Below are 68811 nucleotides of genomic sequence, written 5' to 3' on the forward strand. Positions count from 1 at the left end.
GTGTGTATTTCAACTGACTTACAGAATTTGAACATATGAAGTACACAAGATTATTTTCACTCCCAGTTTCATCTAGAAATTCTTACCTGTTCTTTAAAGTACATAGATGTTAAAAATAAAAGCAAATAAACAAAATTGTTTTGTACAGCTGATAAAGCTATGCTAATTAGGTATGAAACTGACCTGCAGGATCACAGGAATATTGGCCACATCCAGTTTCCATAATGGGAGGAAGGGCCTTGAAAGAGATTTTGGCAATTCAGCCATTTAGAATTATCCAGCTTCTGAAACCAAGTGGTAGATTTTGGCCAAATACTGAGGTCAATGCCAATCTTCAGTGTATTTAACTACTAATCTTTTTCACTTTCTCTTTTCTGGCCTTTCATTTTCCTCTTTGTGTTTCTCTCCTTTCTTCTCTGTTACCATTCTTTCTTCTTTTTGCCTTTCTTCAACTTCTTTGTCTTCCTTCTTCCCCTTCTGTCTTTCTTTTTCCTTCCCCTTCTGACTTTCTTTTTCCTTTTCCTTCAGCAGAAATGGAGGCAGGAGCACTCACTCCAGAGGACTCTTAGATCTTCCTACATGCTTACTCTAAACAGTCTTCCAAGAAGTGAGCATGCTCCCCTAGGCACAACCATGCTAGATGCTGTGATGAAAATGCTGAGTTAAATATCACCCTTTCAGTCTATGTTTAAATATCTTCAGTCAGGTACACACTCTGGTATGCAACAGAGAACTGAAAAAAAAAATCTAACTTTGTTTTGAGCAAGCAGAAACACTTTTTATAGAAATCAAGTCTTCGTGTTCTCAGTTGTCCAAGATTTTCAGAATTTCTAGAATCTGCTATAATGTTAGAGTAATAATTAACCTTAATTAGTCCTCAGAATAACCCTTTGATACAGGTGTTATCACCAGAGATTCTCAGAAGTCAAGAGAAGTCTATTTTTTCTATATGAACATTTTTTAATGAAGAAATGTCAAAAAATATTATAAAAACTGTAATTAATCTTAAAAGGTTATATAGAAAAAAGTAAAACTTTAGCACAAAAGAATATAATGCAATATTGCATGTACAGTCAAAAGATAATTCAGGTTTTATTACTAAAATAGGGATTTATAATATCCTACCTGTACCCTGGACATGACTGGGCAACTGAACTGAACTGAGGGATGTGTAAGAACAGACTGGTTCCAAATAGAAAAGGAGTACATCAAGGCTGTATATTGTCACCCTGCTTATTTAACTTCTATGCAGAGTACATCATGAGAAACGTGGGCGGAAGAAGCACAAGCTGGAATCAAGATTGCCGGGAGAAATATCAATAACCTCAGATATGCAGATAACACCACCCTTATGGCAGAAAGTGAAGAGGAACTAAAAAGCCTCTTGATGAAGTGAAAGAGGAGAGTGAAAAAGTTGGCTTAAAGCTCAACATTCAGAAAACGAAGATCATGGCATCCAGTCCTATCATTTCATGGGAAATAGATGGGGAAATAGTGGAAACAGTGTCAGACTTTATTTTTTGGGGCTCCAAAATCACTGCAGTTGGTGACTGAAGCCATGAAATTAAAAGATGCTTACTCCTTGGAAGGAAAGTTATGACCAACCTACATAGCATATTCAAAAGCAGAGACATTACTTTGCCAACAAAGGTCTGTTTAGTCAAGGCTATGGTTTTTCCAGTGGTCATGTATGGATGTGAGAGTTGGACGGGGAAGAAAGCTGAGTGCTGAAGAATTGATGCTTTTGAACTGTGGAGAAGACTCTTGAGAGTCCCTTGGACTGCAAGGAGATCCAACCAGTCCATTCTGAAGGAGATCAGCCCTGGGATTTCTTTGGAAGGACTGATGCTGAAGCTGAAACTCCAATACTTTCGCCACCTCATGCGAAGAGTTGACTCATTGGAAAAGTCTCTGATGCTGGGAGGGATTGGGGTCAGGAGGAGAAGGGGACGAAAGAGGATGAGATGACTGGATGGCATCACCAACTCGATGGATGTGAGTTTGGGTGAACTCCGGGAATCAGGGATGAACAAGGCGGCCTGGCATGCTGCAATTCATGGAGCATAGCCATAGCTATGACTAGAAGAACCATAGCCTTGACTAGACAGACCTTTGTTGGCAAAGTAATGTCTCTGCTTTTTAATATGCTATCTAGGTTGCTCATAACTTTCCTTCCAAGGAGTAAGCGTCTTTTAATTTCATGGCTGCAGTCACCATCTGCAGTGATTTTGGATTCAAAGCATTGGACACGGCTGAGCAACTGAACTGAACTGACCTGTACCCTAAGATTCAGCTGCAAGTTCAATCTTTAAAGATAGAAAATTTCTTTCAGTTCTATCATAGTGAATTTCATTTGGAGACAACACTAAAATGATAAGTGTGAGGCCCTTTATGAATAGAAGTCTTGGACCAAGTGGTCTCTCTGATGGCCCTTCTAATCAGGATCTTAAAAGTCAGTGGTCCTCAACACAATCCAATACAATATCACCAGTTTAATAGTGCAATGCTCTACCTACAGTCCTGAAATGACACTTAATAGACAATAAAACCTATCTACACACATTAAAAAATATGTCAATCACTGTAGCCTCAGTTGTAGTGTATAGGATCTCTTTGGATTTTTCACCTACAAATACACATACACTGGGTTTCAAAAGTTGTTTGAAATATTGGAAAAATCATTGAGCAGGATTTTAAATGGTTTCCAATATCTGAAAAGAAGTAAGAAAAAGGGCATCCCTGGTGGGCCAGATGGTAGAGAATCTGCTTGCAGTGCAGGAGACCTGGGTTCAGTCTCTGGGTTGGGAGATCCCCCAGAGAAGGGAATGGCTACCCACTCAAATATTCTTGTCTCATCCTAAATGAAACAAAATCACCCCTAATGAGAATCATTATATAGTGATTGAAAAAAATCTGAGTCAAAGATTATAATCCAGGATTATACACTCATTCAGAAAGAGCACAGTTCAAATCCAAAGCCACATCATATGACATTTAATCCAGTATATTGCGTCAGCATGTCACAACTGCCTCTTTATTTGGAATGGTTTTTCAGGGTGACATCTGACCTTTTTGTGTCTTGTCCAAGATCTGTTTATCTTTGCAGACATGGAAATCATGCAGCACATATTTTTCCTCAATACAAATAATATACAAGTCATAGTCCAACTTGCTGACATTGATAAGTGATATTCAGTTCAGTTCAGTTCAGTCGCTCAGTCATGTCCGACTCTTTGTGACCCCATGAATCGCAGCATGCCAGGCCTCCCTGTACATCAACTCCCAGAGTTCACTCAAACTCATGTCCATCAAGTTGGTGATGGCATCCAGCCATCTCATCCTCTGTCGTCCCCTTCTCCTCCTGCCCCCAACCCCTCCCAGCATCAGAGTCTTTTCCAATGAGACAACTCTTCGCATGAGGTGGCCAAAGTATTGGAGTGTCAGCTTCAGCATCAGTCCTTCCAGTGAACACCCAGGACTGATCTTTAGGATGGACTGGTTGGATCTCCTTGCAGTCCAGGGGACTCTCAAGAGTCTTCTCCAACTCCACAGTTCAAAAGCATCCATTCTTTGGTGCTCAGCTTTCTTCATAGTCCAACTCACACATCCATACATGACTACTGGAAAAACCACAGCCTTGACTAGACAGACCTTTGTTGGCAAAGTAATGTCTCTGCTTTAATATGCCATCTAGGTTGGTCACAACTTTCCTTCCAATTAGCTATATATAACCAGTTCTTTGTATTGACATCCAGAGGCTACGAGGACTGGCTGGACTCTCTTTTATTTGAAGTACTTATATAACCATTTATAAATTTTCTGTTTATACATAACATTGCCTACTTGATGTATTATCTGGCACATAGATAGGCATCTCAAACATAAAACAGCTAAATCCCACTCTTCATTTTCCTCACCACTAACACACCTATATACCCCAAACTTGTTCCTCCCTCAGCCTTATTCACCCTGGTAATAACATGTCTAAATATTCAGTTTCTCAGGCCAAAAACTAAAGCATGATCCTTCATTGTTTTCTTTGCCTCCTGTATTAGTTTGCTAGAACTGCCCTAACAAAATACATGAGATTGACTGGCTTAAACAACAGGAAGGTATTTTCTCACCTTTCTGGAAGCTAGAAGTCTGAGACCAAATTGTCAGCAGGATTGGTTTCTTCTAAAGTCTTTCCTATGTTTGTAGACAGCCTCTCTCCTCCCTCTGTTATCACATGGTCTCCCCACTTTGTGTGCCTGTAACCAAATCTTTTCTCCTTATAAACACACAGATATCCTGGACTTGGCCCATACCAAAACCTCATTTTAAATCAGTTACCTCTTTAAAGACCCTCTCTCCAAATACAATCTGAGGTACTGGGGCTTAGAACTTCAATACAGAAATTTGAGAGGGGACACAATTCAGCCCTTATCACCTCACTACCTTCCTACCTATATCATCAGCAGATGTTTGTACTTCTCTCTACCTCCACAGCCTCTGCCTTGGTCCAAAACACTATTAGCTCTTAATTATCACTCTAAGAGCCTCCCGAGTAGTCTCTTTGCTTCCAGTCTTGCATCCTAACATTCCAGTTTCTATGCAGCAACACAAGTGATCTTTCTCAAACACATATAGGATCCCCCAAGATTAAATCTCCACAATAGTGAGCCATTATAATTAGAACACAACACAAGATCCACTAAAGCCTTTGACTCTGTGGATCACAACAAACTGTGGAAAATTCTTAAGGGGATGGGAATACCAGATCACCTTACCTACCCCCTACAAAACCTGCATGCAGGTCAAGAAGCAACAGTTAGAACCATACATGGAACAATGGAAAATTGGGGAAGGAGTACGTTAAGGCTGTATATTATCATCCTGCTTATTTAACTTATATGCAGACTACATCATAAGAAATGCTGGGCTAGATGAATCACAAACTGAATTCAAGATTGCCAGGAGAAATATCAACAGTCTCAGATATGCAGATGATACCACTTTAATGGTGGAAAGTGAAGAGGAACTAAAGAGTCTCTTGATGAAAGTGAAAGAGGAGAATGAAAAAGATGGCTTAAAACTCAGCATTCAGAAAACTAAGATCATGGCATCTGGTCCCATCACTTCATGGTAAATAGATCGGGGGAAAAAAGGAAACGTGACAGACTTTATTTTCTTGGTCTCCAAAATCACAGTAGATGGTGACTGCAGCCACAAAACTAAAAGATGGTTGCTCCTTGAAAGAAAAGCTATGACAAACCTAGGCAGCATATTAAAAAGCACAGACATTAGTTGGCTAACAAAAGTCCCTATAGTCAAAGCTATGGTTTTTCCAGTAGTCATATACAGATGTGAGAGCTGGGCCATAAAGAAAACTGAGCACTGAAGAATTGTTGCTTTTAAACTGTGGTATTGTAGAAGACTCTTGGGAGCCCTTTGGACAGCAAGAAGATCAAATCAGTCAATCCTAAGGAAAACCAACCCTGAATACTCATTGGAAGGACTGATGCTGAAGCTGAAGCTCCAATACTTTGGCCACCTGATGCAAAGAGCTGAGTTTTGGAAAAGATCCTGATGCTGGAAAAGAATGAAGGCAGGAGAAGAAGTGGATGACAGAGGATGAGATGGTTCGATGGCATCAACGACTCAATCGACATGAGTTTGAGCAAACTTCAGGAGATGGTGATGGACAGGGAAACCTATAGTCCATGAAGTTGTGAAGAGTCAGACATGACAGTGGCTGAACAATGAACAACAAATGGAAAGAAACCTATGTTACTCATTTATGAGGCTAATCAACTTGTTATATAAAGTATAGAAGTACATGGTTGCCCTTGTTCCTTATTATTACCATCCTCATCCAGATAGCATTCCCTGTATTTTTAGGACATCACACTGTTCTCCAAGGGCTTTCACATTTATCATCCTCTTTTCATGAACACACAAGCAGTATGTAAGCTTATCAGGATAGTCTCCATGTCTATATTGCAGATGAGGAAATAAATATACAAAGAGCTAGTGGCAGAGCCAAGAATCTTTCAATCCCCTGGCAAGGTAAAGGTTAATTCTTTGACAAAAAATAGAGGAAAGCAACTATAGGCCACACACCCAGTTCACTGTTGACCATTTTTCTAGGGTTAAGATAACACTATTTAACAAAGGAAATTCTGACTACCCTTTCCAATCTTAAGATGGTTCCTACAGCACTCAAACCTTTTCTTATAGACTTTGTACCTACTGTATTCATGACTGCTGTTCACAAACTCAGTTATTAGACTTAACTATGGAGGAAGCCCTGAAAATAAACAGCTTACTGAATTGGAAACATAAGTTGGTCAGAATAACTGCCCATTTCTTCTTGCCAAAAGGATTAAGTTGTAATAGTATACCCCATGAGGAAATGTAAAGCATCTTGCTTGTTGTGTAACTATGTGGGAGTCTGGTAAACAGAGGTTTCAACTTTGTGTTGAGTCCATGCCACAGATATGTAGAAAGTCCAAGGCACTCCCTGACGCTGGGAGAAACTATAGAGGCAATGGGGTTTGCTTTGGAGTTACAAGATTTCCCTTTATGCTTTTGTGCTCCTTGGTATATTTGCCATGTTATTCCTATAACATGCTTTCATACTTCCCCTACTTTCACACTAACCTCAACAAAGGATCTGTAATTCACTCTCATTAAGGTTTATTGAAAACTGCTGACAATGTCATCTCTGCTGAGATGTATATTTCAACATCTCATTTACATGATTAGTACTTTAATTCTGTTCTGTACATTTTTATTGGAGTACAGTTGATTTCCATATAGTCAAGGATATGTATGGTCTTCCCAGTGGTCATGTACAGTTGTAAAAGCTGGACCGGAAAGAAGGCAGAATGCAAAACAATTGATGCCTTTGAACTGTGGTGCTGGAAAAGACTTCTGAAAGTCCCTTGGACAGCAAGGAGATCAAACCAGTCAATCTTAGTGGAAATCAACCCTGAATACTCGTTGGAAGGACTGATGCTGAAGCTGAAACTCCAGTATTTTGGTCATCTGATGCAAAGAGTTGACTCAGTAGAAAAGTCCCTGATGCTGGGAAAGATTGAGGGCAGAAGGAGAAGATGGCTGGAAGACATCACTGATGCAATGGAAGTGAATTTGGACAAACCCCAGGAGATGGTGAGAGACAGGGAGACCTGACATGCTGCAGTCCGTGGGGTCACAAAGAGTCAGACATGACTGGGCAACTGAACAACAACTGATTTACATTATTGTGCTAGTTTCAGGTGTACAACAAAGTGAACCAGTTGATATTCAAGAGGATGGAAAGGTGGTAATCTCTTTCTTGTAGCAATAATGAAGACAAGACAGTGAGTTTCCAAGTGGTAGCAATAGTCAAAGTCTTACAAATGGTTCCAAAAAACACTGTGGTTCAATATGGTCTACCCATTTGAGTAAGAATCCAGCCAGAAGTAGATGGTATGAAAAATTCCAGCTACTGAATGGAAAGAAGGGATTATAGATAAGAACCAGACAGGCTCTCAGAGTACCACTCAAGTGGCCTAGAGACCAGATTAGAGTCTTTTTAAACTTTTCTGATTTTAAAAACAAAGAGGGTAAAAGTCCAGCCATAAGAGAAAGGATTAGTCCAGGGTACTCCAAGAAGCATATACCAAGACAGGACTAAAAGAAAAACTTCATTCCAAACTAACTAGATGATTTACATTTCACTCTCTGAATAAACCTATCTTCATGCCTATGTGTGTTCTAAGTCACTTCAGTCATGTCTGACTCTTTGCAACCCTATGGACTATAGCTCACCAGATTCCTCTGTCGATGGGATTCTCCAGGCAAGAATACTGGTGTGCGTTGCCACACTTTCCTCCAGGGGATCTTCCCAACTCAGGGATCAAACTCGCATCTCTTATGTCTCCTGCATTGGAAGGCAGGTTCTTTTTTTTTTTTTTTTTCCTGTGTAGCATTGCTTATTTATGTATTTATTTTTATTGGTTTTGCCATACATTGACATGAATCTGCCACAGGTGTACATGAGTTCCCATCCCTGAACCCCCCTCCCACCACCCTCCCCATATCATCTCTCTGGGTCATCCCAGTGCACCAGCCCCAAGCATCCTGTATCCTGTATCGAACCTAGACTAGCAATTCATTTCTTACCTGATAGTATACATGTTTCAATGCCATTCACCCAAATCATCCCACCCTCTCCCTCTCCCAGAGTCCAAAAGTCTGTTCTTTACATCTGCGTCTCTTTTGCTATCTTGCATACAGGGTTATCATTACCATCTTTCTAAATTCCATATATATGTGTTAGTATACTGTATTGATGTTTTTCTTTCTGGCTTACTTCACTCTGTACAATAGGCTTCAGTTTCATTCACCTCATTAGAACTGATTCAAATGTATTCTTTTCAATGGCTGAGTAATACTCCATTGTGTACATGTACCACAGCTTTCTTATCCATTCGTCTGCTGATGGACATCTAGGTTGCTTTCATGTCCTGGCTATTATAAACAGTGATCCTCTACACAGAAAACCCTAAAGACTCCACCAGAAAATTACTAGAGCTAATCAATGAATATAGTAAAGTTGCAGGACATAAAATCAACACACAGAAATCCCTTGCATTCCTATACACTAATAATGAGAAAGTAGGAAAAGAAATCAATTCCATTCACCATTGCAACGAAAACAATAAAATACTTGGGAATATATCTACCTAAAGAAACTAAAGACCTATATATAGAAAACTATAAAACACTGATGAAAGAAATCAAAGAAGACACTAATAGATGGAGAAATATACCATGTTCATGGATCGGAAGAATCAATATAGTGAAAATGTATATACTACACAAAGCAATCTACAGATTCAATGCAATCCCTATCAAGCTACCGGCGGTGTTTTTCACAGAGCTAGAACAAATAATTTCACAATTTGTATGGAAATACAAAAAAACTCGAATAGTCAAAGCAATCTTGAGAAAGAAGAATGGAACTGGAGGAATCAACCTGCCTGACTTCAGGCTCTACTACAAAGCCACAGTCATCAAGACAGTATGGTACTGGCACAAAGACAGAAATATAGATCAATGGAACAAAATAGAAAGTCCAGAGATAAATCCACACACCTATGGACACCTTATCTTCAACAAAGGAGGCAAGAATATACAATGGATTAAAGACAATCTCTTTAACAAGTGGTGCTGGGAAAACTGGTCAACCACTTGTAAAAGAATGAAACTAGAACACTTTCTAATACCATACACAAAAATAAACTCAAAATGGATTAAAGATCTAAACATAAGACCAGAAACTATAAAACTCCTAGAGGAGAACATAGGCAAAACACTCTCTGACATAAATCAGAGAAGGATCCTCTATGACCCACCTCCCAGAATACCGGAAATAAAAGCAAAAATAAACAAACGGGATTAAATTAAAATTGAAAGGCAGGTTCTTTAACACTAGCACCACCTGGGAAGCCCCCTTCATGCCTACAGATACAGTTATCTTTCTGCTTGGAGTCTAAGCATCTTTCAAACCCATCTTAAATCTAAACTCTTTCCTGCTGAGTCAGACTTTTTACCTGTTCCCCTGGAACATGCCAAGGTCTAACTCTGATTATGAATCTAAAGGCAACAAAGGATAGATAAGGGTTTATCTTGAGGATAACAGCCACCCTTTCACAGTTATTACAGGATCTTTAAGCATCCTCAGATATGGAAGGTAGGCTGCTTCCAGGAGTAGAGTGACTCACAAGTATAAGATTCTCAACTTCATTGAAAGACTTGATGAGGCTGGGGGTTCAGCTTATGCTATGATTCTGAAACCTACAAAAGTAAAATTTGCTCTGATTTCCAGCAAGAGTATCACTGAAGCTAAAAGAAATAAGAGGTTCTTTTAAGTCCACCACAAAAGCTCTGCCTCTCTGACCATTCATTGAGCCCAGAGTCTAAAGACCTAAGCCTGTAATTTTCCTTCTTAAACACTTCAGTTTGTTCAGAAGTAGCCATCCTTCCACTTGACCTTTTGAGCATCTCTGTTGCCACACAGGTAAGCATAAGAGCCACTTGTTCCTACAAGGCACTTGCTTTAGTACACTATTTGCCAAAATCAAACATAGGTGATAATATGGTTAGCTGTGATACCACCATTTTCCATGGATTACTGCATCCCAATTCACAGTTATCAAAGGGCTCAACACTACATTCAGATCTAAGGACATGACCAAGCCAGCTCCTAAATGTTATTTTTAAGTGTTTGTTGTATTGGACCATTCCTGACAGCAACTTTTGTATTAGTCAGTACCCATTCACCATTTATTTTAATATAAAAAATATAATAATAAAAATTGTTGGTGAGATACTAGAAACAAAAGAGCAAAGAACAAAAAACCCTAAAGAACAAAAAGAGGATACAGAATATCATAGAGGTAGTAACTGCAGAAAGGGCTACCACCTCCAGGCCTAAGAGACTGGGATGATTGGAACTTAGAAGCTTAAAGGAAACTTGCAGACCTGCAATTGCACCTCTGAGGAGGGTGCCAGCTGGCTAGTGTTGGCTCTTTGAAGCAGCATGTAGAAACTGGCTCTATGAGTACTGGAACAACTATAACCTGGAACTAGCCATGGAACCAGTATATTGCTGCAGTAGTGCTGACAGGAACAGGAAGCAAATAGAAAGGAGTAAGTCCCTTCTTTTCTAGGTTCTAAACTCCCCCAGACAAGGAGCCAGCTGGCAAAGAAGAATGAGGTTTGCAGAGTTCCAGGCCCAGAAAGTAGAGCAGAAAAGAACAGGTTTGATGAAAAGACAACCTACTGAATGGGAGAAAATATTTATCAATGATATGAACTATAAGGGATTAATATCCAATGTATATAAACAGTTCATACAATTCAGTATTAAATACAACCTGATTAAAAAATGGGTGGAAGAAATGAATAGGCTTTTTTCCAATGGGGAAATACAGATGGGCAGTAGACACATTAAAAGATACTCAACTGATTCATACTGTTGTTGTAACAGAAACCAACAGAGCATTGTAAAGCAATGAAAAAAAATTTTTTTTAAGATACTCAGTATCACTAATCTTCAGTTTAGTTCAGTTCAGTCGCTCAGTCGTGTCCGACTCTTTGCAACCCCATGAATCACGCAGCACGCCAGGCCTCCCTGTCCATCACCAACTCCCGGAGTTCACTCAGACTCACGTCCATCGAGTCTGTGATGCCATTCAGCCATCTCATCCTTGGTCGTCCCCTTCTCCTCCTGCCCCCAATCCCTCCCAGCATCAGAGTCTTTTCCAGTGAGTCAACTCTTCACATGAGGTGGCCAAAGTACTGGAGTTTCAGCTTCAGCATCATTCCTTCCAAAGAAATCCCAGGGCTGATCTCCTTCAGAATGGACTGGTTGGATCTCCTTGCAGTCCAAGGGACTCTCAAGAGTCTTCTCCAACAACACAGTTCAAAAGCATCAATTCTTTGGTGCTCTGCCTTCTTCACAGTCCAACTCTCACATCCATACATGACCACAGGAAAAACCATAGCCTTGACTAGACAGAACTTTGTTGGCGAAGTAATGTCTCTACTTTTTAATATGCTATCTAGGTTGGTCATAACTTTTCTTCCAAGGAGTAAACATCTTTTAATTTCATGGCTGCAATCACCATCTGCAGTGATTTTGGAGCCCCCAAAAATAATTCTGACACTGTTTCCACTGTTTCCCCATCTATTTCCCATGAAGTGATGGGACTGGATGCCATGATCTTCGTTTTCTGAATGTTGAGCTTTAAGCCAACTTTTTCACTCTCCTTTTCACTTTAATCAAGAGGCTTTTTAGTTCCTCTTCACTTTCTGCCATAAGGGTGGTGTTATCTGCATATCTGAGGTTATTGATATTTCTCCCAGCAATCTAGATTCCAGCTTGTGCTTCTTCCAGCCCAGCTTTTCTCATGATGTACCCTGCATATAAGTTCAATAAGCAGGGTGACAATATACAGCCTTGACATACTCCTTTTCCTATTTGGAACTAGTCTATTGTTCCATGTCCAGTTCTAACTGTTGCTTCCAGGGAAATGCAAATCAAAACCACAGTGAGAAATCACCTCACAACTGTCAGAGTGGCTACACCAAAACTCTACAGATAACAAATGCTGGCAAGAATGTGGATAAAAGGGAACCCTTATACGTTAGTGGTGGGAGAGTAAATTAGTGCAGCTACTGTGTAAAACAGCATGGACGTTTCTCAAAAAACTAAAAACAGAACTACCGTGTGATCCAGCAATTCCATTCCTGGGTATATACAAGAAAAAAACAAAAACACTCTAAAAAAGATACATTCACCCTTATGTTCACAGCATCATTATTTACAATTACCAAAAGATAAAAGCAACCTAAGTGTTCACCAACAGATGAATGAATAAAGAAAATAAGTCAGACAGAGAAAGACAAATACTGTATGATATCATTTATATGTGGAATCTAAAAACTTACAACAAACCAGTCAATATAACGTAAAAGAAGCAGACTCACACATATAGAGAACAAACTAGTGGTTATGGGGTAGAGGGCAATATATGGGTAGGGGAATGGCAGGTACAAATTACTGAGTGTAAGATAGGTTCAAGGATGTATTGTACAACATGAGGAATATAGCCAATATTTTTTAATAATGATGAATGAATAATAATAATGATGATGAAATAATTTAAAATTAACTTTTAAATTGTATAAAAATTACAAACAATAAAAAAATTTTTAATGACTTTGAGTCAAAGGAAAATAATCAGCCAGCATTCTTTAAACCCATCCCAAATACCACTGCTGCTGCTGCTGCTAAGTTGCTTCAGTCGTGTCCAACTCTGTGCGACCCCATAGATGGCAGCCCACCAGGCTCCCCCAGCCCTGGGATTCTTCAGGCAAGAACACTGGAGTGGGTTGCCATTTCCTTCTCCAATGCATGAAAGTGAAGTCGCTCAGTTATGTCTGACTCTTAGCAACCCCATGGACTGCAGCCCACCAGGCTCCTCCATCCATGGGATTTTCCAGGCAAGAGTGCTGGAGTGGGGTGCAATTGCCTTCTCTGTCAAATACGACACTTCCACCATAAAGCCTCTCAAGTTACTCCCATATAAATGTTTGTTCTCTCTCACTTGAGTCAATATAGTAACTTGGTTTCCTTTTGGTGTCACTTGTATTTTTCCCTAAGTAGATTTATGCTAGTACTTATCTTAATCTCTCCCCTCCCCATTGTCCTTCTCCTCCATATATGGACACATCCATGCTGGTTAGTGAATACTGAAACAGTAATTCACCTCTCTCCACATCCCCTGTGACTTCCCAATAACTAGTTGTAGTGATTCACTGCCACATAGTAGGTATACATATTTTAATGAGTGACTAAGTTAGTAAATAAATTTAACTGATTGAGTATCAGTCTAGGGAAATCAGACTTGGATAACACTAGGGGTTTTTGAACATAGGAACACCTTGGTTAAACAATATATCATTTGAGGAAATAGAAGAAAATGGCCTCTTTGTGGAGTGATTGACCCAATTTCAAACTCAGGAAAATTCTCAGCATCTAATTCACTGCGCCTTCCTCCTTATCCTCCTGACCATGTCAGAAGGGAGATATATGCCAAAATTCCACAGACTTAAGCGGATCCAAAAACTGAAGCCAGTTTCACATAACACAACAAATAGAACATATTTTGCAACCAGTAAGAAAAACAAACTTAAAAAAAAGCATCTGGTGTAGACTTATCTGAAAAGTTAAGCAGAATATTATACTCAGAACAAAGGAAGGATGGCTCCAAGTGTTCTTGTGGGAAGAGATGAAGTCTGTTCCAGATCCCAAGAAACCAAAAAATACTTCTGGCAGATGAGCTGAATCACTGTTCTGTGTTACTAATTAGAAAATACTTAGAATAGGGTCACCAAGTTAAATCAACATTTACTTATAGAGCTCCTACAGAATACCCAACTCTACTGGGTGCTGAGGAAGATAAAATTTAGGTACACATTATGGTCCATGATGGGAAATATTGAATCAGTTGAACAGAGGTAAGACTTATGTGACAATGAGCACACCATCCCAGAAGTCTCCAAGGTAAGGTGGGACATCATATTTGATCTACAGGAACTCATCAGCAAAGTGTTTAGGTACTAGGAAGCCTTCTTGAGGAGACTGAAGTTTATTCAGGGTCTGAAAGATGCACAGGACTTGTACAGACCAAATGGAGGTGGAAAAGTTCCTCCACCCCTGAATTTAGAGGCCGGCACCAGGAGAGAGCATGACCTTAAGCAGAGAGATGAGAAGGAGTGGGGTGTATGTGATGGGTAGACAGGGTGTGTGCACAGAAATGGTGGATGGCTAGAGCAGGGCAGAGTGTGACTGCCAGCAGGAAGTGATCTTCAACTCCTAAGAAGGGGCATGACATAATAGGTGCTTTGGGAAGATTAATTTCTCAAAGTCACTTGAAGTCCCAGCTTCAGAAGAATGACCCTTGGGAAAGAGCAAAAAAAAGAAACACTGCTAGCCACAGAAGAGCTCCTCAAAGAGAATGGAGGTGAGTCTAAGTTCATTAAAGTCATCACTGAAGAAAGGAAAGGGGATACTGCCATTCTGACCCTTCAGACTTTCTTCTGACTGAACAGCTTTCTTCTCTGTGGCCCAAGGCCTCCTCTTAGATAAACCTGAGGGGTCACCTTCAAGGCAATTGCCATAAAATCTTGTGCTTGAAGAAAACTTCCAGGAAAGAGAAACCTAAATCTCTTTTCCCATCTCCCTCTTCTATATTTGGCATAAACCAGGTAAAGCTAGGCATCAGCTCAGGGAAAGGAGTAAGGGAGTAACTCTGTGGTCTGAGCAGTTCTGGAGATGCAATAACGTGAACCCCAGGGATCTAGAATCACAGTAAAGCAAGGCCTCTGGCTACAGTTGTGAGTCTCCCAAGACTCCATTAGGTTCAGCAAAATACAATAATGAGAATTACAAGATAGGAAGTGATCTGGAAAATCTTCCCAAACCCTCACATATTCTGCAATAATCAGCTTATCTGTCAAGCATCAGTGCTTCTCACGCCTTATACAAGGCTCACAGTAAATTCTCTTATTCTCCCCCAGCCTCTAAGAATTCTAGTCTGCTTCCCAGGGAAGTCAGACAACAGGCAGCCTGTCCAAACTACTTCTGCTCTGTCCAGCATTCAAACTACAAACCACCTATGGAATTTGGAAAATGGGGAATTGAAGAAAGAGGAATGAAAAAGCTGGTTTAAAGTTCAACATTCAAAAAACTAAGATCATGGCATTCAGTCCCATCACTTCAAGCCAAATAGATGGGAAAACAATGGAAACAGTGACAAATTTTATTTTCTTGGGCTCCAAAATCACTGCAGATGGTGACTACAGCCATGCAACTAAAAGATGCTTGCTCCTTGGAAGAAAAGCTATGACAAACCTAGACAGCATATTAAAAAGCAGAGACGTCACTTTGCTGATGAAGTTTTGTCTAGTCAGAGCTATGGTTTTTCTAGTAGTCATGTACGGATGTGAGTGTTGGACCATAAAGAAGGCTGAACATCAAAGAATTAATGCTTTCAAACTGTGGTGCTGGAGAAGACTCTCAAGAGTCCTTGGATAACAAGGATATCAAGCCAGTCAATCCTAAAGAAAATCAATACTGAATATTCTTTGGAAAGACTTGATTCTGAAGCTGAAGCTCCAATACTTTGACTACCTGAAGCAAAGAGCCAACTCAGTGGTAAAGACCCTGGTGCTGGGGAAAATTGAGGACAGGAGGAGAAGGCAGCAACAGAGAATGAGATGGTTGGATGGCATCATCAGCTCAAAGGACATGAGTTTGAGCAAACTCCAGAAGGACAGGAAAGAGTGGTGTGCTGCAGTCCATGGGGTGGCAAAGAGTTGAAACAACTTAGTGACTGAACAACAATAACAACAATTCTTATATAGCTCATTTGGCTTATACTTCAGAGGCCCCAAACAGTAGTAGTCTCTCCACAATAGTCCCCTTGACCCAGAAGGGGAGGCACTGGGAGGTACTTCCTCAGCAACATCTCCTCACAATGGGGTCCCATGCTGCTTCTAGGCAGCTGTACTGGACAGAATTTAATATAACCCCATTTTAGCTCATCTTGGGAGGCTCACATTTGGCCCTCAATAAACCATTTCGCACATTTTGTTGCAACCCCTCTGGGAGTGTATGCCAAAGCCAACACAGAAGGTCCTTCCTAGGTAGCCAGCCAGAATCTGATCCTCTAGATTTCCCAGGCAGGAGGCAGGCAGACAAAGTTCCTCTCTCTAAGTGATTGAATGGAGCTCCTCCTTTATGCATGTGGCAAGAAGCAGGTCTTCTGATCCCATCGCTTTGATCGAAAAGACACACAGCACACCTGCAGCTCTTTCCAGAGAGATTCATTTCAAGATTCTCTCTCGACCCATTTTCTTGACACTCTTACACTCTCAGTTGCATCAGCTGAAACTTCCAATTTTACTTGGCTCTTAGCAGCCAAATTAAGTCAACTTTTGGACTTTAGGGTCATATAGAACAATCTCTTAAGCAGTTTAAGTATATTTGTGTTGACTTTAGCTTACATTTTCTATCTTTGAAAGGTTTAGTTTGATTTATTCAGTAGATTGGGCTTCCCCGGTGGCTCAGCAGTAAAGAATCTGCCTGCAATGCAGGAGCCGCAGGAAACACGGGTTCCATCCCTGGGTTGGGAAAATCCCCTGGAGGAGGGCATGGCAACCCATGCCAGTATTCTTTCCTGGAGAATTCCATGGACAGAGGAGCCTGGCAGGATACAGTCTATGAGGTCATAAAGAGTCAGACACAACTGAAGAGATTTAGCATGCACTCATGCATTCAGTAAACCAACAGATTCAGAGAATGTTGGAAGGATGCCATTAATAGTTCAGTTTTCTCATTTTACAGAGTAGAGATCTGAAGTCTTGTGAGAATTAACACAAAATATACAACCAAAGGGGTAAATCACTGAGTATTTATTATATAGCCCTTAGAGAAGAGTATGAATGTGTTTAGGGGTTCTAGAAATACAAAACTGGTTTCCAATTCTTTTTTTTTTTTGACTGTGCTAGGTCTTTTGGGGGGCACATGGGCTTTTGCTAGTTGCAGTGCAAGGGCTTCTCTTGCCGGGGAGCACAGGCTGTAGGGAGTGTGGGCTCAGTAGCTGCAGCATGTGGGGTTCTCTAGTTGTGGCACACAGGCTTAACTGCCCTGTAGCATGGGGGATCTTAGTTCCCCAACGAGGGATTGAACCCTTGTCCCCTGCATTGGAAGGTGGATTCTTAACCACTGGACCACCTGGGGAAGTCCCTGGCTTCCACGTCATACCACATAACCCACGGTGCTAGACACTGCTCAGTGACATTGACCCACTCCTGTAGGGTCCCTCCTGCATCCCAAGGACTGGAAGGTTCAATACTACATTTCTAAGACTTGTTTGCAGTTAAAGCTTGGATACAATTTAGGTTTTCCCATTGAGATAAATATCCAGGCTTAGAAGGCAAAGGGAAGCAGAGGCTACATTTCTGTGACATGTTGGTGGGCAAACATGTTCCAACAGATGTGTTTACATCAGTCAGACTCCATACCTCACTGTTTGAAGACATCTGTTGTAACAGCAGAAGTTTCCTGTCCTTTGGGTGGTAGCTCTAGTGATATGATCTTACAAGGCCTGTGGCAGCCCTCTGGTTTCTGCTCCTCCTGCCCTTTTATCTACTCCTTTTTTTGTGAAATAGAAAAATTTCTGCTTCCTGTTCTAAATCATGAGTGATATGCATATAGGCCATGAATATAAAATCTTAAAGATGGAAGGACCTTCTCGGAGGCATCAATTCTATAATCACCTAGCAAGTCCCCAAACATCTACCTCCTAAATATTTCATATGTCCAGTCTCTATTCTCCTTTCTGCTGCCATTGCTCTAATTTAGGTCCCCCACATCTCTGCCTAGACGTTTGAAATAACCTCCTGGGTTTTTATATGCTTTATTGTAGTTATTGTCCATTCTAGTTTCCATGTGAATCTGGTCTTTTCTGATCTTATCACTCCCTTGTGCAAAATTCCTGAATGGATCACCACAACCCAGAGGATATATCCAAACCCTTGAATGTGGCACTTTAGTGCTCTTCATAATCTGGGCCCTGCCTGATTAATTCATCTGCTATTCCCATCACCTTCAGTTCAGTTCAGTTCAGTTTCTCAGTTGAGGAACTCTGACTCCTTGCAACCCCATGAATCGCAGCACGCCAGGCCTCCCTGTCCACCACCAACTCCAGGAGTTCACTCAGACTCATGTCCATAGAGTTGGTGATGCCATCCAGCCATCTCATTTTCTGTCATCCCCTTTTCCTCCTGCCTCTAATCCCTCCCAGCATCAGAGTCTTTTCCAATGAGTCAGCTCTTCACATGAGGTGGCCAAAGTACTGGAGTTTCAGCTTTAGCATCATTCCTTTCAATGAACACCCAGGACTGATCTCCTTTAGAATGGACTAGTTGAATTTTCTTGTAGTCCAAGGGACTCTCAAGAGTCTTCTCCAACACCACAGTTCAAAAGCATCAATTCTTTGGCGCTCAGCTTTCTTCACAGTCCAACTCTCACATCCATACATGACCACTAGAAAAACCAGAGCCTTCACTAGATGTACTTTTGTTGGCAAAGTAATGTCTCTGCTATTTAATATGCTATCTAGGTTGGTCATAACTTTCCTTCCAAGGAATAAGCATCTTTTAATTTGCTGCAATCACCATCTGCAGTGATTTTGGAGCCCAGAAAAATAACGTCTGACACTGTTTCCACTGTTTCTGCATCTATTTCCCATGAAGTGATGGGACCAGATGCCATGATCCCATCACCTTACAGTTCAGCAACACTGAACTAATTGCAGCTTGCTCTATCTTGTTCTCTTTTCTGTGCATTGCACATATTTTTCTTTCTATTTTATGTTCCTTGCCCATTATCTACCTAAGAAACCTCTATTCTTCCTTCAAGATTCAGCTTTCTTCTCACTTCCTCTTGAAGTTTCTCTCACTCCTCTTCCAGGTGGACCTAGATGTTCCTACCAGAGTGCCAGCACTCCACTGAATCACACTTCCATTGTGACTTTGATCACCTCTCTCCATTAGACTAAATGTTTCTAGATGGTGAAAGTGTTCTTTCCATCTTTGAGCCCCTAACAGACTACTCTAATGCATGACATGGAAAGCACTCAGGGAAGTGGACGGAAGGGAAGGGGGGAAGAGTAGGAAGAAGGTATATAGAAACAGGAAAAGTGAGACGGAGACAGAGCCAAGATTCAGTGACTTTGAAATTCTGCCTGTTTCAAACTTTGAAGCTCATCATCTCCAAGAGTTAACTCATCTCATCAAGCCCTCCTAAATTTCTAGAAAATTGAGACTTTTTTTCCACTGTTGGCCAAGCAAAACCTTCCATTATAGTCCAGGTGCATAGTCTTTGTTTACATATTCTATAATTCCAGAGCAAAAAGAAAATTTAAAAACCATTGTTCCTCTAATCTCCCAGGGGGTTCATTTTACAGCTTTAATAACCATATCATAGTTACTGCCTAATTTTTTGGAACTAGAACCACAGACTTCATCCTTGCCTTTACCCTTTTCCTTTCTTCCTCTGCCCCCCACCAACTTCCCCGCCCCTGTCCTCCTATGCCTACCACACTCAACCTTTCTCTTCCAAGTTTTCTCTTCCCAGGGCTCTACGTCATGAAAAATACAAGTAAAAAGGAATTTTTACTTTAAGAAAAATAACTCCTCCCCTTTCCCAATTTTTATATCAAAAGACATTCTTAAAAGCCATTCTCTTCTATGTTTAGAGAACTGTAACTCCTCTGGGGAAAGAAGGTTGTTGATTAAGAGTAAGGCCCCTTAGCGCCAAACATTCCAAGTAAGTATAAGGGATCTGTTATGGTGGGTTTTTATGTAGAAGGCTTGAATTCTTGTTCCAGTTCTTATACTTAGAAACTCTGAGACCCTGAAGAAGTAATTTGTAAACTTCTTGGAATGACAGTCATTTCATTTGCAATTGAGAGCATTAGATAGATGATTTATAAGGTCCTCACTGCTCTGGGGTTCACTGGCTCTGCTATTTTGGGCATCTTGAATAACCAGAAGTCAGATTCAGTATCTTACTATAGCAAAAGTGGTAAAAAAAGAAAAAAGAGCATAAACTTTTTTTTTTTTAGCATAAACTCTTAATGTGTATCTATGTCTTCTTGAGTGTTAAGATGAGGATTGTGACATACAAACCTCAGCTGATTATTTCTACTGAAAAAACTTAAGTATTTAGGGATATCTTCTGAAGAAGTTCTCTCCAGATCCTCCTACGGGCAACAATGGTGAAGAGAGTGGCCATCATTGGAGCCGGTGTCAGTGGCTTGGCCTCCATACGGTGTTGTCTGGAAGAGGGGCTGGAGCCCACCTGCTTTGAAAGGAGCAATGAAGTTGGAGGTTTGTGGGAATTCTCGGTGAGTAAGACAATAGGAAGTGATGGGTTTACACTGCAAATCAAATGTGAACAGTTCTTTCAGACTTGATCATAATGCTCCAGATGCTCTGAAAAATAAAATCTTCTCTCTCCCATCCTACTCAAGTCCTATCATTTAAAACTATCTCATACCAGCAAGGCTTATCCTGAAGAAGACTTCTCCAGCTCATTAAATGTTGCCACCTACATGGCAGAGCCCAAATCTCTAGGCTTTTACGGGTTAAAGGGTCAGAAGTTAACAGAAAAACTATACTACTGCCTCCCCATGTAACTGAAAGATCCTATGCCTATTGCTATTAAATCCTGAGAACATCCTATGCCTATTGCTATTAAATCTTGAGAACATCCTATGCCTATTGCTATTAAATCCTGAGAACATCCTATGCCTATTGCTATTAAATCCTGAGAACACCCTATGCCTATTGCTATTAAATCCTGAGAACATCCTATGCCTATTGCTATTAAATCCTGAGAACATCCTATGCCTATTGCTATTAAATCCTGAGAACATCCTATGCCTATTGCTATTAAATCCTGAGAACATGGGGGACATGTGAAAAAGAAAAACCTAGACTGGGGTCAGAAGTCCTGAGTTCCAATATCAACTCTGATTTTTTAAGCAGACAGATTTCAGGAAAGTCACTTTATTCTTCCACCCTTCAAATGCTTATTAGTCAAATGCAGAAGCTGAAAATTAAGTTCCTTCTAACCTGCCTCACAATTATAGCAGGATATGATTTTTTAATTAATTCATGTCTATTAGGCACATATTATAGGTTATTATAAATTTTGACTGTGTGTGGTGTGTACATGGATATTAAATACTCTTGTCAGGCCATATCCAGAGAGAAAAATGATTCTCTCTGCCAGTAAGTTCATAGCTAGAAAAACAATATAATCAGGAAATATTCATTATAAAACCAATTCTTAAATTTCAAAAAGCAACTTTGTGGAACTTCCAGATTGTCTATCCTGAACTTCCTAGCCATTAGGCTCATATATAGATGATACTTATCTGGCTTGAAGATATTCTAGCCACATCATTTATCTTGTAACCTCAGTCTGTCCTGATCTCTGTATTGCCCAACCTGCAAAAATATGTTGCTCTGGGGGTCCTATAACTCTTAAAATATTGCATGAAATACAGACCATCAATCTGTATTTTCCACTAGGAAATAATCAAGGTATTTCCTTTATGAATTCAATTTTTGATTTACATTTGATCAGGGAGACATGATCAGCTTAATCTAAACCATGAAATTGTTGTTAATTGACTTATTCAGTTCAGTTCAGTTCAGTCACTCAGTCGTGTCCAACCCTTTGTGACCCCATGAATCGCAGCATGCCAGGCCTCTGTGTCCATCACCAACTCCTGGAGTTCACTCAAACTCATGTGCATCAAGTCGGTGATGCCATCCAGTCATCTCATCCTCTGTCGTCCCCTTCTCCTCCTGCCTCCAATTCAACCCAGCATTAGGGTCTTTTCCAGTGAGTCAACTCTTCGCATGAGATTGCCAAAGTATTGGAGTTTCAGCTTCAGCATCAGTCCTTCCAATGAATACCCAGGACTGATCTTCTTTAGGATGGACTGGATGGATCTTCCTGCAGTCCAAGGGACTCTCAAGAGTCTTCTCCAACACCATAATTCAAAAGCATCAATTCTTTGGCACTCAGCTTACTTCACAGTCCAACTCTCACATCCATACATGACAACAGGAAAAACCATAGCCTTGACTAGATGGACCTTTGTTGGCAAGGTAATATCTCTGCTTTTTAATATGCTGTCTAGGTTGGTCATAACTTTCCTACAAAGGATTAAGCATCTTTTAATTTCATGGATGCAATCACCATCTGCAGTGATTTTGGAGCCCAAAAAAATTAAGTCTGACACTGTTTCCACTGTTTCCCCATCTATTTCCCATGAAGTGATGGGACCAGATGCCATAATCTTAGTTTTCTGAATATTGAACTTTAAGCCAACTTTTTCTCTCTCCTCTTTCACTTTCATCAAGAGGCTTTTTAGTTCCTCTTCACTTTCTGCCATAAGGGTGGCATCATCTGCATATCTGAGGTTATTGATATTTCTCCTGGCAGTCTTGATTCCAGCTTGTGCTTCTTCCAGCCCAGCATTTCTTATGATGTGCTCTGCATATAACTTAAATAAGCAGGGTGGCAATATACAGCCTTGACGTACTCCTTTTCCTATTTGGAACAAGTCTGTTGTTCCATGTCCAGTTCTAACTGTTGCTTTGTGACCTGGATACAGCTTTCTCAAGAGGCAAGTCAGGTGGTCTGGTATTCCCAACTCTTTCAGAATTTTCCACAGTTTATTGTGATCCACAGAGTCAAGGCTTAGGTGTAGTCAATAAAGCAGAAATAGATGTTTTTCTGGAACTCTCTTGCTTTCTTGATGAGCCAGTGGATGTTAGCAATTTGATCTCTGGTTCCTCTGCCTTTTCTAAAACCAGCTTGAACATCTGGAATTTCACACTTCACATATTGCTAAAGCCTGGCTTGCAGAATTTTAAGCATTACTTTACTAGCATGTGAGATGAGTGCAATTGTGTGGTAGTTTGAGCATTCTTTGGCATTGCCTTTCTTTTGGATTGGAATGAAAACTGACCTTTTCCAGTCCTGTGGCCACTGCTGAGTTTTCCAAATTTGCTGGCATATTGTGTGCAGCACTTTCACAGCATCATCTTTCAGGATTTTAAATAGCTCAACTGGAATTCCATCACCTCCACTAGCTTTGTTTGTAGTGATGCTTTCTAAGGCCCACTTGCCTTCACATTGTAGGATATATGGCTCTAGGTGAGTGATCACACCATCATGCTTGTCTGGGTCATGAAGATCTTTTTTATACAGTTCTTCTGTGTACTCTTGCCACCTCTTCTCAATATCTTCTGCTTCTGTTAGGTCCATACCATTTCTGTCCTTTATCGAGCCCATCTTTGCATGAAATGTTCCCTTTGTATCTCTAATATTCTTGAAGAGATCTCTAGTCTTCCCCATTCTGTTTTTCCCCTCTATTTCTTTGCATTGACTTATTAGAAGTAATTAAGTGCTGCCTGAGCATCTATTTTGACAGAGTTTTGTACTAAGTCCTGGGATGACAAATATGTGTCATAACCACTTTATGTAAATGGTTTCTACTTCATTTGGTGTAGCAAGCTTTACTAAAGGTCCACAATCTCGTGACAGAAAAACTCATTTAATAGCAAAACCTGCCCTGAAATCATATGGTCAGGAAACATGATTGAACTGATATGACACTATATATATAGTCTTCGTCCAACTCCAGGTTTTGCTGTAGTAGTTTTATTACATTTGATGATAAGGTGTTGCACCAGATCTCACTAGGAATACTTTAGGAAAAACTTCAAAAATCTACAAATTCCAAAATGTTAATATGTCTGGTCCTATGAGTACAAACAAAAGATTATATAACTTTACAACAAGATAGCCCGTGGTGACTGTTAATTAAATAAATAAATGCCTTGAGATTTAGATAAGGCTGGACTCCTAAAATACTAGCAGGTCAAGAGAAATTTCCTATAGGATAACATTTAGCTGAGACTTGAAGGATGTTCTCAGATGAGAAAAGTGAAGAACCATCATGTGACACAGCCCCAGAAAGCGGGGCATTCCCAGCAGTACAGACACCAGCAGTGTGCCAGCATCAGGTGGGAAAGGCTTCTAGGTAGCAGTGACCAGCAATCCATGAAAGGTGCAGGGAAGACAATGAACATGGTATGTTCATGGATCTATAAGTTAACCAGTACAGCTAGATCAGGAAATTTATTTTAGGAAGCACTAGATGATAGATCCAGAGAGGGCAATGGCACCCCACTCCAGTACTCTTGCCTGGAAAATCCCATGGATGGAGGAGCCTGGAAGGCTGCAGTCCATGGGGTCGCTAAGAGTTGGACACAACTGAGCGACTTCACTTTCACTTTTCCCTCTCATGCACTGGAGAAGGAAATGGCAACCCACTCCAGTGTTCTTGCCTGGAGAATCCCAGGGCTGGGGAAGCCTGGTGGGCTGCCGTCTATGGGTTTGCACAGAGTCGGACACGACTGAAGTGACTTAGCAGCAGCAGCAGCAGATGATAGATCAATATGATTCAAAGTCAGACTCTGGGTTATCCACAAGAAGGAAAGATATCTTTCTCATAAAGTCGTTGTGTATAAGCAGAATTATTTTCAAAAGCCCTGTGGGAGTATGCTGCTGCTGCTGCTGCTAAGTTGCTTCAGTCATATCTGACTCTGTGCGACCCCATAGACGGCAGCCCACCAGGCTCCCCCAGCCCTGGGATTCTCCAGGCAAGAATACTGGAATGAGTTGCCATTTCCTTCTCCAATGCATGAAAGTGAAAAGTGAAAGTGAAGTTGCTCAGTCGTGTCCAACTCTTAGCGACCCCATGGACTGCAGCCTACCAGGCTCCTCTGTCCATGGGATTTTCCAGGCAAGAGTACTGGAGTGGGATGCCATTGCCTTCTCCGTGTGGGAGTATAAACATATACAAATATTCTAAACTTTCGCCCTCTCCATACACCCCACTTCTTCCCTCTTTTCTAAGAAAAGTTGCTTGGTATGCTGTAGTATCAGAGAGGAATTTTTGAAAAGTGTGTTACCTTAAGCTTTTATCTTACAAGTTCTGTCATGTAGAAGGTATTCTGGGAGAGAGAAACCTGAGAATTCTGAACTTTTCTCTGTGTGCTTTTTCTGTAAAATAAAAATCAAATGGGATTTAAAAACTAGCAGGCTGAATGTGAGCATGTCTTAAATTTCATACACTCTAATATAGGACCTCATGACCTCAAAAGATTTTGTTGTGGCTGTAATAAAAGGTTGCTCAACAAGCCACATACAATAGGTCATTTGGATTGCAAAGGGAAAAGTATTGAACCAGAACTATCTGAAATTTTGTTTCACTCATTCATTCCTTTATTCATTCAGCAAATACATATTTGAGTTCATTATGCATAGGGTACTACATTAGTCATAGCTGCAAACAAGAGGTACAGCAGGCATGCAGTATTCTAAAAGCAGAGGGAAAAGAAGTCTTAGAATAATCATAATACAAATGAATAAACAGAATATGATTAGGATAGTAAAAACAATTAGAGCTTGGTGAAAGTAGAGATGACTTCCGATGTGTGGGATGGAAGATAAGGAAAGGCATGAGAAGGGGACAACTTTTGAGCTGGACCTTGAAGGTATATCTAAGCAAGCAAAAATGGGACTGATAAAATGGGAATATGAAAGATGATCAAGGCAGACTGCTAAAATGCATGCACAATAGTTTTGAAGTAGTCTCTGACCTTGCCCTCAAGTTACTTATGTTCTAGTGGGGATGATAGGAGATGGATACAATTACAACCCAAGACAGACAATGCTAACATGCCCCATAGCGTGACATCTTGTCCTAGACATCTAGGTCTATGACAAGCTCTTCCAGCCATCAGGGAGCATCTGAGCTTAATTTCCTCCCTACTGGCTCAAACTACCCCCACATATTTAAATAATGAAAATGTGAACTCTCTGGAGCTACTGTCTGTTGTTACATGAAATTTTTATTTTCCTCTGTTTGCAGAACAGTCTTTTAGGGAAAATTCTAAGGAGCTGCAGGGAAGGTACTCTTCTTTTCTTGTGTTAAGATTGGCTGGAGTCCAGTGGTGAAGGAGTCCACTAATTCATTAATGATGGAAATAATTCATGGTCTTATTATCTCTGTTTCTCAGAGCAAAATCATACATTTTTTAAACCAGTCTCCAACCCACAGCTCAGCCCTCCCTTTAGTGGGCAGCTTAGAAAACTCCTTTTCACAAACATTAACACAAGTTACTGGCTAGGGGTGAACAGTAACAGACTCAAACATGAGAACCCACCAAGCCAAAGTGTTCACCCTTTCTCTGACCTTAGCAGAAATTTCCAAGAGAGGTTTAAAAAGTTAAAATCTCTGGGCTTACTTATCATGAGAAATGCAGCAACCACAAGTAGAGGAAGTTTATTTTTGTCACTTAAGGGGAAACAGTGAAGACTCAGGCAGCCCCCCAGAGACACAGTTCTCTCATTTGGGGTTTTTGGACTGGAGGGAGTTAGCTGTCTTGAATCCAGAAGCAATATAACATTTCATCCTTTTCCTTCCTTTCATGAGAATTCCTTCAAGATGTGGGGAAAGATGGGTTGCCAGCTTTCAGATGTACTTTCAAGGCAGCACATTCTGTGAACTTTTATCCTGTTCTTGAAACAGAGAGGAAATATTTGTTTCGAACTTAGCCTTCCACCGCTCCTCAAAAGAAGCCACTTTTCAATTACATGGTGGTTTTACTGTAAGATGCCAAAATTTAACACAAGTTCTAAGGCTTTTTGTTTCTTTTGTTTCTTTGGTGAGGAGTGAATGCCACTAGTTGGTGAGTTCAGGAACTCCTCAAGCACAGAATTCATTCACACTACAGAAGTGGTCCTCAGGCTTGGTCCCTGGACCAACAGCATCAGCAGCACAGGGATCTTGTCAGAAATACACATTCTCAGGCCTCACCCCAGACACACAGAAATTCAGAGGTGGGACCCAGGAAGCGACAGTCTAAGGAGCCCTTCATGAAATGACTTCTTTAGAGAGTTCTATGGCTAGTGAAGAGAAGAGTTCACCGAATTCCATACAGCCAATCAAATAGGCTAAAAGCCACAGCATCCAGTGGACTATTTAGTTATGTTCTTAAATGTTCTTAATGTTCTTAAAATGAGTATGAGATCAGACCCAGTGCTGTGACTGGGGGGAAAAAAAAGAGCTAAACTGGAGCTAATCAGAGTAAAAGGATCAAGATGGAAGATTCACCAGCTCTGTGCCAGGTGTTGTTGAAGGCTTTCCTTTCCATGTCTACAGACAGCAGTCAATTTTTTTCATGTTTTTTTTTTAACATATGGAAAAAGTTTCAATCAACTGAGCATTGAATAGTCACTGAGGGGAATGCCATTCTTGGTTTCCTTTTTAAGCCTTATTATTCTTCTTCAGTTTGGTCGCTCAGTCATGTCCAACTCTTTGCAACCCCATGGACTGCATGCAGCACACCAGGCTTCCCTGCCCATCACCAACTCCTGGAGCTTACTCAAACTCATGTCCATCAAGCCAGTGATGCCATCCAACCATCTATTCTCCTGTCATCTTATTCTCCTTAGGACCATTCAGAAGAAGGCAGAGCCAGCATCTACAAGTCTGTGTTCACCAACTCTTCCAAAGAGATGATGTGCTTTCCAGACTTCCCATACCCTGACGATTACCCGAACTACATGCACCAAAGCAAGGTCCAGAACTACATAAAGACATTTGCTCAAAAGAAGAATCTTTTCAGATATATACAGTTTGAGGTAAGGACCTTGTAACATGTGCTGTTGACATCAATATGTTTAAGTATTAGAGGAGAAGCAGAGATACAGGACATCATCCTAGAAAATAGAGTCAAAGGTTTGGACACCTCACCAATCAAATGTTGGTTCAGATTATAAAGCACTCATGAATTTTTTTATTTCCCCTTAAAATGTGTTCTCCAAAGTCTCTAAGAGCCTTCAAAACATCATAGAAAATGGTGGAGGCAGCTGTACCAGCCTAATGAACTTTCCACCCTCACACGCGTATGTTTTAGAAACAACCCCAAAGTCTCTAGTTCACACTTAGACTTCTATAGGTTCAATGCCCAAGGAGTTGTAATTCTAATAGATGTGGCATTTGTCAGAGATTCTGCCTTTAAGAAGAGAGTAACTATGTAAAAGAGTAATTTTATTGCCCTTATTCTTCACACACTTAGTTCCTTAGATTAAGAGCCTTAGGAGTTATGGCATAGCAGCACTGTCTCCGTAATTATAAGTAATACTTCCCATTTGTTTAGAACTCAACTTCAACCCATTAGTTATGTGCAGAGCACATATATATATATATATATATATATATATATATATATATATATATATATATATATATAGTGGGGAAAATAAGAAGCAAAATCATAAATTGGAACTTTACTTAATATTTTATTTATTTATCCGATTAAATTTTAAATAATTTTACTTATACCAAGCTCCAGGAGTTGGTGATAGATAGGGAAGCCTGACATGCTGCAGTCCATGGGGTCGCAAAGAGTCAGACACAACTGAGTGACTGAACTGAGCTGATATCAACATAATAGTCTTACAATGGAAGTGACTAATATTTCCAAAGGATAGTGTCCTTATATTGCAAAACAGAGATCAAGGATTGAAGCCTGAGATAATCGCATATTATTGGAGTAGATAGAAGAGGAAGCTAGAGAGGAAGCAGCCATGGATGTCAATGCAGGGTGACAGCAAGCAAATGATATGGCACCTTTCATAGGAATACTCAGTGCAAAGTATCCCAAATCTACTAACCAGATGTCAGAAAAATAAATATCCCCCAGTGAGTAATTATTCTTGTGAAATTTGAAGATTCACTGACTTCCTATTTTAATGCCTTTCCACATTATTCTCAATGACCATGAGAACACACAACAATTATTTTTTCCACAGAAATACTGCAAGGAACAAAAAAAAAAAAAAAAAAAAACACCTTGTAGAACTGTAAAAAGAAGCAATTTCTTTCTGGTTTTCTTTAAGACCCTGGTTACTAGTATAAAGAAATGTCCCGACTTCTTGATCACTGGCCAATGGGAAATTGTTTCAGAAAAGGATGAGAAACAGGAATCTACTATTTTTGATGCTGTAATGATCTGTTCAGGACATCATGTGTACCCCAATCTACCAACGGATTCCTTTCCTGGTAAGCTTGGAAAATATATAAGAATCTTATACACAAATATCATGGAATAAGATAGAGTTTTCCACAGATTGTACATAATGATCATTCTTAAGGTTCCAAATATTTTTTAATTGTGTGATGATATGTCAAATATACTCATCATTGCCTTCATCCTAAAAGAATCAAGGACTTGCAGGTCAGAGATTAGATGAAGACACAGGTCCATAGAGAACAAACTTGGGTCTTAAAATTTCATCTATATCCACATTTTGCAAATTAACTTTAAAAATCACAGTGACTGTGTGAGTATGTATGTGTGCGAGTGTGTAGCGATACATTTCATTACTCTGCAGAAGTGGCAAATAGCAAATAAACACATAAGCAACCTCCCTTCCTTTTTCCTTTCTTCATCTTTCCTTCCTCTTTCCTCCTCCTTGCTTCCCCCTCTCCTTCCTTCCTATTTTCCTTCCCTCATTCCTTCCTTCGCAACAGGAATGCTTCCCCTCAAAAATATTAGAGCTCATACGCAGAGGCTGGTGTTCATATAAGTTAAAGTGAAAGTCGCTCAGTCGTGTCTGATTCTTTGCGACCCCATGGACTATACAGTCCATGGAGTTCTCCAGGGGATCTTCCTAACCCAGGGATCAAACCCAGGTCTCCTGCACTGCACGCAGATTCTTTACCAGCCGAGCCACAAGGGAGGCCCATATTGTTCATAAAACAAGGTAATTAAAAGAGTAGAGATTAAGGGATAATAGAATATTAACAGAATAAATGCTAAGAGGCAGAATATTTAGGGGTTCTGAATGTAGATACCTGGGCTCAACTCCTTATTCTACTAGATACTTATCATGTAACCCTAGAGAACTCACTGAACTTCTTTGTTTCAATTTCCTTTTCTTTTAAAATAGAGATAATACTAGTACCTACCATTCAGAGCTGTTATCAGGATTAAATGACTAAGACAAGTAAATCCTCAACAAATACTATGATTATTAGCAAATATAAGTTCAAATTCCTTAAGTTTTTTATGAAGTCTTTAAAAGTAATTAGTTAGGGATTTAGTGCCAAAAATATCTAAAAGGATAAGTGCTTTTCAATTAGGGAAATTTTTAAAATTAAAATTGCTAATAGGAGAATCAAACATTTAAAAATAGTGGGGGGCTAACAAACACATGAAAAGATGCTCAACATCACTCATTATCAGAGAAATGCAAATCAAAACCACAATGAGGTACCATTTCACGCCAGTCAGAATGGCTGCAATCCAAAAGTCTACAAGCAATAAATGCTGGAGAGGGTGTGGAGAAAAGGGAACCCTCTTACACTGTTGGTGGGAATGCAAACTAGTACAGCCACTATGGAGAACAGTGTGGAGATTCCTTAAAAAACTGAAAATAGAACTGCCTTATGACCCAGCAATCCCACTGATGGGCATACACACCGAGGAAACCAGAATTGAAAGAGACATGTGTACCCCAATGTTCATCGCAGCACTGTTTATAATAGCCAGGACATGGAAGCAACCTAGATGTCCATCAGCAGACGAATGGATAAGAAAGCTGTGGTACATATACACGATGGAGTATTACTCAGCCATTAATAAGAATACATTTGAATCAGTTCGAATGAGGTGGATGAAACTGGAGCCAATTATACAGAGTGAAGAAAGCCAGAAAGAAAAACACCAATACAGTATACTAACACATATATATGGAATTTAGAAAGATGGTAACAATAACCCTGTATGCGAGACAGCAAAAGAGACACAGATGTATACAACAGTCTTTTGGACTCTGAGGGAGAGGGAGAGGGTGGGATGATTTGGGAGAATGGCACTGAAACATATAATATCATATATGAAACGAATCGTCAGTCCAGGTTCGATGAAGGATACAGGATGCTTGGGGCTGGTGCACTGGGACGACCCAGAGGGATGGTATGGGGAGGAAGGAGGGAGGGGGGTTCAGGATGGGGAACACGTGTATACCCATGGCAGATTCATATTGATATATGGCAAAACCAATACAATATTGTAAAGTAATTAACCTCCAATTAAAATAAATAAATTTATATTAAAAAAATAGTAGGGGGAAGAAAAGTGACTGTTAAGCATTTCTTCTGGAAGTCAACTCAAACCACTCCCCATGTTCTGTTTAGGCCTCGACCGATTTCAAGGCTACTACCTCCACAGCCGGGACTATAAGGGCCCAGAAGTGTACAAGGGGAAGAGGGTCCTCGTGATTGGCCTGGGAAACTCAGGATGTGACATTGCTGTTGAGCTCAGTCGTCTGGTTACACAGGTATGAGATCTGAAAGGTCTGGGGAAACACACTTCGGATGGCTATGCTACAACAGCAGTATCCCAAGCACTGAGGATGGCATTCACCATGTCACACCACAAGAGATCCCTGCTGTATATGCCAATCCAATCAAGGACTTGAGACACTCTCCCTGTGAAGCAATGTAATGTGTCCCATGCTAATAAGGAAGTATAGTCTGCTGAAACCAGAGTTAAGTGCATGTATATACACGTAAACATGCATTTTTGGTTTTCATTTTATGTTCTGATCACCTCCAAGCAAACTGGTTGCTAGTCAAGCTCTGCCTTTATTTATTTAACAGTATTTCTTATCACCTACCATGCAACAGTACTATGCTTACCACTCTGGAAGAAACAAAATTTAGGTTTTACTATTGTTTACCTATTCAACAGCCAACAAATAACAGACTGTTTTTTATGTGTCAGCACTGCATCAGGCTAGAAACAAACACAGAAGTCAAGCTACTTCTTGACTTCAAGAAGGAATCAGTGGGTAGTAGTAGGATGACAGGTACACGATCATCATGAAAGGAAGCAATGAGACTTCAGTTGTGGCTGTGGCAGCACCATGACTAGATAATCGAACTTTGCTGGATGAATTGTCAAAGACGGCTTCCCAGAGGACTCCATGCTGAGTCATACATAACCAATAAACCCAAAAGAACTGAACATATTTCTAATACAAGATTAAACTTGTCACAGTTGCATAGAGAGCTCTCTTACTCCCAGGTGTCAGGTAGTCATTCTTTCAACACCTACGCACTTGATCTCTGGGATGGAGAGAGGGTAGTTCTGCCTCTAAATACCTAGTTTCAATCATGGACTATTCATCTTGACCTACGTCTAAAAGTGCTCCTACCTGGATATTAAGGGAAATGTATATGGAGATATCCCTAGATACATACTAACATATTTCTAAAGGAAATAGGTGCTCAATAAATAAATTCGTAAATGGATATTTAACAATACCTAAGGATTATTCAAAGTCAGACTCCCTTGGGTTATCACAAAAATGATAAAATAGATAAGTAGTCTGGGCTTGTCTTGGGCTAAAGCAGCTGCCCAGGGTCCTGGAGTGTGTGTGTAGTAAGGACTAGAATAGCAGACCAGGCACAGAGAACAGAATTAAATCCTTGGCATTTCCTCAGGCTAATTTCGGCCAGCAAGTTAGCTGCATTTCCCCCACTCAGCCAAGCAACTACCACCAGCCACCACCATTGACTGATCTTTACTAGACCTACCATTTTAGTCTTAAGGGTCTGCAAAGATTACGCTTGTCACAGTTGAATAATGCATGCATGCTAAGTCACTTCAGTCATGCATGACTCTCTGTGACTTGTTCAGACTGTAGCCCACCAAGCTCCTCTGTTCATGGGATTCTCCAGGCAGGAATACTGGAGTGGCTCACCATGCCCTCCTCCAGGGGATCTTCCCCACCCAGCGATCTAACACACCTCTCCTGTGGCTACTGCACTGCTGGCAGATTCTTTACCACTGAGCCACCAGGGAACAGAGAACTCTCATATTCCAAGATGTCAGATAGTCATTCTTTCAACACCTATGCCCTCGCCCTCTGAGGTGGAGCAAGAGAGGTAGTTCTGCCTCTATTTAGCTTCTATCATGGACTACTCATCTTGACCTACCTCTTTAAAAGTTTTCCTACCTGAATAACGTATATAGATGTCCATAGAATTGTGTTGTATCTGCTTACTTCTTACAGAGCAATATTGAAATCTGTTACCTTCCCTACCAGGTCATTATCAGCACCAGAAGTGGTTCCTGGGTCATGAGTCGGGTTTGGGATGACGGCTATCCTTGGGACATGCTGTATGTTACCCGCTTTGCATCCTTTCTCCGGAATGCCCTTCCTTCATTTGTCTCTGACTGGTTATATGTCAAGAAGATGAACAAGTGGTTTAAACATGAGAACTACGGCCTGATGCCTTTAAATAGGTACTACAAATAATACATATCTTATTATTTAAAGTGAGTGAGTGAAGTCACTCAGTCGTGTCCGATTCTTTGCGACTCCCCATGAACTGTAGCCTATCAGGCTCCTCCCTCCATGGGATTCTCCAGGCAAGAGTACTGGAGTGGGTTGCCATTGGTGGGTTGCCATTTCCTTCTCCAGGGGATCTTCCCGACCCAGGGATCAAACCCAGGTCTCCCACATTCCAGGCAGACGCTTTAACTTCTGAGCCACCAGGAAAGCCCTAAAAAAAGTGAAGCACTGGTTTAAGTTGAATTCTTTCTAAGCCTTGCTTTAGTTACCACATTAAGCCTGGTGAAATTAAATTAAGGACTGCATAGATGACATGGTATAATTAGAGACCATGAATGGGATGAAAACCTTTTTGAAATTAGTCTAGTGGTAAAAGTAGCAAGAAAGAATACAAAGTGGGGATGGATCTGGTAGCTAGAACACCCTAACATGCAAGTTTCATCTGGGGTTGCCACAAGCAATAACACAGAATTTTGAGGGCTGAGACATCTCATAAATGTTTTTCTTGAGGAATATTTTGTCCATGCTTATAGATGAATATGGATAGCAATAGTAAGATGTACTCAAGACTGTTGTGGTATTCAGTGAAATTTAAAATATAAGAATTACTTTGTGAACTATAAAGCTTTGCAAATATCAGTTCATATTAGTGTCTTCTAATGGGCATGAGGAGCAATTAACGAAGTAGTGTTAATCAACATGTCTCAGCAAGTAGAGTCTCAAAATGAATGTGCATGCCTCCATGGAAGGGTTGACATTTCTGCAGGACAGTGAGGAGGCATGGAACATGTAAGACAGGGGAGAGACACAGAAATGATGTAACCTGGCAAATTAATGATTCATTTATTTACTTCTCTATAAAGACAGAGTCCAACACCTACTAATTAAAAAGGTATCTAGGTAGATGAATCAGTATATCTGAAAAAAAGAACATTTAAGTGGGTAAGAAAAAAAAGATTTCCTCAGAAATTTCATCTTTGGTCCATGAAAAGCAAAAGCTTTTCATTGTGATTAGAAATACAGGCTTAAAAAGTGAGAGCAAATTGTAAACTGTAGTAATAAATACAAGGTTTAATAGCAAATTCTCACTCTGTAGCACTTATCTTACTTTGTCTGGCAGACTGCAATACCCTCTTGAGAAAAATGTTGATTTCATGCATTTAAAAAAAATTTTTAATGTAATAGAAGTTTCAGAGCTTGAACTGGTAAAGATTTTTTGTCTTGTAATAGTAACTGCAAACCATATTTTGGCTTTTTCCTTCAGACAATAAAAACATAGAATTGGAAATCCACTTATCCAGGAAGGGTTCCAATTACCAAAAGGTGTTGATGATACCTTCTCACTCCTCCCTTTGTAGGGAGGGTAACAGGGGAGAAAAACAGGTTTGGCTGTGACTTACTTATTGCCCATAGGGTTAAAGAAGAGGTTGCAGAATTAAAGAGGTAGAGAACAGTGTGGAATATAAAAAATAAATTCTAAGATTTATAAAGTTTCTTAGTCTTTGAGATAGTTAGAGGAAACTCCAGAATCCTTGAAGGAAACTTAAGTCAAAATGAGGAATGTCATCAAAAAACAGCATTCCTAGAATTTTGGCAACTGAAGTGCAGTATCAACATTGTACTTTTTTTTTTTTTTTTGCAACTACAGTTAATGAAAGGAAACCAAACATAGCATTAAAACATCTCACCACAGTAGATCTGATTTTCTCATGTAAAATGAGAGCTTATTTATAATAACAGTTCACTTAGAATAATGATGCTTGCACATGCCAGGCACTGTTTTAGGTGCTTTACAGATAACTGTTCATTTGACTCTCACAACAATTTTACGAGATAGCTTCTGTACTATCCCTATTTTCCATATAATACAAAATACAAATACAGAGAAGCAGCAGCTAGTAAGAGAAGGAGCTAGGTTATGAAGTTGGACCACCTGGTTCCACAGTCAGCACTCTTAACAACTTTATTGTGACTAGGAATTAGTTTTATCCTCATCTATTTGGTGAGTCTTCAAATAGTTTAAGTTATCCACAAGAGAATATTCAAGTTTCAAGAAGCCAAAAGAAGCAGCTCAGACAGATATTCTTTATTTTTTTAAGTACAGTTGATTTACAATGTTTCGGGTGTAGTGAAGTGATTATTATACATACGTGTTCTTTTTCAGATTCTTTTCCACTATACATTATTATGAGATGTTGAATATAGTTCTTTGTGCTATGCAGGTCTTTGCTGTTTACCTATTTTGTATACAGAAAATGTAAAGTGGAAGTTGCTCAGTCATGTCCAACTCTTTGTGACCCCACAGACTGTAGCATGCCAGGCTCCTCTGTCCATGGAATTCTCCAGAAAAGAATACTGGAGTGGGTTGCCAGGCCCTCCTCCAAGGGATCTTTCTGACTCAGGGATCAAACCTGGGCCTCCGGCATTGCAGGCTGATTCTTTACCATCTGAAGCACTAGAGAAGGGCATTTTATACATAGTAGTTGTGTAGCCGTTAAACCCAGTTTCCCAACTTATCCATTCCTCATTTCCCCTTCAGTAACCGTAAGTATGTTTTCTCTGTCTGTGAATTTATATCATTCGTTTGTACCATTTTTAAAGATTCCACAAGTAAGTGATGTCATATGATATTTGTCTTTATCTTATTTCACTTAGTATGATAATATCTAGGTCCATCCACGTTACTGCAAATAGCATTATTTCATTCTTTTTTATGGCTGAGTAATATTCCTGTGTGTGTGTGAGTGTGTGTGTGCGTGTGTGTGTGTGTACCACATCTATTTTATCCATTCATCTGTCAATGGACACTGAGATTGCTTTTATGTCTTGGATATTATAAACAGTGCTACAATGAATATTGAGGTGCAAGTATCCTTTTCTATTTTTAGTTTTCGAAGGAAAATCCATACTGTTGTTCATAGTGGCTGCATCAATTTACATTCACACAAACAGCGTAGGAGGGTTCCCTGTTCTCCATACCCTCTCCAGCATTTAATATTTGCAGACATTTTAATTGAAGTATAGTTTATTTACAATGTTTTAGGTATACAAAGTAATTCAGTTAAATATATATATATATATTCAGTCAATTCAGTCACTCAGTCGTGTCCAACTCTTTGCAACCCCATGGACTGCTGCATGCCAGGCTTCCCTGTCCATCACCAATTGCCAGAGTTTTCTCAAACTCATGTCCATTGAATAGATGATGCCATCCAACCATTTCATCCTCTGTTGTCCCCTTCTCATCCTGCCTTCAATCTTGCCCAGCATCAGGGTCTTTTCCAAAGAGTCAGTTCTTTGCATCAAGGGAACCAAAGTATTGGGAGTTTCAGCTTCAGCATCAGTCCTTCCAATGAATATTCAGGACTTGATTTCCTTTAGGATTGACTTGTTTGATCTCCTTGCAGTCCAAAGGACTCTCAAGTCTTCTCTAGCACCACAGTTCAAAAGCATCCATTCTTCAAAACTCAGCTTTCTTTATATCCAACTCTCACATCCATACATGACTACTGGAAAAACCATAGCTTTGACTAGACCAACCTTTGTCAGTAATGTCTTTGCTTTTTAATATGCTGTCTAGGTTGATCATAACCTTTCTTCCAAGAAGCAAGGGTCTTTTATTTTCAAGGCTGCAGTCATCATCTGCAGTGACTTTGGAGCCCAAGAAAATAAAGTCTGTCACTGTTTCCACTGTTTCCCATCTATTTCCCATGAAGTGATGGGACCGGATGCCATGATCTTCATTTTCTGAATGTTGAGCTTTAAGCCAACTTTTTCACTCTCCTCTTTCACTTTCATCAAGAGGCTCTTTAGTTTCTCTTTACTTTCTGCTATAAGTGTGGTATCATCTGCATATCTGAGATTATTGATATTTCTCCCAGCAATCTTGATTCCAACTTGTGCTTCATCCAGCCTGGCATCTCGCATGATGTACTCTGCATATAAGTTAAATAAACAGGGTGACAATATACAACCTTGACATACTCCTTTCCCAATTTGGAACCAGTCTGTTGTTCCATGTTCGGGTCTAACTGTTGCTTCTTGTCCTGGATACAGATTTCTCAGGAGGCAGGTAAGGTGGTATGATATTCCCATCTGTTGAAAAATTGTCCAGTTTGTTGTGATCTACATGGTCAAAGGCTTTGGCATAATCAATAAAGCAGAAGTAGATGTTCTGAAATTCTCTTGCATTTTCTATGATCCAGTGGATTTTGGCAATTTGATCTCTAGTTCCTCTGTCTTTTCTAAATCCAGCTTGAATATCTGGGAGTTCTCTGTTCACATACTGTTAAAGCCTGGATTGGAGAATTTTGAGCATTTCTTTGCTAGCATGTGAGATGAGTGCAATTGTGCAGTGGTTTAAACATCCTTTGGTATTGCCCTTCTTTGGGATTGGAGTGGAAACTGACCTTTTCTAGTCCTGTGGCCACTGCTGAGTTCTCCAATTTTCTGGCATATTGCGTGCAGCACTTTCACAGCATCATCTTTTAGCATTTGAAATAGCACAACTGGAATTTCATCACCTCTACTAGCTTTGTTTGTAGTGATGCTTCCTAAGGTCCACTTGACTTCAAATTCTAGGATGTCTAACTCTAGGTGAGTAATCACACCATCATGGTTATCTTGGTCATGAAGATCTCTTTTGTATAGTTCTTCTGTGTATTTTTTCCACCTCTTCCCAATATCCTCTGCTTCTGTTAGGTCCATACCATTTCTGTCCTTTAGACAGAAGCTGAAGCTGAATGGTTTTATGAAGACCTACAATACCTTCTAGAACTAACACCAAAAAAAGATGTCCTTTTTGCCTTGACAATGAGTCCATCATGAGAAATGCTGGGCTGGATGAAGCACAAGCTGGAATCAAGATTGCCAGGAGAAATATCAATAACCTCAGATATGCAGATGACACCGCCCTTATGGCAGGAAGTGAAGAAGAACTAAAGAGCCTCTTGATGAAAGTGAAAGAGGAGAGTGAAAAGGCTGGCTAAAACTCAACACTCAGAAAACTAAGATAATGACATTTGATTCTATCACTTCATGGTAAATAGAAGGGGAAGCAATGGAAAGAGTGTCAGACTTCATTTTGGGGGGCTCCAAAATCACTGCAGATGGTGGCTGCAGCCATGAAATTAAAAGACCCTTGCTCCTTGGAAGAAGAGTTATGATTAACCTAGACAGCATATTAAAAAGCAGAGACATTACTTTACTGACAAAGATTGGTCTAGTCAAAGCTATTGTTTTTCCAGTAGTCATGTATGGATGTGAGAGTTAGACTATAAAGAAAGCTGAGCGCCGAAGAATTGATGCTTTTGAACTGTGGTGTTGGAGAAGACTCTTGAGAGTCTCTTAGACTGCAAAGAGATCCAACCATTCCATCCTAAAGGAAATCAGTCCTGAATGTTCATTGGAAGGACTGGTGCTGAAGCTGAAACTCCAATACTTGGGCCACCTGATGCGAAGAACAGACTCACCTGGAAAGACCCTGATGCTGGGAAATATTTAAGGCAGGAGGAGAAAGGGACAACAGAAGATGAGATGGTTGGATGGCATCACCAACTCAATGGACATGAGTTTGAGTAAACTCCGGGAGTTGGTGATGGACAGGGAGGCCTCGTGTGCTACAGTCCATGGGGTCACAAAGAGCTGGGCACAACTGAGCAACTGAACTGAACAGAGATCATTCTGTCATTCTTGAGATTGCACCCAAGTACTGACTATGAGGGCTACTCTGTTTCTTCTAAGGGATGGAGGACATATAGATATATTCAGTTAAAATATATTCTTTTCTAGATTCTTTTCTATTACAGGTTAATAAAAGATACTGAATACATTTCCCTGTGCTTATTTTATATAGTAGTATGTATCTGAAATTCCTAATTATTATTTGTAGACTTTTCAATGATTCCCATTCTAACCAGTGTGAGTTAGTGCATCATTGTAGTTTATTATTTCTCTAAAAATTAGCAATGTTGAACATCTTTTCATGTGCCTGTTGGCCATCCGTATGTCAAACAGATGTTCTTAAGGACTATTAACATCAACAGGAAAGAACTTTCCCAAAAGAAGAGAGTTTAGTTGCCCTCTATGTCTTCATGCTGATGTTCAACTGCTTAAATTTGGTTTCAGTGCTATGGACTGTTGCAGATATTTCTTGGAAATGAGGTACTTTATAGCATGGGCCTCTTTCTCTTGTTTCTCCACAGCACCTTGAGGAAAGAGCCTGTGTTCAATGATGAGCTCCCCTCCCGCATCCTATGTGGCACTGTATCCATCAAGCCCAATGTGAAGGAGTTTACAGAGACTTCAGCCATATTTGAGGATGGGACAGTGTTTGAGGCCATTGATTATGTCATCTTCGCAACAGGCTATGGTTATGCCTACCCCTTCCTTGATGACTCCATCATCAAAAGCAGAAATAATGAGGTCACCTTGTTCAAAGGCATCTTCCCCCCATTCTTGGAAAAGCCAACCTTGGCTGTGATTGGCCTTGTCCAGTCCCTTGGTGCTGCCATCCCCACAGCTGACCTGCAGGCCCGCTGGGCTGTTAAAGTATTTGCAAGTAAGTGGGCCATTCTGTCTTTCATTCATTTAGTCAACAAATATTTACTAAGCACATACTGCATGCCAAGCTCTGTGACAGGTGCTGGGGATATAAAGGGAATAAGACAGACATGAGCCTTGACCTCACAGAGCTTAAAACAGGGTAGCAGGAATGCTACAACAGGGAAAGGTTTAGGGTGTTGTGGTGAGGATAACTGGGTTGTAAGTTATTGTCTAAAAATCGAACAGCCTGAGGAAAGGTATAAAGGTAAGACTCAGCATGGAATGTGTGAAGAATAAGAAGCATTTTGGTGTAATGAAATATAAAGCAGAGGTAGAGAGTAGCAAGAAAGGAAGGAAGGAAGGAACCAGAGCATGGAGGGCCTTACAATCTATGTCAGAGGGCTTAAACTTCTCATAGGGGATTGATAGGACTTTGAAAGCCTATAAAAGCAAGAGGACAGCAGTGGGTCACTGCAATGTCAAGTTACACTGCAAAGACTGAAAGGGCCCTGATGGGTGTCAGGTCATGCTGGAGACATTATTGGTGTCAACTCTGTCAAAACAGCAGTGTCAGGCCACTTCTATGCTCTGTTGATAATCTTCTCCCCCTTCCTCCACCTGGATCCTATGGGCTTCAGAGGTAACATGTTTGTGTGGACAAATTAAGAATATAAGGGTTACATGGAGAAAAACAATGTCTCAAAATTGATTTAATTTACTCCAGAAAACTAAAATCATGGCATCTGGTCCCATGACTTCATGGCAAATAGATGGGGAAACAGTGGCTGACTGTGTACATGGTGACTGCAGCCATGAAATTAAAAGACGCTTACTCCTTGGAAGGAAAGTTATGACCAACCTAGACAGCATATTCAAAAGCAGAGACATTACTTTGCCAACAAAGGTCCATCTCATCAAGGCTATGGTTTTTCCAGTAGTCATGTATGGATGTGAGAGTTGGACTATAAAGAAAGCTGAGCACCAAAGAATTGATGCTTTTGAACTGTGGTGATGGAGAATACTCTTGAGAGTCCCTTGGACTGCAAGGAGATCCAACCAGTCCATCCTAAAGGAGATCAGTCCTGGGTGTTCATTGGAAGGACTGGTGCTGAAGCTGAAACTCCAATACTTTGGCCACCTGATGCAAAGAGCTGACTCATTTGAAAAGCCCCTGATGCTGGAAAAGATTGAAGGCAGGAGGAGAAGGGGACAACAGAGGATGAGGTGGTTGGATGCCATCACTGACCCCATGGAGATGAGTTTGAGTAAACTCAGGGAGTTGGTGATGGACAGGGAAGCCTGGCATGCTGCAGTTCATGGAGTCGCAGAGTTGGACACGACTGAGCAACTGAACTGAACTGAACTGAATCATATTGATCACCACTGTTAAAGTGTGCTTTTATTCAAGGATTCAAAAACCTTGGCCAGTATAGTTGTACCTTACCTAACATACTGTCCATAGAAATTTAGACTGTAGGTAATAAAGAAAAAGTTACAATCAAAGAGCATATGTGTATGTTTTCTTAACATGTTGTGGACAAGTAAATTTCTATTTCAAATGTACCATGAAGGTTCATTACTTTCAAAAACCCATCATGAAATCTTTTGTAAGTGATCCTATTATCTTTTTCTCTTGAAAGGCACAACACTCTTATGGGAAGATCAGATACAGTTCATATATCCAAGAAATTTACATAAAACTAAGTGAAAGTGAAAGTGAATGTGAAGTCACTCAGTCGTGTCCGACTCTTTGTGACCCCATGGACTGTAGCCTACCAGGTTCCTCCCTCCATGGGATTCTCCAGGCCAGAGTACTGGAGTGGGTTGCCAATTCCTTCTCCAGGGGATCTTCCCGACCCAGGGATCGAACCCGGGTCTCCTGCATTCCAGGCAGACACTTTAACCTCTGAGCCACCAGGGAAGCCCACATAAAATTAAGGGCATCATTTATTCATTCAACAAATATTCACTGAACACCTGCTATGCACAAGGCTCTGTCTTGGCACTTAAGATACACCGAGCAAAATGACCAGAATTCTGGTCCCTTACTTTCTCATAGGGGCACAGCAAATATCTGACCACAGGGTACCAGCAGGCTGAGGTGAGATACTAACAATGATTGGGGAGTATTCACGAGAATGTCATATATCCCCTGCCATTATTACAGAGCCAAATGAGCTACAGTTAGCAATTGGAAGAGGCCTCCATTAATGTGAAATTTACAAAAAACTAAAAATTTTCTGTCATCCCTTAAAATATCCTCCTTGGCTACAGGCTGATGTTGGAAAATCCAGATTTCCTTCCATTGTCCCAATTGAATTGCCATGGACCTTAGATTGAATTATTTTACCAGACTATCTCTTGAGATCATTCTTGGTAAGAGGATGCAGAAAGAAATATGAAGACACTGGTAAGCTATTATATGCATGAGTCATATTGAGGATTAGGCCCTCCATAATGTCATCAGAAGTATAAGACTCAGTCACTTGAAGCTACAAACTTTTCCACTGTCACTATCTCATGGAAGGCCAGCTTTGCAATTCCCAGAGCAAGTTCATTGGCTTCTCAAATCTTTGTTTCTGTGAATTGTTATTCTGCTAAACACACTAAAGATAGTTCCTCTTGATAGAAAATCTGTTATGGATATAGTTCATAAACACTAAATGAAATTCATCATGTGTAATTGCATATTTCTGATTTCTTTTTCTTTTTCAATATCTCTGACTTCATTTCTTTTTTAGATTCATGTACCTTGCCAACTACAAATGAAATGATGGATGACATTGAGGAGAAAATGGGGAAGAAACTCAAATGGTAAGAGATGGTACTTGCTAATGAACAAATCTTAAAATTTGCCTTTTATATAGGAAAACATTAATAGATTCTATAACCTTGTCATTAGTCAGTTCACATTTTTGAAACACTTGTTATAATCAAGCAGTATTAGATGGGCAAATAATAATCATTATATTTCTCCTCTATAATGCTAGCACACAGGTTCTCAAACAGGGGTGATTTTCCCCCGCAGGGGACATTTGGCAAAATCTGGAGACATTTCTGGTCATTCCAAGTGAAGAGAGCATGCTACTGGTATCTAATGGGTAGAAACCAGGAATGCAGAGGACAGTCCACCTATACAAAGAATTATCTATCTCAAATTGTCAATAGCGCTGAGGTTGAGAAATGACTGTTTTCCCAAGAGCTTCTTTCCCATCAGCCACATGTCTACCACAAATTAGCTAACTGGAAAGTGAGCAGTGGCAATGCTGTAACAAGAAAACCAAATACAGTATTAAATAGAGTTCACCTGCCCTAATATTTTCTACTAAAAGAATAGTCACTTCTGATCCATCCAATCATGAGTTTTCACGTAACCATAAATGGGACTGGTAGGAAGTTAAGTGACTCAACATCAGATGTATAAATGTACTCTTTTGTGTTAATCACTCTTATAAAATTCAGTCCTTTTTAAATTAAACATTAAAATCTATTAAAAATAATTAGGTAATGGATCACATATAGATGAATAAGTGACCATATAGGAAGTATTTCTACTTTAAAATCTCTAACATGTCATTCATTAAAGGGCCAAGAAAGTCATTGGCTAAGGGCCTAAAGAAGAGAAGACATGGGTATACTCAGACTCAACAAAACCTTCCCTATTTCATACAGAAAACCATCACAATATTGTAATTATCCTCCAATTAAAATAGTTTTTTTAAAAAATAAAAAGATCAGCCAAAAAATACCTCCCCTGCACCTCCTCCAGTTCATAGGACAGCTCTGTGAAATGAGCACTTCTATGTGCTAACAGTTCATGCAGCTTACTCTGCTTACTACCCTTTATGACTGAAGCCAGTAAGAAGAAAGAGGAGGGGAAAGAGAGGCCTTAATGTCAATCTTATTCTTAAGAGTTTCTAAAAGCAAATGAGATCACATTCCAACTAAATGTATGAAACAATTTATAAATTGCAGCAAATATTAAAACTATTCATAAACCCAATTTAAAACACATCAATATAAAAATCTAACTCTGGAGAAGATCTTAAGCAAGTGTCATATAAAGAATACTCATGTATCAAAGACTAAGTTAATCAGTCACCTTGAGACCCTAGGGTCAGTTCACCCATGGCTAGAAGCAAAAGCCCAAAATGACATCATAGTTGAATAGAGGCCAGAAAGGAGAGGAAAAAACAAAAACAGGTCATTTAAGTCAAAGAACATATGATGCATTCTATGTTGTGAGAAAAGAGAGTATTCATGGGGTATTACTGGAGGTAAGTGAAAGTGAAGTCGCTCAGTCGTGTCCAACTCTTTGCGACCCCGTGGGCTATAGCCTACCAGGCTCCTCTGTCCATGGGATTTTCCAGGCAATAGTCCTGGAGTGGATTGCCATTTCCTTCTCCAGGGGATCTTCCCAACCCAGGGATCAAACCCGGGTCTCCCGCATTGTAGACAGACGCTTTACCATCTGAGTAAAATGCTACTTTTCTGAAAGTTTAAAAAAAAAAAAATGAAATTTGTGCCTCTGTTTACAAATGTGGCACTCATTGCAATGTGTTATTTTGTTTCCTCAGGTTTGGCCAGAGCCAGACTTTGCAGACAGATTACATCACATACATGGATGAACTGGGCTCCTTCATAGGGGCCAAACCTAACATACCATGGCTCTTCCTGACTGATCCCCAGCTGGCCCTGGAGGTGTACTTTGGTCCTTGTAGCCCATACCAGTTTCGACTGATGGGACCAGGGAAGTGGGATGGGGCCAGAAATGCCATCCTGACCCAATGGGACAGGACATTAAAGCCAACCAGGACAAGAGCTGTCAGTGAAGCTAAAAGACCCCAACCCTTTTACAATTTGCTTAAAATTCTTTTATTCCCAGTGCTTCTTCTGGCTGTTTTACTTGCATTTCATTGATAAGAAATTTATTTGGGTCTCAGAATTCAGCCTAGAAGTTTAATTGCAGATATGTATATACATATATTAAATTTTACAGCTGTTGTTTCCTTTCTTGCAGATATAAGAATAAATCCTAGCCCATCTGACTAAAGTCTAAATAAAATGGAAAATAGTATCTACCTTTATGATAAGAATCTATACTTTAAATAGATTTTCACATACTGAATTGGCAAGTTTGGAGATGATCAAGATAAAGAAAAAGATGGGAGGGTATATGGGAGTGAGCCCAGATTTGTTGGCTGAATAAAGTTTAATAAGCTTTTTAAAGTGTGTTTGGTCATGGGGAGAATTTACATCACAAAAAATGTTAAGTCTTATAACTCATGACACTGTATATCTCTCCATTTTAGATCTTTAATTTCTTCCTCTGTAGTTTTTAGCACTGTGCCCATTTTACGTCATGTTTATCCTGAGTATTAAGCATTTTTGAATATTATAGTTTAATTTTTTAATTTCTTATTGTTTATTGCTAGTATATAGAAATGCACTCCTTTGTTCTAGGAACTTTATGTAGATCCTATATACTCTACATAAACAATCATGTTGTCTAAAAATAAAGACATTTTATTTCTCTCATTTATAATTAAATGTCTTTTATTTCTTTTTCTGCATTATTGCACTGACTAGAAACTCCAGTATTTTGGATAAAAGTGGGGAGATCAGACATCCTTGCCTTGTTCTTGGTCTTAGGAATAAAACATTCAGTCTTTTACCATTAAACATGATCTAGCTATAGATTTTTCATTAAATTGAAGAACATTCCTTTTGTTCCTAGTTTTCTGACAATTTTCACCAAGAATGGATTTTGTCTTTTTCAACTACTTTTTTCTGCATCAGTTGAGATGGTCTCTTTTTTGCTTTAGTTTATAAATATGGTATTTATAAATATGGTGAATTCCACTGTCTGTTAAACCAATCTAGCATTCCTGAAATAAAACCCAACTTGATCATGATGATATTATCTATTTTATATGCAGTAGGATTATATTTGTTAACATCTGATAAGAAATTTTATACTCTTTTCTGTCAGGGATATTAATCTGTCTTTAAGTTCTCATAATATTTTTGTCTGGTTTTGGTATCCATGTAATGATGGACTCATAGAACAAGTTGAAGAATATTCTGTCCTCTTTGTCTGGCAGAGTTATATATAATTGGCATTATTGTTTTCTTAAACTTTTAATGGGATTTACCAGTGAGGCAATCTTTAATCTGAAGTTCTTTGTGGGAAAAATTTTAAACTAAAAATTCAAGTTCTTTCATAGATGTAGGACTATTCAGGTTATATGTTTCTTCTTAAGAGAGTTTTGGCAATATGAGTATTTCAAGCAATCTGTACCTTTTACCTTAGGTAATTCAATAGCGACATGATAGTCTTATCAACAAGTGGTACTGGAACAATTGGATATTTATATCATATAAAAATAGTGATTTGAAACATAAAAACACTTGAGAACAAGAAAAGTGAAAATTTGAACTTCCCTGGTGGCACAGTGGTTAAGAAACTGCCTATTAATGTAGGGTACATGGGTTCAATCCCTGGTCCAGGAAGATTCCATATGCCACAAAGGCTGTGTGCCACAAATACTGAGCCCATGTCCTAGAGTCCGTGAGCGGCAACTACTGAGACCGTGTGCCACAACTTCAAAGCCCTCATTATCTAGAGCCTGCGCTCTGTAACAAGAGAAACTACAACAAGCAGAAGCCCACACACAGTAACTAGAGAGTAACCCCACACATAACTAGAGAAAGTCCGTGCACAGAAACAAAGACCCAATGCAGCCAAAAATAAAAATAATAAAAATAAATAAATAGAAGAGAATGGAATGAAATATTTTTTAAAAAAAGAAGAAAAGTGATATTCTGAGTAAAGATGTCTATGCTTCAAGAACATGTTTCAGGGTGTGAAGAGTCTCTTCCCAATCCAGACCCAATGCTACAGGGATGCTTTCCCCAACCAAGATTCTCGTGGAAGTGTGGATAAGTACAGTGTTGGCTCCTTTGATCAAAAAAAAAACTAAGCCAACTGGAAATTTCATTGGCAAATTAGAGTAGTTGGTATCTTATTCAATCAACAAGACTATACTGATTTTTATCAAACTAAATTTGATGGGATGCTATTTACAACGTCTGTGTACTTAGTCCTGTGTAGTAAACAGACTTAAGTATGTCTTTTTCCCATCATATTTACCAGTTATGCAAAATAAGATGAGAACAAAGGAACACTGAGGAGCAACAGGGGTCTACAGAGCAAGGCAACTCAAGGGCACTTCATATTCCTGACTGAGTACTTGGCTGGATCTTTGGTGAAATTCACATTGTATAAGAATGTGTGTATGTAGGTGTGTGAATATGTTTGTTACTGAATTCAGTGTGAGGATTATAGCAGGCAAACTCATTAACAAAGTCAACAAACAAAACCGTTTTTATCTGTTCATGATCATTGATAACCACTGATTTTTTTTTACATCAGATTGGGAGAAAGTCTAACAGTTAAGCAACTTCTGGTTTCCCATCAAACACTAACTTCTTTTTCCCCAAACTTTAAACTTTCTATTTTGTATTGAGGTACAGCCAATTAACAATATTGTGGTAGTTTCAGGTCAATAGCAAAGGGACTCAGCCATACACAAACTATTTTTAATGTTCTCTTTTCCTCCTAAAATCCTAGCATACAGTAATAAATTAAAGTGAGATAATATACTTAGTGTGACCATCAAAGAACTCGTTACCATTGACTCTCTTTCATGTTTGAGAGTACTTCATTAATCTTTGTGGCATTTCCTCTAACAGTCCATGGGGTCACAAAGAGTCGGACACAACTGAGTGACTCTATTATCATCACCTTGCCCCATTTTACAATGAAGTGGAAACTTTGAGGTAACAGGAGGATTAAGGATAGCACTAAAGAGTCCTTTCCAAGAGCTAATTGACTAGTTCCTGTTATTTTCTCTGAACAACACATGAGGGCATTGAGAACAAAAAGGACATATTTATGTCACCACCCATGTATTGATAACATTCTTCATACACAGAAGTACTCTTCAGGAATATGATTAAATGTACTGTGTACATTATATATGTGTATGGGTATATACACATATACATGTTTGTATATACAAATGCATATATACATATATTGTTTGCATGTGTATGTATAAATATGGCACAATGCATTTAATCATCTTTCTGAAGAGAACTATACTTCATATGTGAATATACTGTATATGTCTTTGTGTGTGTGTGTACATATATAAAACATAGCAAAAATGTAACCAAGATTACAAAGACAATGTGAGAGGAGTAGTGTAGGAAACAGAGAAATATTTCCTGGACTTCTCTAGAAAAGGTTCCCAGAGGAGGTGTCATTTGCTTGGACATATGAAGAATATGCGGGAGAAGATGGAAAACAGTATTCTAATAAGGAATGAACTCATCAAAGCCACGAATAAAACAAATTCAAGTTCAGTGATAGAAGTAAAGGATATAAAAAGGCAAGTAAACCAATACAGTATTGCAAAGTAAAATAAAGTTAAAAAAATAAATAAATAAAATAAATACATTTTTTAAAAAAAGAAAAGAAAATAAGGATGAACAGGAAGGTAGGGCCAAACTAGATACAGTGTTATATTTTATACTAAGGGCTTTCAGTTTTACGACATTGAAGTGCAGCACAAGTCACCCCAAAATATGCCACTATGGCAAAAGGATTATCTTGAGGTGAAGCCAACTGGGAATCAGACACAAGAAAAGCTATCTGCCCAAAAGCAGGACAGAAATTCACAAAGAACAAAGGTTAATACCTAAAGACAACTTTAGACTCTATCAGCCTGGAAAAAGCACTAGAGGAATCTACATAACAAACTTTACTAAACAGTGTCTATCTTCACCCTTCAAAGCAAAAATCTGCTTTATTTTGTCCTGTCATTTCTCCACAAGTTTATTATCTTTTTGTTGAAAATGCTATATAAATTGGAATTCTAAGCCATCTTGGGGAGTTACTCATTTTCCTCTGGGCATTTCCCATGTATATATGAGGCATACATGTTAATAAACTTTCGTTTTTTTCTCTTATGAACTTATCTTTAATTACAAGGGTCTCAGCCAAGAACTCAGAAGGCTAGGGGGAAAATTATTTTTCCTTCCCTAGAATGTCTACTGCCAAGAGCCAATAGAGGAAAAAATAGATCATACAATCTGAATTTTTTGAAACTTTAGGAGTTCAAAATTAACCTCAATTTATTTTTTCAAGCATACAACATTATATCTATACTTCTATATAACCTACAGTGTGCTCAACACCAAAAATTTAGGTTTCACTGATCACAGTACATCAGATCCCCTTCACCAATTTGATCCTCTCCCTCCCTACAAGGTTGGGGGTTTTTGTTGTGTTTGTTCTTTGATTTGTTATATCTCACATATGATAAAATCATATGGCTTTGCCTTTCTCTGTCTGACTTATTTCACTTGGCAAAATACCAAGGTCCATTCACTTTGTCACAGTTGGCAAGATGTTATTTTTATGTCTGAGTAATATTCCATCACACATACATACACACACACACACACACACACACGCACACACACACACCCCTTTGTATACACTGCTTCTTTATCCATGTATCCACTGATGGGCACTTAGGTTGTTTCCATATATCGGCTATTGTAACTAGTGCCATAGTAAACATACTGGTGGATATAGCTTTTCAAATTAGTGCTTTTTATAGTTCTTTGGATAAAGATGCAGAAGTGGGATAGCTGGATCATACAGTAGTTCTATCCTTAAAATTGTAATATTTAGAGGAATCTATATATTGTCTTCCAGGATGGCTGCACAAATTTCCATTCCTACTTTTTCCTATATCCTTGCCAACATTTGTTATTTCTTAGCTTTTTGATAATGTCAATCTAACAAACATGAAGTAATATATCATTGTAATTTTGATTTGCATTTCCCTAGTAATTAGTAATTCTGAACACCTTTTAATGTGCCTGTTGACCATCTGCATGTCTTTTTTTTGAAAAATGTTGGTTCAATTCCTCTGTCCATTTTTTAACTGGGCTCTTTGGGTTGGGGTTTTTTTTTTTTTTTCTGAACTGTATGACTTCTTTCTGTATTTTGGATATAGTTACTTATCAGATATATTATTTGCAACTATCTTCTCCCATTCGGTAGGTTGTCTTTTTATTTTAGTAATGGTTTCCTTGCCTTGCCTTTCCTCCTATGCAGAGGCTTTTTAGTTTGATATAATCCCATTTGGTTGCTATCACTTTTTTTTTTAATTTTTATTTTTACTTTATTTTGCTTTACAATACTGTATTGGTTGTGCCATACATTGACATGAATCCGCCACGGGTGTACATGAGTTCCCAAACCTGAGCTCCCCTCCCACCTCCCACCCCATATCATCTCTCTGGATCTTCCCAGTGCACCAGCCCCAAGCATCCTGTATCCTGTATCGAACATACACTGGCGATTCGTTTCTTACATGATAGTATACATGTTTCACTGCCATTCTCCCAAATCATCCCACCCTCTCCCTCTCCCTCTGAGTCCAAAAGACTGTTCTATACATCTGTGTCTCTTTTGCTGCCTCACATACAGGGTTATCATTACCATCTTTCTAAATTCCATATATATGCATTAGTATACTGTATTGGTGTTTTTCTTTCTGGCTTACTTCACTCTGTATAATCGGCTCCAGTTTCATCCATCTCATCAGAACTGATTCAAATGTATTCTTTTTAATGGCTGAGTAATACTCCATTGTGTATATGTACCACAGCTTTCTTATCCATTCCTCTGCTGATGGACATCTAGGTTGTTTCCATGTCCTGGCTATTATAAACAGTGCTGCAATGAACACTGGGGTACACGTGTCTCTTTCAATTCTGGTTTCCACAGTGTGTATGCCCAGAAGTGGGATTGCTGGGTCATAAGGCAGTTCTATTTGCAATTTTTTAAGGAATCTCCACACTGTTCTCCATTGTGGCTGTACTAGTTTGCATTCCCACCAACAGTGTAGGAGGGTTCCCTTTTCTCCACACCCTCTCCAGCATTTATTGCTTGTAGACTTTTGGATTGCAGCCATTCTGGCTGGTGTGAACTGGTACCTCATTGTGGTTTTGATTTGCATTTCTCTGATAATGAGTGATGTTGAGCATCTGTTCATGTGTTTGTTAGCCATCAGCATGTCTTCTTTGGAGAAATGTCTATTTAGTTCTTTGGCCCATTTTTTGATTGGGTCCTTTATTTTTCTGGAATTGAGCTGCATAAGTTGCTTGTATACTTTTGAGATTAGTTGTTTGTCAGTTGCTTCATTTGCTATTATTTTCTCCCACTCAGAAGGCTGTCTTTTCACCTTGCTTATAGTTTCCTTTGTTGTGCAGACGCTTTTAATTCTAATTAGATCCTACTTGTTTACTTTTTCTTTTATTTCCAGAATTCTGGGAGGTGGATCATAGAGGATCCTGCTGTGATTTATGTCGGAGAGTGTTTTGCCTATGTTCTCCTCTAGGAGTTTTATAGTTTCTGGTCTTATGTTTAGATCTTTAATCCATTTTGAGTTTATTTTTGTGTATGGTGTTAGAAAGTGATCTAGTTCCATTCACCATTGCAACGAAAAGAATAAAATACTTGGGAATATATCTACCTAAAGAAACTAAAGACCTATATATAGAAAACTATAAAACACTGATAAAAGAAATCAAAGAGGACACTAACAGATGGAGAAATATACCATGTTCATGGATTGGAAGAATCAATATAGTGAAAATGTGTATACTACCCAAAGCAATCTACAGATTCAATGCAATCCCTATCAAGTTACCAGCGGTATTTTTCACAGAGCTAGAAAAATTAATTTCACAATTTGTATGGAAATACAAGAAACCTCGAATAGCCAAAGCAATCTTGAGAAAGAAGAATGGAACTGGAGGAATCAACCTGCCTGACTTCAGGCTCTACTACAAAGCCACAGTCATCAAGACAGTATGGTACTGGCACAAAGACAGAAATATAGATCAATGGAACAAAACAGAAAGCCCAGAGATAAATCCACACACCTATGGATACCTTATCTTCAACAAAGGAGGCAAGAATATACAATGGATTAAAGACAATCTCCTTAACAAGTGGTGCTGGGAAAACTGGTCAACCACTTGTAAAAGAATGAAACTAGATCACTTTCTAACACCATACACAAAAATAAACTCAAAATGCTATCACTATTATTTCCCTTGCCTGAAGAGACATATCTAGAGAGATATCTAAGACCAATGTCAAAGAGCATACTGCCTATGTTTCTTTCTATGAGTTTTATAATTTCTATGACCTGAATTTTTTAGGAAAAGTCTTTGGCAGTTGTATGGAGCTTGGCCTCACAAAAGAACAGTTTGGTACGAAAGATCACAGTTAGGAGACTGTTCTGGAAACCAAAGATGGTAATCTCCTAACTTAAACTGATGTGGTGGTGATGATATTGGAAAAGAGAGGCTAAATTCCAGGGGAAATTGATGGAGTTAATGTCTACCTGAACATGTAGAATACATAGAAAGGTAGAGACAGAGACAACATTACAATTTCCATTGGGAACCTAAGTGGATGGTAACTCTTCCACCTGAACTAAATAATCTCAAAGGACCAGGTTCAGATTAGAAACAGTGATGACAAGTTAGAATGAGCAAAATTTGAAATTCTTTTGAAAATGTCCCAGAGGCATTTGGAAGTATAGTTCTAGAAGACAAGAGTGAGAGTTTCAAAATTAACATGGGCAAAAATAGTTGTTGAAGCTAAAACCATGAGTGAAATAAGCTAGGGAGAACATGTAGTGTCAAAAGAAAATAGACAGCCCTAGTAGGAAAAGTAAAAGAAGGAAATTAAAAAGAAATACTTAGAAAGATAGGAGTGGAAACTAGGAATAAGTAACATGCTGAAATATGAATAAAGGAGTTTTGAGGTGTTTATAAACCCAACAAAATACAAATTGCCCTTAGATGACAATTCCAAAATTAATCTGAAATCATTCAAAAAAAAAGAGGAGCTTAGAAAATTTTGATGAAGACAAATCTGGGAGAAAATATTTCTCTGTCAGGTGTTTAAGTATTGTGTAAAGATATAATATGATAAAAATACTATTATTTCAAATGAATACACAGATTCATGGACCAGAAAAAATGATCCAAGAAAACATGAAGTCCTCAGGAGAAAATCTGTGTTGATTGCAACAAGCCTAACCCAAAATGCCAAGTGCAGACTTGTTTTTAGACTTATTCCCCTGAATCCACAAGGGAACAAGATTTATTTTCCAAAGTTTATTAAAACTCAGTTTGTCACCTCTCCTTCTAAATCTAATTGGGTCTAATAGCTTCAAAATGATGGACAAGGGGGCTGAGATATTAATAGCAAAACTCTGATTCACAACTTGGAATTCAGGGATATTTCCAACCCCTTGGTGTCCATTCCACAAACTGAGGCAGAACTATGTCCCATTTCAGCAGGAAATAGCCAGAATAGTTAGCACCCCATTCCCTCAAAGATTGGGAGAAGGCTGAAACAGGAGTGGGCATTGAAACCAACACCTCCTAAAACCTAGTTCCTCTGCCAAGTTAACCTTTCTATCCAAAATTTTATACCCTTTCTTGTCCCGTTACCCAAAAGCCAGGTTCACCTCTTGGTGGCTGTCAAGCCAAAAGATACAGCCACACCAAAGGTCAGGGAAAGAAAGGATTTATTATTACTTGCAGCAAGTAAGACGGAGAAGGCAACAGCAACCCACTCCAGTACTCTTGCCTGGAAAATCCCACGGACAGAGGAGCCTGGTGGGCTGCAGTCCATGGGGTCGCTAAGAGTTGGACACGACTGAGCGACTTCACTTTCACTTGTCACTTTTATGCATTGGAGAAGGAAATGGCAACCCACTCCAGTATTCTTGCCTGGAGAATCCCAGGGATGGGGAAGCCTGGTGGGCAGCCGTCTTTGGGGTCGCACAGAGTCAGACATGACTGAAGCGACTTAGCAGCAGCAGTAGCAAGTAAGAACACTAGAGATCTTTCCCAAAGCAGCGTTTCCTCAAACAGCAAAAATCAGAGAAATTTTAAGCTTCTCTTTCTCTCAGTTCAGTTCATTTCAGTCGCTCAGTCATGTCCGACTCTTTGTGACCCCATGAATCGCAGCACACCAGGCCTCCCTGTTCATCACCATCTCCCGGAGTTCACTCAGACTCACGACCATCGAGTCCGTGATACCATCAAGCCATCTCATCCTGGGTCACCTCCTTCTCCTCCTGCCCCCAATCCCTCCCACCATCAAAGTCTTTTACAATGAGTCAACTCTTCGCATCAGGTGGCCAAAGTACTGGAGTTTCAGCTTTAGCATCATTCCTTCCAAAGAAATCCCAGGGTTGATCTCCTTCAGAATGGACTGGTCAGATCTCCTTGCTGTCCAAGGGACTCTCAAGAGTCTTCTCCAACACCACAGTTCAAAATCATCAATTCTTCAGCGCTCAGCCTTCTTCACAATCCAACTCTCACATCCATACATGACCACAGGAAAAACCATAGCCTTGACTAGATGGACCTTAGTCGGCAAAGTAATGTCTCTGCTTTTGAATATGCTATCTAGGTTGGTCATAACTTTTTTTCCAAGAAGTAAGTGTCTTTTAATTTCATGGCTGCAGTCACTGTCTGCAGTGATTCTGGAGCCCAAAAAAGTAAAGTCTGACACTGTTTCCACTGTTTCCTCATCTATTTCCCATTCAGTGATGGGACCGGATGCCATGATCTTCATTTTCTGAATGTTGAGCTTTAGGCCAACTTCTTCGCTTTCCTCTTTCACTTTCAGCAAGAGGCTTTTCTGAGGACCCCTTAACCTGTCTGCTTACAGTCCAAAGACTGAGGAGAATCAAAGAAAAGGGGTCACTGAAACAGTAGAACTCTATGGGTCCCTCTTGTTTAAAAATCCTGTTCTCTCCATTTCATATTTGAAGGGAAAATGTTTCAGCCTCCCAGATCTTCCCTGAGTTCCAAAGGGCAGATTATAACAGTTGCTATTGGGTTGTTGAAAAAGTTTATTCGGGTTTTTTGATAAGATATTATGGGAAACCCAAACAAACTTTTTGGCCAACCCAATAATCAAGGAGGTAAGACAGAGGATGGTAACTTCTGAGCACAAGATTCCTGGAACAGCACCCTGCTACCTCACCACCAATTAATAGGAGTAAAGTCACACATCATGCAGCCATCAAGCCATCACCTCAAATGTTGCCTTTTGGACTCTGGGGGAGAGGGAGAGGGTGGGACGATTTGGGAGAATGGCACTGAAACAAGTATACTATCATGTAAGAAATGAATCACCAGTCTAGGTTCGATACAGGACACAGGATGCTTGGGGCTGGTGCACTGGGATGACCCAGACAGATATGGGGAGGGAGGTGGGAGGGAGGTTCAGGGTTGGGAACTCATGTACACTTGTGGCAGATTCATGTCAATGTATGGCAAAACCAATACAGTATTGTAAAGTAAAAAAATAAATTAATTAATTAATTTTTTAAAAACTTACCTAAAAATCATCTGGGAATTCAAGCTTTTTTCAGTATTCATCCAAAAGCAGCAAAATGCACATTCTTTTCAAGCACACATGGAATAATCTCTGGGATAGATCACTTTCTGGGCCACAAAACAAGTCTCAATAAATTTAAGAAGTTTGAAATCATATCAAGTATATTTTCTAACTATACCAGGATATGATTAGGAATCAACTACAAGAGAAAAACTGCAAAACCCCAAAACACATAAAGGTTAAACAATACATTACCACACAATCAATGGGTCACCAAAGAAATCAAAGAGAAAATCCAAAAATACCTTAAGACAAATGAAAAAGAAAACACAATGATCCAAAATCTATGGGATGATCTAAAATGAAAGTTTATAGTGATACAAAACTACCTCAGGAAACAAGGAAAATCTCAAATAAATAATCTAATCTTACACCTAAAGGAAATAGAAAAAGAAAAACAAACAAAATCCAAAGTTAGTAGAAGGAATAAGTTATAAAGAGCAGAGAAGAAATAAACAAAATGGAAACTTTAGAAAACAATTTAAAATATCAATAAAACTAAGAACCGGCTGGTTCTTTGGAAAAGATAAACAAAACTGATGAAAACCTTAGCCATATTAAACAAGAACAAAAGAGAGAAGGCCCACATAAATAAAATGAAAGAGTTATAACTGACACCACAGAATTCAAAGGATCCTTAAGAGAATATATAAACAATTATATGCCAATTAAATGGACAACTTAAAAGAAATTGAATAAATTCCTAGAAATGTTAAATCTCCTAAGACTAAATCAGGAAGAAGTAGAAGGTATAAACAGACAAATTATGAGTAATGAAATTAATAATTTTAAAATTCCTAAAACAAAAGTCTGAGAACACATGGCTTCAGTTGAATTCTACCAAACACTTACATAAGAGTTAACACCAATCCATCTCAAATAATTCCAACAAATTGAATTAGAATGCAGGTCCATTACAGTCAAATTTTCTAAAATTTTTGAAAGCTTAGTATTGATATTTATACCTGTTATTTTATTTTATGGATTTTTAGAGTGGCAACTTTTTTGAGATTTTTAAGCCTGGGACAGGCCAGTAAGTAAGTTTTCAGGGGCTTCTAGTTTAAGATCTCTTTCTTGCCTTCCTTGAAACAGTAAGTATTGCCTTCATTTGGTCACCATTTCAAAGTTCAAAGGAATTTTAAAGACTGCCTAGTCCATTCCTTGATAAAGGTTTGTGTTTTCTGCACAATATCCAGCCTCCTCTTTGATACCTATTTAGGCATATGATTCATGCATGACCTTCTGGAGCAGGCTTCAGATCACTGACTGCCTCTAGCACATATCCAGTATGATCACTATTCATTCACAGTGGTGACTAACACTGTGATGTCTGTAATTTTCAGAGTCAAATGTAGGAGCCATGTTCTACTTGCTCAACAACCAAAAGGAAAGCACTGAATTCATTCCAAGCTATGGTTTTAATTACTTAAATGAATATTGAAAAAGACAGCATTACCTCCCAGAATCTATCCTATACAAATGTTTGCATAAATGCACAAAGATGGATGGACAAGGAGATTCAATGCAGCTTTGTTTGTAATCATGAAAAACTGGAAACAATTCAAATATCCACCATAATGTAAAATAATATACTGTAAAATATATGAAATCAACTTGACATGGAACTCTACAAAACATATTGTTTAATGAAAAAAAAACCCAGTAATTAAACAATACGTGCAGTGTTTTCTCATTTATGTAAATGCACGTGTATATATGTACATGTATGTTTTCAATATGATTATGTTCATATATATCTTTCTTAAAAATTTTAAGAGGTATCATTCAGTCTACAAAGCACCTACAAGATGTTTGATTAACTTCATGAAGACGAGAGGAAATAAAAGATTTTGTGTATAAGAATTTCACCCTCAACCGCAAATTAATTTTCCTGCTTTCTCAGTGACATTCCTTTGTGATGTGTATCATATTACCACTCCCTGCGCTCAGATGACTGAGCTTTATCCATTATATAACAATGTTTACTGTAATTCTACCTTAGAGGACTGTAATTAGAGAATTTTGTACTCACTATTAGAATGCACTTCATTAAATAAACAGTTACAGATGAGTTAACAAAAGCTCAGGCAAGATTGTGGACAAACTCACAATGCCCAGCCTGTGGGATAAATACTCTGGGGTCAGAGTGTCACAAGCCAATAACAGTATACTTTGCCTTATAGATAAGAGAAATGAAGAAAGAAAAATGAACATGGAAGTCTCCAGGTAACTGATACAAATGATGTTTCATAATACATCATCCAGACAAATGCACAGGACTGGAAAAGAGACAATAATAGGGTGTTAATAATGCCCTGCCACCCCCATCCATCCTCCGTCACACTGCTACAAGTCTGGCACAGCAAGCCCATCCTCAATATCCTTCAAAAGCTTCCCATGAGCCTTTGGATAATGTTCAAGCTTGATAGCATACCAAACCCACTATCTGGCTGTAGCCTACCTTGTTCTTACCTCTCCCTGCTGCCCTCTTTATACTCTGGTGACATTGAACAGGTCATATTTCCTAAACTCATACCATGATTCATTGCTTTCCCTCAACAGTTCATGCTATTCCCCTTGCAAGATAGCCCCCATGACCTCATACTCATTTCTACGACCCCTGGGATAACTCCTAATATTTTATTATTTATTTTTATCCATAGTGGCTATTCCTGGAGGTCATTGCCCTGACTCTTCTTTTGCTCACAGTTGGCCCATACATTTACTTCTCCTTTTAAAGGAAAAAAAAAAAAAAAACTTCTTTCAGTAAAAAAGAAATCTGACAAATTAATTTACACTCCATTTTCAGTGACTGACATCTGCTAACACTGGTGAGCCCTTCCAAAGAAGCCTGATAAAATTGGCAAATAAAAATATGGAGCATCCAGGTAATTTTAAATTTCAGGTAAACAACAAATAATGTTTTAGTATAAATGCAGCCTGTGGAATATTTGTATTTCACCTGGAAACTCCAACACCAGGGTGTCAGAATCATCAATGTAGTGACTACTTGGTAAGGTGTTGTGCTAATGCTGCTGCTGCTGCTACTGCGGCTGCTAAGTCGCTTCAGTTGTGTCCAACTCTGTGTGACCCCATAGATGGCAGCCCACCAAGCTCCACCATCCCTGGGATTCTCCAGGCAAGAACACTGGAGTGGGTTGCCATTTCCTTCTTCAATGCATGAAACTGAAAAGTGACAGTGAAGTCACTGAGTCATGTCCGACTCTCAGCGACCCCATGGACTGCAGCCCACCAGGCTCCTCCATCCATGGGATTTTCCAGGCAAGAGAACTGGAGTGGGGTGCCATTGCCTTCTCCGGTGCTAATGCTACAGGAAGGAAAAAAGTATCAAAGACTTCACCTAAATGAAATGGATAAAGACCCAAGAGTGGGGCTTTGAGCACCTGTCAGCAGATGGAGAGGCATTTATCTGACCAGAGCCTTTCCACCACTCCTGGGTAAAATACTGAGAGAAAGATTTTCTCGTAAGTCCAACCTTAGAGGGCTCACATGCTCATTCTTCTGTGAGTTTTCTCTTTGCCGTGACTCTCACCTCATCTACCTTTAGCCCTTACCTAGCTATTGCTCAGGCCCAGATATTCTGCTGTCTTTTAGGCATTCTAGCAACACTTCTAAAGCCAATTCCAAATAGGCTACAAAAAGAAGGCTCTTTATCCGAGTATATGATGGTCTACAAGGCTAAAAATCTTACAAATAATCTTGACTTTCTCTCTCTCTCTCCTTAGCTATTTATACCTATTATTAAGTCATCAGGTCCTGAAAATAGAAAAGGTCAAACCCAACATATCTGCATTCTTCTTGCTCTCCTCCATCTACATACACACAAATTTGACTGCGGAGTACGTTGTCCTTAAAATAAACTAATTAATTTTGTTGGCAACCTTGGCTCTTGTTTTCGCTACTCCCTTAAATAAATCTAATACCATGAAGCATTAGCAAACAATTCAGATTGTCCTGTTGGAAAACAAAGGGATACATTTGGCACCATAAGGGAAAACTTCATTGAAAAATCTTCATCAGACACCTCCACTTCCTCGCAAAGCTTCTCTTTGATTATTATGTCATTCTCATCATCTTCTCAACCCTTTCTAACCACTGCTACTCCATTCTCCAGTACCAAACAAACCACCTCCTCTACCTTCTCCTTGTTAATCTTTTCAGTTCACTTCAGTCGCTCAGTCTGACTCTGAGACCCCATGAATTGCAGCACATCAGGCCTCCCTGTCCATCACCAACTCCCGGAGTTCACTCAAACTCACGACCATCAAGTTAGTGATGCCATCCAGCCATCTCATCCTATATCATCCCTTCTCCTCCTGTCCCCAATCCCTCCCAGCATCAGAGTCTTCTCCAATGAGTCAACTCTGCATGAGTGGCCAAAGTACTGGAGTTTCAGCTATAACATCAGTCCTTCCAAAGAACACCCGGGACTGATCTCCTTTAGAATGGAATGGTTGGATCTACTTGCAGTCCAAGGGACTTTCAAGAGTCTTCTCCAACACCACAATTCAAAAGCATCAATTCATCGGCCCTCAGCTTTCTTCACAGTCCAACTCTCACATCCATACATGACGACTGGAAAAACCAAGGCCTTGACTAGATGGACCTTTGTTGGCAAAGTAATGTCTCTGCTTTTGAATATGCTATCTAGGTTGGTCATAACTTTCCTTCCAAGGAGTAAGCGTCTTTTAATTTCATGGCTGCAGTCACCATCTGCAGTGATTTTGGAGCCCAAAAAAATAAAGTCTGACACTGCTTCCATTGTTTCCCCATCTATTTCCCATGAAGTGATGGGACCGGATGCCATGATCTTCATTTTCTGAATGTTGAGCTTTAAGCCAACTTTTTCACTCTCCTCTTTCACTTTCATCAAGAGGCTTCTTAGTTCCTCTTCACTTTCTGCCAAAGGGTGGTGTCATCTGCATATCTGAGATTATTGATATTTCTCCTGGCAATGTGGATTCCAGCTTGTGCTTCTTCCAGCCCACGTTTCTCATGATGTATTCTGCATATAAGTTAAATAAGCAGGGTGAAAATATACAGCCTTGATGTACTCCTTTTCCTATTTGGAACTAGTCTGTTGTTCCATGTCCAGTTCTAACTGTTGCTTCCTGACCTGCATATAGGTTTCTCAAGAGGCAGGTCAGGTGGTCTGGTATTCCCAACTCTTGAAGAATCTTCCACAGTTTATTGTGATCCACACAGTCAAAGGCTTTGGCATAGTCAATAAAGCAAAAATAGATGTTTTTCTGGAACTCTCTTGCTTTTTCCATGACCCAGCATTGGAGATGCTGCCAATTTGATTTCTGGTTCCTCTGCCTTTTCTAAAACCAGCTTGAACATCTGGAAGTTCACGGTTCATGTATTGCTGAAGCCTGGCTTGGAGAATTTTGAGCATCACTTTACTAGCGTGTGAGATGAGTGCAATTGTGCAGTAGTTTGAGCATTCTTTGGCCTTGCCTTTCTTTGGGACTGGAATGAAAACTGACCTTTTCCAGTCCTGTGGCCACTGCTGTGTTTTCCAAATTTGTTGACATATTGAGTGCAGCACTTTCACAGCATCATCTTTCAGGATTTGAAATAGCTCAACTGGAATTCCATCACCTCCACTAGCTTTGTTCATAGTGATGCTTTCTAAGGGCCACTTGACTTTACATTCCAGGATGTCTGGCTCTAGGTGAGTGATCACACCATCGTGATTATCTGGGTCGTGAAGATCTTTTTTGTACAGTTCTTCTGTGTATTCTTGCCACCACTTCTTAGCATCTGCTTCTGTTAGGTCCATACCATTTCTGTCTTTTATTGAGCCCATCTTTGCATGAAATGTTGCCTTGGTATCTCTAATTTTCTTGAAGGGATCTCTATGTTTGTGCATTTTTTAAATTATCTAGTTGTTTCAAAGTTTGATGTTGACTAGATTCATCATTTCATCCATACATACTGTGAAATTTTTGTTCTGTAAATTTGTTACACACAAATCACATGCAAAATATGACTAGCCTAAAAAATTTATAACATATACTAAAAGGTTCAAAAAAATGTAATGGGAAACCAAATAGGGTTTTTTAAGCAAAGAACTGACATAAGTTAAACGAGCTATATAAGAAATTTCTCTAGCTTCAGGATGGAGAATGTGTTGTAAATGGGCAATGTGGAAACAAGACTAGTTAGAAACCTATTGCTATAATTCAGGCCTTATTTCAATAATTCAGAAGATGTTATAATTCCAATAAGGATGTGAGTAAGGTATCCTTTTTTCTTATATATAAAAGGGAAGTTTCATGAATGGTTAACACTACAAAAAAAATTATAAGAGAAAACACACTATTACAAAGTACAGAACATTTTAAATACTTTGGAAGCAATCATGTTCACATGACTAATGAGGAAGTTTTAAATGACTGTTTATTTTCAAAAGTATGTTCTTGAAAGACTTTGATTGGGCAACAACTGGCCCAAATTGTACTTTGATAAGTTGTTTAAGTATGTGCAATATTTGGCAAATACTTAGCACTCAATAAATATTTATTAAGTAACTGCACATATTCATTATTTCTTTAAAAATATCCCCTCATTCAAATATTATAACAGTACACCAGCTTCACCCTTTTCCCTAAGATTCTATCAATTAAGCTTTCAATCCACGAAATATTCTCCTTAAATAATATATGATCTATAATCCTAGAATGTATTTTAGAATATTCAAAAATAGATCAGAAATCATCCTTGATTTATAAAGTAAAATCATGTAGTTTTAAATTACACTAAATATACTAGAATTAAAAGTATGTGCATAGAGAAGAAAACCAGCAAAAATTCAAGTTGTTTATTTTCTTAAGAATTAGTGATACGGAAAGTGTACTGCTAATGAGATTTAAAGGATTTAGTTAAACATAATGAAGAACTCTCTGAGAGTGAAGACTGCTAAAAGGAAGAACTCTCTGAGAGTGAAGACTGCTAAAAGAATGAGTGACAAAGAGAACTGAGCATCTTGTTTGTTAAGAGGCTTTATAAAGATAATCATTTCAGTTCAGTTCAGTCACTCAGTCGTGTCCAACTCTTTGCGACCCCATGAATTGCAACATGTCAGGCCTCCCTGTCTATCACCAACTCCCGGAGTTCACTTAAACTTATGTCCATCGAGTCGGTGATGCCATCCAGCCATCTCATCCTCTGTCATACCCTTCTCCTCCTTCCCCCAGTACCTCCCAGCATCAGAGTCTTTTCCAATGAGTCAACTCTTTGCATGATATGGCCAAAGTACTGGAGTTTCAGCTTCAACATCAGTCCTTCCAATGAACACCCAGGACTGATCTCCTTTAGGATGGATTTGTTGGATCTCCTTGCAGTCCAAGGGACTCTCAAGAGTCTTCTCCAACACCACAGTTCAAAAGCATCCATTCTTTGGTGCTCAGCTTTCTTCACAGTCCAACTCTCACATCCATACATGACCATGGGAAAAACCATAGCCTTGACTAGACGGACCATTGCTGGCAAAGTAATATCTCTGCTTTTTAATATGCTATCTAGCTTGCTCATAACTTTCCTTCCAAGGAATAAGCATCTTTTAATTTCATGGCTGCAATCACCATCTGCAGTGATTTTGGAGCCCAAAAAAATAAAGTCTGACACTGTTTCCCCATCTATTTCCCATGAAGTGATGGGACCAGATGCCATGATCTTAGTATTCAATGTTGAGCTTTAAGCCAACTTTTTTACTGTCCTCTTTCACTTTCATCAATAGGCTTTTTAATTCCTCTTCACTTTTTGCCATAAGGGTGGTGTCATCTGCATATCTGGGATTATTGATTTTTCTCCCGGCAATCTTGATTCCAGCCTGTGCTTCATCCAGCCCAGCGTTTCTCATGATATAGTCTGCATATAAGTTAAATAAGCAGGGTGACAATATATAGCCTTGACATACTCCTTTTCCTGTTTGGAACCAGTCTGTTGTTCCATGCCCAGTTCTAACTGTTGCTTCCTGACCTGCATACCTGCATACTGGTTCCTCAAGAGGCAGGTCAGGTGGTTTGGTATTCCCATCTCTTGAAGAATCTTCCACAATTAATTGTGATCCACACAGTTAAAGGCTTTGGCATAGTCAATAAAGCAAAAATAGATGTTTTTCTGGAACTCTCTTGCTTTTTCCATGGTCTAGAGGATGTTGGCAATTTGATCTCTGGTTCCTCTGCCTTTTCTAAAACCAGCTTGAACAACTGGAAGTTCACCATTCATGTACTGCTGAAGCCTGGCTTGGAGAATTTTGAGCATCACTTTACTAGCGTGTGAGATGAGTGCAATTGTGCAGTAGTTTGAGCGTTTTTTGGCATTGCCTTTCTTTGGGACTGGAATGAAAACTGACCTTTTCCAGTCCTGTGGCCACTGCTGTGTTTTCCAAATTTGTTGGCATATTGAGTGCAGCACTTTCACAGCATCATCTTTCAGGATTTGAAATAGCTCAACTGGAATTCCATCACCTCCACTAGCTTTGTTCATAGTGATGCTTTCTAAGGCCCACTTGACTTTACATTGCAGAATGTCTGGCTCTACGTGAGTGATCATACCATCGTGATTATCTGGGTTGTAAAACTCTTTTCTGTACAGTTTTTCTGTGTATTCTTGCCACCTCTTCTTAATATCTTCTGCTTCTGTTAGGTCCATACCATTTCTGTCCTTTATCAAGCCCATCTTTGCATGAAATGTTCCCTTGATATCTCTAATTTTCTTGAAGAGATCTCTAGTCTTTCCCATTCTGTTGTTTTCCTCTATTTCTTTGCATTGATCACTGACGAAGGCTTTCTTATCTCTTCTTGCTATTCTTTGGAACTCTGCATTCAGATGCTTATATCTTTCCTTTTCTCCTTTGCTTTTCACTTCTCTTCTTTTCACAGCTATTTGTAAGGCCTCCCCAAACAGCCATTTTGCTTTACTTGCATTTCTTTTCGATGGGTATGGTCTTGATCTCTATCTCCTGTACAATGTCACGAACCTCTGTCCATAGTTCATCAGGCACTCTGTCTTCAGTTCTAGTCCCTTAAATCTATTTCTCACTTCCACTGTATAATCATAAGGGATTTGATTTAGGTCAGACCTGAATGGTCTTGTGGTTTTCCCCACTTTCTTCAATTTAAGTCTGAATTTGGCAATAAGGAGTTCATGATCTGAGTCACAGTCAGCTCCCAGGCTTGTTTTTGCTGACTGTATAGAGCTTCTCCATCTTTGGCTGGAAAGAATATAATCAATCTGATTTCAGTGTTGACCATCTGGTGATGTCCATGTGTAGAGTCTTCTCTTGTGTTGTTGGAAGAGGGTATTTGTTATGGTCAGTGTGTTCTCTTGGCAAAACTCTATTAGCCTTTGCCCTGCTTCATTCTGTACTCCAAAGCCAAATTTGCCTGTTACTCCAGGTGTTTCTTGACTTCCTACTTTTGCATTCCAGTCTCCTATAATGAAAAAGACATCTTTGGGGGTGTTAGTTCTATAAGGTCTTGTAGGTCATCATAGAATCATTCAACTTCAGCTTCTTCAGTATTACTGGTTGGGGCATAGGCTTGGATTACCATGATATTGAATGGTTTGCTTTGGAAATGAACAGAGATCATTCTGTTGTTTTTGAGTTTGCATTCAAGTACTGCATTTCAGACTCTTTTGTTGACCATGGTGGCTACTCCACTTCTTCTAAGGGATTCCTACCCACAGTGGTAAATATAATGGTCATCTGAGTTAAATTCACCCATTCCAGTCCATTTTAGTTCACTGCTTCCTAGAATGTCGATCTTCACTCTTGCCATCTCGTCTTTGATCACTTCCAATTTGCCTTGATTCATGGACCTGACATTCCAGGTTCCTATGCAATATTGCTCTTTACAGCATCAGACCTTGCTTCCATCACCAGTCATATCCACAGCTGGGTATTGTTTTTGCTTTGGCTTCATTCCTTCATTCTTTCTGGAGTTATTTTCCCACTGATCTCCAGTAGCATATTGGGCACCTACCGACCCGGGGAGTTCCTCTTTCAGTATCCTATCATTTTGCGTTTCATACTGTTCATGGCGTTCTCAAGGCAAGAATACTGAAGTGGTTTGCCATTCCCTTCTCCAGTGGACCACATTCCGTCATAAATCTTACTAAATCTCTATGTAGAATTCATAATGTCATAAGTAGGGTATGAGCTAAAGTTGATTTTTGCTAACTATGACTTCTGTTTTTCAAATCAAAAAGAAAATGAATAAAAAACAATATTTAAATGGAGAATATTTAGCCTAATTAAGAAAAACTAATCATTTACTATTACAGCACAAAATCCATAAAAATTAGAATTATGGAAATTATAAATGATGACCTCTTTGCTAAGAAAATGCCTGCTGAGGTCCGTGGCACATTTAAAAGTGAACCATATTACATATTTTAAAAGCAATCATTATTAAAGTTTTTCATTGATTTTTCACTGATATCCTCAAAGGCAAATACTATTCAGTTTATTTGCCTTAAATTTAAAATTGGTAGGACTATGTCAATAATCCTCAAGAAATCCTAGTGGATTAAGGTACCTTTTCATTCAAAATCAATTGATCCTGAATGTGATCATTATTCAACAACTAGGACATGCAAAGCATTTTGCTAGTAAGGAAAAAATAGCTAATCCTGCTTTAAAAGAATTTATCTAAAGGAACACATATACACAAGCTGCTGCTAAGTCACTTCAGTCGTGTCCGACTCTGTGCAACCCCATAGACGGAAGCCCACCAGGCTCCCCCGTCCCTGGGATTCTCAAGGCAAGCACACTGGAGTGGGTTGCCATTTCCTTCTCCAATGCGTGAAAGTGAAGTCACTCAGTCGTGTCCTACTCTTAGCGACCGCATGGACTGTAGCCCAGCAGGCTCCTCCATCCATGGGATTTTCCAGGCAAGAGTACTGGAGTGGGGTGCCATTGCCTTCTCCTCCATACAAGCTACATATAAGCAAAAAAATCTGGAGCAGTTGAGGACAGTGACAGCTGTATAGTGACCCCTCTCCCAGGATCTACTCATCAAATAATTTGAAACAAGTAGAAATAAAAGGCAATTTCTACACCAAAACATTCCTTCAGTATAACTTGAGGATAGAGGATGCCAAAACTGCAAAGTAACTGTGAGTAAAAGAGAAAGATCACCAAATAACAGTGTGCAACTTCACACTCTGCCACCCCTCCTCCTCAAATTGCAAGACTTTGTAGAAGCAGATCAAGAAAAACTGCATGAAAGAAAGATGGAGATAGTGAAGGAGGCTAAGGGTGAGTTGAACAATCTCTAGATTCATTACATTCACCATGCATTACAAAATACTAGAAAAGCACCTAGGCAGACCAGAGGAAAGGAACTTTAAATACAAGGAATTTGAAGAACTGGGCACCATTTTAAGGACTGGTTTAATATAAAAAGACAGACACTTTTTTTTAGTAATAACAATTTCTTATTAAATTAATTAATTTATTTCAATTGGAGGCTAATTTCTTTACAATATTGTGGTGGTTTTTGCCATACATCGATATGAATCACCCATAGGAGCATACATGTCCCCTCAACCTGAAAACCCCTCCTACCTCCCTCCCCAACCCATCCCTCTGGGTTGCTCCAGTATACCAGCTTTGAGTACCCTGCTTCATGCATTAAACTTGCACTGGTCACCTATTTTACATATGGTAATATACATGTTTCAATGCTATTCTCTCAAATCATCCCACCCTCACTTTCTCCCACATAGTCCACAAGTCTATTCTTTACATCTGTGTCTCTTTTGCTGCCTTGCATATAGGATCATCATTACTGTCTTTCTAAATTCTACATATATACATTAATATACTGTATTAGTATTTCTCTTTCTGACTTACTTCACTCTATATAATAGGCTCCACTTTCATCCACCTCATTAGAACTGAATCAAATGCATTCTTTTTTATAGCTGAGTAATAGTCCATTGTGTATATGTACCACAGCTTCCTTATCCATTCATCTGCCAATGGACATCTAAGGTTTCTTCCATGTCCTAGCTATTGTAAACAGTGATGAAATGAACTTTGGGGTACATATGTCTCTTCCAATTCTGGTTTTCTTGGTGTGAAAGCCCAGCAGTGGGATTTCTGGGTCATATGGCAGTTCTATTTCCATTTTTTTAAGGAATCTCCCCACTGTTCTCCATAGTGGCTGTACTAGTTTTCATTCCCACCAAAAGTGTAAGAGGATTCCCTTTTCTCCACACCCTCTCCAGCATTTATTGTTGGTACACTTTTTGACAGCAGCCATTCTGACCAGTATGAGATGGTACCTCACTGTGGTTTTGATTTGCATTTCTCTGATAATGAGTGATCAATCATTTCCTCCATGATCAATGCAAAGAAATAGAGGAAAACAATACTATGGGAAAGAATAGAGATCTCTTCAAGAAAATTAGAGATACCAAGGGAACATTTCATGCAAAGATGAGCACAATAAAGGACAGAAATGGTATGGACTTAACAGAAGCAGAAGACATTAAGAAGAGATGGCAAGAATACACAGAAGAACTATACAAAAGAGATCTTCACGACCCAGATAATCACGATGGTGTGATCACTCACCTAGAGCCAGACATCCTGGAATGAGAAGTCAAGTGGGCCTTAGGAAGCATCACTATGAACAAAACTAGTAGAGGTGATGGAATTCCAGTTGAGCTATTTCAAATCCTAAAAGATGATGCTGTGAAAATGCTGCACTCAATATGCCAGCAAATTTGGAAAACTCAGCAGTGGCCACAGGACTGGTAAAGATCAGTTTTCATTCCAATCCCAAAGAAAGGCAAGGCCAAAGAATGCTCAAACTACTGCACAATTGCACTCATCTCACACACTAGCAAAGTAAAGCTCAAAATTCTCCATGCCATGGGGATGACCCAGAGAGATGTTGTGGGGAGGGAGGTGGGAGGGGGGTTCATGTTTGGGAACACATGTAAGAATTAAAGATTTTAAAATTTAAAAAAATAAACTAAAATAAAGTCTCCCGCTTAAAAAAAAGAA

General features: G+C 39.3%; 1 protein-coding gene across 1 annotated transcript; it reads left to right on the top strand.

Moving 5' to 3' along the window:
- On the top strand, positions 20212–45547 carry LOC102173405 (putative dimethylaniline monooxygenase [N-oxide-forming] 6). Its single transcript, XM_005690634.3, has 8 exons — positions 20212–20516; positions 27719–27907; positions 29168–29330; positions 31470–31612; positions 33386–33585; positions 39838–40193; positions 42919–42991; positions 44755–45547. Exons 1-8 carry the CDS (start codon positions 20385–20387, stop codon positions 45095–45097), a joined length of 1599 nt encoding a protein of 532 aa, XP_005690691.1. The 5' UTR covers positions 20212–20384; the 3' UTR covers positions 45098–45547.

Source organism: Capra hircus, chromosome 16, assembly GCF_001704415.2.
Source record: "Capra hircus breed San Clemente chromosome 16, ASM170441v1, whole genome shotgun sequence".
In the NCBI taxonomy this organism is placed as follows: Eukaryota; Metazoa; Chordata; class Mammalia; order Artiodactyla; family Bovidae; genus Capra; species Capra hircus.

What these genes read in the sequence shown, in the direction of transcription:
- LOC102173405 (XM_005690634.3), top strand. Translation starts at nt 20,385, where the DNA reads ATGGTGAAGAGAGTGGCCATCATTGGAGCCGGTGTCAGTGGCTTGGCC. An exon ending in TCAGATATATACAGTTTGAG is followed by an intron (nt 27,908 to 29,167) that starts GTAAGGACCTTG and finishes GTTTTCTTTAAG; the next exon opens with ACCCTGGTTACTAGTATAAA. An exon ending in ACCAACGGATTCCTTTCCTG is followed by an intron (nt 29,331 to 31,469) that starts GTAAGCTTGGAA and finishes TGTTCTGTTTAG; the next exon opens with GCCTCGACCGATTTCAAGGC.